At 41.0% G+C, this 72089-nt stretch overlaps 2 protein-coding genes and 1 pseudogene across 2 annotated transcripts; all 3 read right to left on the bottom strand.

Moving 5' to 3' along the window:
* Positions 1 to 26206: 26206 nt before the first annotated feature.
* LOC124798686 (allergen Tha p 1-like) lies at positions 26207 to 30800 on the bottom strand. Its single transcript, XM_047262190.1, has 2 exons — positions 30581 to 30800; positions 26207 to 26511 (listed from the first exon to the last, which is right to left on the bottom strand). The coding sequence occupies exons 1-2, from the start codon at positions 30759 to 30761 to the stop codon at positions 26321 to 26323; spliced, it is 372 nt and encodes a 123-aa protein (XP_047118146.1). The 5' UTR covers positions 30762 to 30800; the 3' UTR covers positions 26207 to 26320.
* A 6966-nt stretch (positions 30801 to 37766) lies between these two features.
* On the bottom strand, positions 37767 to 37885 carry LOC124799524 (annotated as a pseudogene).
* A 12136-nt stretch (positions 37886 to 50021) lies between these two features.
* On the bottom strand, positions 50022 to 53336 carry LOC124798684 (ejaculatory bulb-specific protein 3-like). The gene is made up of 2 exons (XM_047262188.1): positions 53122 to 53336; positions 50022 to 50368 (listed from the first exon to the last, which is right to left on the bottom strand). The coding sequence occupies exons 1-2, from the start codon at positions 53306 to 53308 to the stop codon at positions 50178 to 50180; spliced, it is 378 nt and encodes a 125-aa protein (XP_047118144.1). The 5' UTR covers positions 53309 to 53336; the 3' UTR covers positions 50022 to 50177.
* Positions 53337 to 72089: the final 18753 nt, after the last annotated feature.

Genomic DNA, 72089 nt, shown 5'->3' with positions numbered 1-72089 from the left:
GTAAATGGAGGGGAGATCACTGCTGTCAGTTGCAGCGGGACATTAAGCGGAACCAGCGGCGTCGATCGAAAATGTGTAGTGGACCGGGATTCGAACCCGCGATCTATTGCTTACTAGGGAGGTGCGGTAACAACTGCGCTATCCGGGACCCAAACCTATCGCAACTGCACGAACTACCTCGGAACGCCTCACGGCCGATCCACACCCCTACCGAGCGCCACCTATGTATTGTGTTCCTGCTTTTGTGCTGCATCAACGTTAATTTTGCAGTTATATGATTATTATTTTTGAAGCTCTCGGAATTTCACTTGAACGTTTACAAACTGAACTGTCAAAAATTCTACGATTCTGGTATGGAGTGCGGAAGCAAAACGCTCAGCTCTCGCGGTTTTGTTCATGGGTATTAGAACTTAGTTCAGGATAATATTTCAGCTTGTGTAAGTTATACAACCTAATACAACGTTGTATCATCATGATAAAAGTATGATACAGCTCTTTTAATCATAAGAAACTATATATATAGCTGACAGGATACAGACTTATAGGCGTTGCTGGTAATTTTCACGTTTAATTTCATGTTCCCGATACTTTAAGTTTTAAAGTAGAACAGTAGCGATCATAGAACAGTCCTTTGCTCAGTTCTGGGACCAGACTACGTCTTCAAAAAATGTTACCATTGCATGAAATTTCGTACCAGGCCATCACTAATGATCGTGTTATACCAGTCACTTATGATAGCTACAAACTCACAACCGTGTCTTGCTGGTATTTTACAGTTTGAAAAAATCGATACAATATCGATCTTACATTACCCATGAGTCTTACGATAGTTTAGCAGTTTTTTCCCCAAATACGTCGTATCTGCCCCCTATAATATGGTGCCGTTATTGATCGTGAAATTTAAATTTGTCGTCAGGTCACTCTAGTCGCCTCCCTGCCCACCACGGAACCTTCGCACTACACACGGAGCAGCTCTTCAGAGCCGTAGCACAACACGCTGTGTGTGTAGGGGGGGAGGAGGGGGTCGTCATCTCGGCTTCGGGAGGAGACTGCCAGGCTGCTAGACTGGCCGAGTTCGAAACTGCTGTCAATGCCGCTTGGATCCGCTTTATCCGATGTAATATATATGCGGATTGATGACATGGCATGGTCTCATTATTTTATTCCGAGCAAGTTGCTGACGTGGTAACACAAGGGGACCGCATTAGGGTTGACGGTTGTTCAAGGGCCCATTCGGCCATCAAGCTGCAGCTTTTCGGAAGTTTTTCTAAGCGGATTAAGGAAAACGGTTGGATAGTTTCTCCCTAAAGATACACAATTTTCTACCCCAATAACAGTTCTATCTCTTACTACATCTTCGTCGATGGACGTTATTCCCAAATATTTCGTACTTATTTTCCTTATTTTAGTAAGAAACTGATTGAACAAAGCTATTTTTTATAATATGAATCTATTGTCCTCTAGTTACACCGATACAACAATTACGAACTTACAGGAATAACTTTCCTAAATTTTCTAAGTGATTAAAACACAAAATTATACACACTAAAAATAATATTTAAGAGATTAGTGTTTCTAAAAGGTCTCGCATCTAAGTATAAGAAACTAGTTTCTAAATAATTGAAATCCGCAGGAGCATATTCAAACACAAAGGCGTACCCACCCATCGATTCACACACACACACACACACACACACACACACACACACACACACACACACACAGTAGAAATATGCGTTAAATATTTCTGTTGCATCAGCTGAGATATAAACCAGTGTAATCCCCATGCCTATTTATTAAATCATTAATCTACATGGAATATAAGCCTAAACTATGTAGCAACTAAACCACAATCAATATCTGACACAGACAGCATACAGAGTTCACGGCACCTTTACTCGTAGGTAGAAAATTTTATGGGAGTGACGTGGTAGGTAGGTGGAACCATTCAGCATCTGGTCACAGTAGAAGCTTGATGAATGTGTTTCCATTCAGGAAAAATAGGTTAAAACACTCTTATTGTAATCAAATTAATGCTGATCTTCACTGAAAGCCAATTTGCGAAATACGATTAATTATCACAGCGTTACGATAAGTAAACGAAGGAACTGATGCACTGGTTTAAGAACTACGCACTATTCAGGAAACTACTTGTTATATTGCGGACGACCATTGTTAGCGCTTATCTCTTCTCCTATGATTCTTAATAACGCTAAATTTTACTTTGAGCACTACACTGTAGCAGGAAAAAAACTATTTTTAATAAGTGAAAAAACATGTCGCAGATTTATGAGCACTACAGCTAAAGTGTCACCCTAGCTTGTATAGGTGTACGTATGTATTAATGTATGTGATACATTAAGGGTACACTTAATCGTTGACTGAATTAATTAAAGCGAGTTTGTGTAATTGCAGTCTCCTGGCCGCGCGGGATTAGCCTAGCGGTCTAGGGCGCTGCAGTCATGGACTGTGCGGCTGATCTCGGCGGAGGTTCGAATCCTCCCTCGGGCATTGGTGTGTGTGTTTGTCCTTAGAATAATTTACGTTAAGTAGTGTGTCAGCTTAGGTACTGATGAGCTTAGCAGTTAAGTCCCATAAGATTTCACACACATTTGAACTTTTTTTTTTGTGCAGTCTCTTGTGGTCACTACTTCTACACTGATAAACATTAATCTCGTAACGACGTGAAATTATTCTCGTTAATTACCTAAACGCCAAACTAATGTAGCAAGACCTAATGGTACTGTTTTATATCATCAAAGTCTCTCCGAACACAAGAATTAATCGTTACGTCTCCGCTGAAATTGCGTGATACAATGTACAGAAATAAAACAGTGTCCTGCGAATAATGATAATAGTGAAGTAATGCAAACTCATCGATTTCGTAGTGCAGACGCAGCTGTTGATGATCTCCGATAGCCTGTGAATTTACTGTTCGAGAAAAGCAGGTTACACAGACTCCACACATACTGCTTCGGTGTTATTCAATTCGCATATGGTTGTGTGATGCGTACCCGTAACGCATATTTCTCTTAATTGCAGGAAAACACTTCCCGAATCTCCTCGACCGTGCTTGCAGAGCCACCAGCAAATATCCTTAGCCAAATGTCCGAAGCTCTATATATGGAAGCGTGGCAAATTCACTTTCCACAAATTAAACTTCTGGAAATAACGAATACTTGTAGAGTCACCTGTTAACGTGTCAGTATATTCCTGCATGAAACCTACACAAATGATTCAGTGTATCTTTCTGTACTCATCAAATATTTGACATCCAGTCTAATTTCCAAATGGCGTCTAACAAAAGACAGTTCTTAACATCAGAATAATATACACTTTCATGCTGGTCTCTCCTTACATAGTCCTCGTTGACCGTTAATTTTTCGTGTAAAGGGCTGCACACAGGAGCGACGGATAGCAAGAGATATCGCCTGCAATCAGTCGCTCTGCTTGACACCCCACACTCGAGCGATTTGACAAACAATTTCAATCAGTATTATGAATGTCACTGTGTCGAGAAGTTCTGCTATGGAAAATGATGTGGAGTATTTAGCACAAGTTGCTTTTGATTTCCGTATCCTCGCGAATTCTTGCAAAACATAAAATTAAAATAAACGAGATTTAAAATTTATTAGGCTTGTTTTGAAACTTTTCCCTTGAGAACTGGCTCTGAGCACTATGGGACTTAACTTCTAAGGTCATCAGTCCCCTAGAACTTAGAACTACTTAAACCTAACTAACCTAAGGACATCACACACATCCATGCCCGAGGCAGGATTCGAACCTGCGACCGCAGCGGTCGCACAGTTCCAGACTGTAGCGCCTAGAACCGCTCGGCCACCTCGGTCGGCCTCTTGAGAACTGTAGGCTACTCTGCAGATTATATCACATTTTTCTCTGCTGGCAAAAGGGTTATGTCTGCTTTTCCATTGAAGCAATACAATTCGTTTTTGTTTATTACTCCTCAATTTATTTTTTATTTTTTAGTCCTATAGTTTAACTGCAAGTACTTACACAATATACTCGATGTGCCTATAGAGAAGTTGTCAGTAGCGCCACAAGTTATTGACATCATTCTTCTTACAAGGTGACAAGTATTGAACTGTGTAAAATAAAATCGCCATAACTTCTGAACGGTTTGCTTTTGATATTCAAACTGGACGTTTGGCAGCGGGGCATGATTCGAATTAGTATGGTTAGGTTCAGCGACGAAGCATACTTTCATTTGGACGGTTTTGTCAATAAGCAAAACTGGCACATTTGGGGGGGACTGAGAATTCGAATTTCGCTATCAAGCAGTCTCTTCACCCTCAACGGGTGACTGTGTGGTGTACAATGTCCAATCGAATAATCGGTTTGATATTCCTTGATCCACGGTGACTACCGAACGGTACGTGAAAGTTTTGGAAGATAATTTCATCCCCATTATCCAAATTGACACTGATTTCGACAAGATGTGGGTCATGCAAGACGGAGCTCGACCCCGTCGAAGCAGGAGAGTGTTTGATGTCGTAGAGGACAGCATTCTGGCTGTAGGGTACTCACAGACCACTGGCATGGGCATCGATTGGCCTCCATATTCTCCTTATCCAAACATATGTGACTCCTTTTTATGGGGCTGCATGAAAGACAAGTTGTGCAGGAATAACACCAAAACCATTGCTCTGCTGAAAACAGCCATTCAGAAGATCATCGACAGCATCGCTGTGCTGACAATTCAGCAGGCCATATAGAATTTCGCTATTCGTCTGTGCCACATCATCGGCAATGATGGCAGACATATCGAACGTGTCATAACCTAAATTAGAATATGTGTAGTGATGGTTATATGTTGAATAAAGTGTATGCAAGCCGTAGTTTATAACTAATTTATGTTTTTTTTCATATAGTTCAGTAATTGTCACCCTGTAAAAATTGTAAGAAGGAGAGTTACATTATATGAAATAAGAAATGGATTTGTGTGTAACAGTGTAATTGAATTCCTTTGAAAATTTAAATTAAAATGTTCTCTTGACATTAAAACCGGTACATATGTCATTCTATTTAAAAAATAATAACTTTAATAATGTGTGCAATTATTTCATAAATAACTCAAAAGATGGAGCCCATTCTAGTACGAACTTCCCACCAATTCTACTTCGATAGCTCAAGCTTCAAAATGCTGATAGCTGCAGAATAGGAGGGTGTATTTCGTATTTCTTCTTAATATAAATGGCAACTCGGGCTTCCACCTCAGTTCGTGGACCTTGGATAACTATACATTCTAACGTAAATCTCTTGCTCAACGTGGGCAAAGCAAAATGAAAGAAAACAGCACAGTCACGCTTGATAAATAGAAGACGAGTCGCAGCCATACTGCCACACATCGCTCCTAAACAGCCAGGCAGCCGTATTGCGTGCACGAAAGGTATGCGAGCCATCAGATTGCCTAGGATTTTCATATGACCAGTGACCAGCGACCGATCCCTGGGATTTACCCCCGGAACAAACTGTATGTTACAGAGAAAACACATGTCTTCCCCTGGCTAAATTCGCTAACTCGCTGTATTTTACAAATAAGCTTTAATAAACAGACGGTAGACTATCAGGAACTGGCACTGTCCTTGTGTCGGATATTATGCGACCTGAGTCATACTGAATAGCACATGCGTCTCGATCACCTTGCGGCGAGGATTTTGCGACCATCCGCAGCATTCATAACGCTTCGAATGAACAAGTGACTACAATCTGAAAAACTCAAAGCAGTAATTCTCTCCGAAAAGTAAGATAATGAAAAATATTACCAATAATTGAGATGTTTTAAGCTATCATATACCTATCGTTAAGAATTAATGAAAAGTAGTATATTTTGTGTCTACCTGGGTTATTTGTCTGAAATAATATACATATTATACAAAATATACAAAATAATCAAACTGTGATACAGCAAAGAATTGTAGCGTAGTATATATAAGTATAATAACGGTTTTGACTTAAAACCAATAAATAGTTAGAAATGGTCGTTAACAGCTCGAAGGAATTCAAAAAATATCTAAACGCCAATAATCAAAAGGCGCAAATTAACCGATATAACGTCAAATGGTTACGCAGTTCACTACTGGAGTAAATATACATCATGGATAAAATGTAAGCTGAAACAAGTAACTCTTTTTCTTAAAATATGTCCGGATCTATTCAGCACAGTACTGTAACCGTAGTGTGAACCGCATTCATTACAATTCTTGTAAGTAGCTTTCAAAATGTAACAATTTTCTTGGCTGTACACTGTGCACAGGATGTGGCAGAGTGGATATCTATTCTCCAGCATTACTCGATACCAAAACAATCAACTGCAGACTCGAACAAACTCTCTCTCCAACTCCGTTCTCTACGTTTTATATATTTCTTCTTGTTTTCGCTTTAAATGGCGCTGATAATGACTTGTATGTGGAAATTACCTCTTCTGTATACGTATAAAAGCTATAACACATACGTCTTTAATTCTTCTTAAATAACCGTCAAAATAAAAGGGTTGTTGAATTTTATCTGATCCTTTATTCAACACTCTTAAAATTTATACCTCGAAACACGCGTGACTCAAAATATTCAGGTCCTCCAGTACTAAAACGATGGCGACCTCTGTTTTTAGAGATTACCAACGGATTTTTGAAATGTTGAACAGTGTTGATGTGAGCGCTGGATAAATGTTTTAACAGCCAATGGAAGTGAGGCAACTGCTTTATTGTAGCCTTTCTAATACACTTTCGAATTTTACAGGCTTTTCCAGAAAAACGTCAAGATGTAAGCGAGTGCACAAGATATGATATGACACAACACAGAGTGCCCTTCGGAGGGCTTTAAGTATGTGATGCACAATTATACGTGCTGCCATTGGTACACATCAGGCACGTGGCCAGTGGTCAATTTTAGGTCACAAATCTTTACCCATGTTAGATCCTGTAAGTCTTCCCGCTAGTCTCTTTGGTCCTAGACTGCAGGCCATAGCGGAGGCTGCCAACGAACATAGTTAAATAACGCAGGGAGAATATCCTGCCAAGCTACAGAGCGTATGCAATTAGGGACAGAGGTTGGCCTTAGATATATTCAGGCACATAATAATCTCGTAAATTAGTTTCAAAAGAACAATTTCACCACAGGGTGCAATTTTTTTCTTTCCAGACTCAGTAATTACGTGGTCTTTGTAGACACATTTGTCTTTAAATTTCATAATATAATATTCAAGAGTAGGAAAAGGGAGAGAAGGAAACTTAGTAGGTGAATATGGATAAGGGCTAAGAAATGAAAGAGGAAGCAGCCTGGTAGAATTTTGCGCAGAGCATAACTTAATCATAGCTAACACTTGGTTTAAGAATCATGTAAGAAGGTTGTATACATGGAAGAACCCTGGAGATACTAAAAGATATCAGATAGATTATATAATGGTAAGACAGAGATTTAGGAACCAGGTTTTAAATTTTAAGACATTTCCAGGGGCAGATGTGGACTCTGATTACACTCTATTGATTATGAACTGTAGATTAAAACTGAAGAAACTGCAAAAATGTGGGAATTTAAGGAGATGGGACCTGGATAAACTGAAAGAACCAGAGGTAGTACAGAGTTTCAGGGAGAGCATAAGGGAACAATTGACAGGAATGGGGAAAGAAATACAGTAGTAGAAGAATGGGTAGCTTTGAGGGATGAAATAGTGTAGGCAGCAGAGGATCAAGTAGGTAAAAAGACGAGGTCTAATAGAAACCCTTGGGTAACAGAAGAAATATTGAATTTAATTGATGAAAGGAGAAAATATAAAAACGCAGTAAATGAAGGAGGCAAAAAGGAATACAAGCGTCTCAAAAATGATATGGACAGGAAGTGCAAAATGGCTAAGCAGGTATGGCTAATGGACAAATGTGAGGCTGTAGAGGCTTATCTCGCTAGGGGTAAGATAGATACTGCCTACAGGAAAATTAAAGACACCTTTAGAGAAAAGAGATCCACTTGCATGAATATCAAGAGCTCAGATGGAAACCCAGTTTTAAGCAAAGAAGGGAAAGCAGAAAGGTGGAAGGAGTGTATAGAGGGTCTATACAAGGGTGATGTACTTGAGGACAATTTTCTGGAAATGGAAGAGCATGTAGATGAAGATGAAAGGAGAGATATGACACTGCGTTTGACAGAGCACTGAAAGACCAGAGTCGAAACAAGGCCCCCGGAGTAGACAACATTGCATTAGACTACTGACAGACTTGGGAGAGCCAGTCCTGGCAAAACTCTACCATCTGGCGAGCAAGATGTATGAGACAGGCAAAATACCCTCAGACTTGAAGAATATAATAATTCCAATCCCAAAGAAAACTGGTGTTGACAGATGTGAAAATTACCGAACTATCAGTTTAATAAGTCACAGCTGCAAAACAATAACGCGAATTCTTTACAGACGAATGGAATAACTGATAGAAGCCGACCTCGGGGAAGATCAGTTTGGATTCCGTAGAAATGTTGGAACACGTGAGGCAGTACTGACCCTACGACGTATCTTAGAAGAAAGATTAAGGAAAGGCAAACCTACGATTCTAGCATTTGTAGACTTAGAGAAAGCTTTTGGCAATTTTGACTGGAATACTCTCATTCAAATTCTAGAGGTGGCAGGGGTAAAATACAGGGAGCGAAAGTCTATTTACAATTTGTACAGAAACCAGATGGCAGTTATAAGAGTCGAGGGGGTGAAAGGGAAGCAGTGGTTGGAAGGGAGTGAGACAGGGTTGTAGCCTATCCCCGATGTTATGCAATCTGTATATTGAGCAAGCACTAAAGGAAACGAAAGAAAAGTTCGGAGTAGGTATTAAAATCCATGGAGAAGGAATAAAAACTTTGCGGTTCGCCGATGGCATTGTAATTCTGCCAGACAGCAAAGGACTTGGAAGAGCAGTTGAACGGAATTGACAGTGTCTTGAAAGGAGGGTATAAGATGAACATCAACCAAAGCAAAACAAGGATAATGGAATGTAGTCGGGTGATGCTGAGGGAATTAGATTAGGAAATGAGACACTTAATGTAGTGAAGGAGTTTTGCTATTTGGGGAGCAAAATAACTGATGATGGTCGAAGTAGAGAGGATATAAAATGTAGACTGGCAATGGCAAGGAAAGCATTTCTGAAGAAGAAACATTCGTTAACATCGAGTATAGATTTAAATGTCAGGAAGTCGTTTCTTAAAGTATTTGTATGGAGTGTAGCCATGTATGGAAGTGAAACATGGACGATAAATAGTTTGGACAGGAAGAGAATAGAAGCTTTCGAAAAGTTGTGCTACAGAAGAATGCTGAAGTTTAGATGGGTAGATCACATAACTAATGAGAAGGTATTGAATAGAATTGGGGAGAAGAGGAGCTTGTGGCACAACTTGACTAGAAGAAGGGATCGGTTGGTAGGACATGTTCTGAGACATCGAGGGATCACCAATTTTGTATTGGAGGGCAGCGTGGAGGGTAAAAATCGTAGAGGGAGACCAAGAGATGAAGACACTAAGCAGATTCAGAAGGATGTAGGCTGCAGTAGGAACTGGGAGATGAAGAAGCTTGCACAGGATAGAGTAGCATGGAGAGCTGCATCAAACCAGTCTCAGGACTGAAGAGCACAACAACTACAATATACCGAAGTCTGAATGCGGTTGTGACGTATAGATTAATGAAGACGATAATTCATATTATTTGTATATTAACAAATGTCAGTTTCAGCGGGTGTGGCAAAATAAGAACATATAAAATCCATAAACAAAATTTACGTGGCTAAGCGCATCTGTTTTATAAGTAACTGATGATACCAGAAGTACATATTCGGCATCTGTATCCTACGCAAATGGTGTTTGTAACTGGCCTAAAAATTCAGTATCACTGCGTACTAATGAAGTAAGTACCTCATTAATATCGGTTTCACCACATAATTGTGATGTAAAAACATAAAATAAGAGAAGAAAAACAAGGAAAAGAACTTTCTTGTTTACTCGTATAAAGCCCTTGCCACCCAGACTGGAAGTTGCAATAAGTTTACTTGACGCCTGGCACCGTGGCTCCAAAGCTGGCGTTTTTGACTGATAAGGTGCCTGCCAGAACGGTGCTCGGTATCTTTTCAGGTGATATCTCCGGTGCTGATCTCCTCATTATGATTGTGTGAAGGATACCTGCACCAGTCTGTCAGATGCACTACTCAGCGCCAAAGACTGTAGCAATACTGACTTCTTCTGAACGTAGGGACTTGGAGCAAACATATTTGCCACCAAAAAACTTGCAGCTGTCCTTACACAGCGAGACAGCTTAGGCAGGCGAGATGGCCTTCCCCGCTCCCAGCTAACCCACAGTAACGTGCGCCTTAGAGCAGATGTAAGTTGCTGCCTGTGACACTGGCTTGACTGAGATGTTCAACAACAAGTAATATGCGCAGAACTCTTCCCAATAACCAGACAGCTAAAGCTCATCGTTATGAAATCTGTACCTGATTTGTATCTTTTATCTAACAGTTCCCCTATATTACGCAGTACGATTTCAGTTTGACGAAGTACCCTAGTCACCATATATTTTAGTATATTAAACCAAGTTTTATGACACCCTTTGTTTTCCTCGGCAGAGAGTAGATAGCATCCTAGCAACAGCACTATGGTGCTCCACCTGCTAGCATGGTCAGGACATTTATCTGCTAGATCTTGCAGCTTCCTCCCTCGTAGTAATAGTGCCAGAAGGGAATGCAGTCGTCGTTCGCTCAGAGCCCACGAAGAAGACAGGAGAAGACAAGACAATATGAACGTTAACAAAACTAAACCATTTAATAGAAACATTCCATGTAGGCTTTCACGGCCGGCGTCTTCATCAGTAAACACTTCCGGGCTAAGTTGCCGTGGTCGATCTGTAGAACTTCTTCTCCCTGACGTTTCGTTCTCAACTACGGAGAACATCTTCCGAGGTGAGTCAACGACTGGTTGCTAGGAGCTGGGGCCGCCGCTTATATGGATGAACTGTATATAAGCGGCAGCCCCAGCTTCTAGCAGCCAGTCGTTGACTCACCTCGGAAGATGTTCTCCGTAGTTGAGAACGAATCGTCAGGGAGAAGAAGTTCTACAGATCATTTAATAGAAAGTTAATCCATTCACTGTACTGGCTGTAAACTGCCACTATAGTGTGATTTTTGTTCGTGACCTCTAGCGAACGACAAGCTACTACATATGAATTCAGTTAGCGTGGAGAATCAGCTTTATTAAGCCAATGAAGAAATAGAGAATAGTTTCCTATTTCGTAACCTGGTATAGGTCCGTCACTCTGGAGTGGAATGTCCTAGTAAATGCTGTAGGTGACCGTAAAAAGTGATAGGATACAGTCGCCCGAGGTAGAGAGCTTTGAAACGATGACGGAGGAAACGGCCCACGAAGAGATGCGGAGGAGGCATATGGCGATCGCACGGCTGGTTGACATGCGGCTTGGGATGTGCTCGTCGGTCTTTGATTACGGGTAAAGTCCGTAGTAGATGGTGTCTCGCAAGGTGGTAGCTCGGAGTCGATGACGAAGATGTCTGTGCTTCAGAGGAGGCACTCGGTCACGACCCAATGCTTTGATCATTGCTGGTGATGTGCTATTGTGTTTGTAACTGTGTTGTGGGCGAACGTCAATGTATAGAGACTCTGTTCTCGGCACTGCGAGGCACTTGGTCACAGAGCGACTCCCGACTTACTTCGGTCGAGCAGTGACGTACAGTACAGCCGGGTGACGGAAGGACACAGGGACCAGCGCTTGGAGGCACGTGGCTGGCTGCAACCATGTACGGACGCTGGCAGCGACACCTGTGACAAGACTAGCCCCGCCCGGATCGATGGCGAATGTTGGAGACTTCACGGAAATGTTTCTGAGCGCGTCTGATGCCTCTGCGATCGCCCGAGTCCGTGTAAGTAGCGAGCGACGGAAGATGCCGCCACTCGCTATACACGGCTGTATGAAGGTTAGTGGAACCGCAGGTGCTAGCCGTGCAATAGTACACTGTGAAAAGATTTCTGTTCGTACGCCAACTAAATCTCATGTAGAAAATGAGAGAGAAAGCTACTTCTTCAAAAAAAAAAAAAACATATTTTTCCGTAAGTTACATTAAATTGCTGCTCTTACTTTCTATTGATAGCTAAATATTTACTTCATTACAGTGACATTTTTCATAAAAATAATTACCTATATATATAAATACAGTTATCTTACAGTTCATCATGGCTTGTCACGCAACTTCACAATCTACATCTACACTTCATACATACTCCGCAAGCCACTGTTCGGTGTGTGGCGGAGGGTACCGTTTATCACTACTAGTGATTTCTTTTCCTCCTCCTGTCGCAAAAAGAACAAGGAAAAATGGACTATTTATATGCTTCCGCATGAGCCGTAATTTCTTGTATCTCATCTTAGTGGTGCTTTCGAGAGACGTATGTTGACAAAAGGAGTAATTTTCTGTAGTCAGCTTCAAATACCCGTTCTCGAAATTTTCTCAGTATCGTTACTCCAAAAGAACGTCTCCTTCTGTCGAGGAATTCCCATTTGAGTTCTCGAAGCATGTCCATAATACCTTAGTATTATTCTATACTACCGGTAACAAATGTAGCAGCCTTCTCTGAATTCTTTTGTTGTCTTCCTTTAATCCAACCTGGTGTGGATCCAAAAAATTCGAACGGTACTCAAGAACATGTTATGTCAGCATCGCATATGTGGTCTCCTTCACAAATGAACCATACTTTCCTAAAATTGTCCCAACAAACAGAAGTTTCGTTAAAACATGCGCTAAAGAAAGAGTAGCAAGTAGTGCAGTTAACTATGAATGAATCTTGCGTTCAGAAACTACACCACGTTACTGAAATGGGGGGGGGGGGGGGAAGGGGGAGTGTTGGGGGGGGGGGGGGGGGGAAGAGCCCCTCTACTATCAATTTGCTGGAAAATTTTGCAAGTCTTTATTCCATCAATGGACATTAAAATCTGAACTTTCCTAGATACAACAGTTTAAGCCGTGTATGTTACGTAATGCACTTCTTTGTAGGCGAACCAAATAGTTATGGGGAGCACAAGAAACACTATCACATCAATACTATTCCACTCACGTGGCCAAGTAGCGGTAGTCAACACAAATGCTAATACATATCTACGGACACACAAGATTATTCGTTCTCTATCTTACACTCACCCACTACTGTGTGGTTATTCACTCGACTACTATACATTTTCAGACCGAAACTGCAGTTTACCAATGTGGCGGTTGCTGCAATCAACCACGTGGCAGGAAATCAAGTACACAGAGGAAACATATGAAAATAAATGAAAAACCCCCAAACTATTACTGTAAAAAAGGACCACATTGAAATACATTAAATGAGTTAAGTTCCGATAAGACAGAGTAATAACGCGACTGTGAGCTTAAGGCACATGGTACGTGGCCTGACCTAGGCACAAACGTAAATTTCTTACTGAAATTGGACTAAATTGTGAAAATAAACTCCCTTATGGGGGTTTAGTGTTAATCTCACACCTGATTTCAACATATGGACTTTAGTGACGAGCAGTTTTGAGACATTCCGGTACCTTTGTTAACATTATCAAAGTCGAGTGCTGCGTCCCCACGTCTATCCAGCGCCGCTGCCCAAGAACAAGTGGGTCTGCGAACACATCGCCTAACCTTTGTTCGTTCAAAAGGTGGTGGAGGGGATGGCTCGCCAACCTGACGTAGAGAAACTCGTGTCTTAGCGACCTCTCTGACCTGACTTGGACACTATCTTTGCTAAACTTGTTCGCGTTTAGGGGTTGGTACTATCCCACCACAGAACCACTCTACTCACGCAGTGCTACACTCTCTGACCAAAGATTTTTGCTACTTCACATAATATCTCATTCATACAGCCCAGGTCGCATAAGGGAAAGGATACAAGGAAACGTGGCACACACGAAATAAAAAATCAATTCTGCTTGTTACCAACAGACTTACTTCTGCAGAGTAAAAACACTCTCGCTATAAATCTCCTGTACCGTAATTTATTGAGAAAAAATGGAACGGGACAACAAGTTAGTTTCAGTTTGTACAATTCTCCTGGTGACCGATTTCTTAGACGCGAAATTCAAAACTTTGGCTGTCGTTTTGCTTTCTACTACTGCCACACCAAATTGGTCCACTAGTGATTTTATGGAAGCCTTAGACTCGCTTTGCGATTTAACGTTACGAGAATTTTATCTGGTTCTTGGCCAGATCTTTTGCTAAGGTACGACGGTGGCATTTGCTTCATGCATAGATATTTTCATTGCTACTAGTTCACGTTGCTACGAGGACTTTTCCTCCTTGAAACCAAATATTCAGAAGAGAGTTACTAATCATGTTGGTGTGTTTTAAAGTGTTAGGCATTCCTAATTCTTACTTGTTGTTGTATGGGAGCTTAGCGAATACCTTTGCACCACACTACATAATTCTGTTTTAAACGTTTGTCAAGGAGGCATTGCACTATGAATGTGTAAATCACAGTTCATCTTAAACTGACTATTATTGTCAATAAGCCGGCCGCTGTGGTCGAGCGGCTCTAGGCGCTTCAGTCCGGAACTACGGGGCTGCTACGGTAAAAGGTTCAACTCCTGCCTCGAGCATGGATGTGTGTGATGTTCTTAGGTTAGCTAGGTTTAAGTAGTTCGAAGTCTAGGGGACTGATGACCTCAGATGTTAAGTCCCATAGTGCTTAGAGCCATTTGAACCAGTTTTTTTATCAGTATCAATATCCATTAACGAGTCAGTGTCCTGGGAACTGTGTGCAAGAATTGCAACATCCTTAAAAACTCTGTGGAAGATATGCGATTATCTACTTTACGTAATTTTATTGTTTGTCGCTTCAGATTGATAAATATTTCCTTTGGTTTAGGGGCATTGCCTAGAGGATACTTTCATGCTGCATGAGAGAGTGATCATACGCAAAATACGACAGCATCTTATCGTCACGTCAGTTTAGTGAGAGATGTTTGTAATGGCAAAACAACATGAACTGAGCTTCTTGATTATCTGTGTGCTGACTCCATGTATCTTGTTTTCCAGAAAGTCTGCTAGAAATTATACAGAACGTGTTTCATTTAGCGTTCGATCATTGCTTTGTTACTGATGGAGCTGTCAGGGGATATTTGCTTCTTCGACGTCGCGTAATACTGTACGAGTATTCGTGAGATTAATATTTCAGTGTTTACTGTGACCCATTGTACACCTGTCGAGCTCCTAAATGAGCTGTGTTTTTTGTACTGGGAAGAACCACGTGTACCACTGTGCTCGCACCGAGCCGTGTTCTAACGGTGAGAACAGAATGTTACGCTACAAAAGCACGTGAGCCTGTAAAATACGTATCGGCTTTCATCGGCTTTCAGACCAATGTAGACCATACTGTGTGTGTGTGTGTGTGTGTGTGTGAGAGAGAGTGTGTGTGTGTGCGTGTGTGTGTGTGTATCAAAATCGTCACACTGACGTGACGTAGGATATAAAATCTTGGAAGTCTGCAGGTAACATTCGCCCTACGACAATCCCTGCCAGAAATGTGTTGAATGGTTGCCTGAAACCAACAAAATTTCATTTCACGATTGCAGCTCCTGTATCCAATTACAACCGGATACGTCCTGTGACATCAGAACAGCATTTCAACCTAGAATACTAATAAAGTGAGAGACTGCTGGTGAGAAGCTCCTTATTCAGCTGTGTAGCCGTCCACGATAGAAACATTGGAAGTAGATCACTGACAGACGAAGGTCGACAAGAGGTGTCAGCTATCCGTACAGTAGTGTCACACTGAGCCCAAATCATCCCACTGTTTGTCAGCTCTTTATAAAATTTGTTTAATACAAGATAGCCTGGACAAACCACACACAGCTACATCTATACTCCGTAAGCCACATTATGGTGTGTGGCGCAGGGTTCCCCTCTTCGTTGTTGCTTTTGCGAAAGACACATGGGAAAAACGTCTGTCGGTAAACGTAATTTCTCCACGTTGCTCATTGTATCTTGATACTCTTGTGGGATAAACTAACATAGCGCCCAACTTTTCTTGGACGTACGCTCTCGAAATCTTAACAGTAAACCTCTCGTCGACCCAAAACACCTCTCTTGTAGTGTCTGCTCCTGGAATATTTCCGTAACTCTCTGGCTCTTACCATCGAACCAGTGACAAAACGTGCCGCAAGTACTTGCTAGTAATTCTACCTGGCAATGGTCCATTGCTGATAAACAATACTCCAAAACTGTTCGAACGAGTGTTTGATAAGCCACGTCTTCTGTAAATGAGTTAAAATCCTCTTCAGATTACTCTTACTGCAGTAAATCTCAGCCTACCATCTGATTTTCCTGCTGCGATTTTTATAAGGTCATTCCGTTTTCGATTGCACTAGATGGTTATTCGCAACACTTCCGGTTGTTACTGAATCGGCGATGGGGTAATAGAAAAGTAATGGGTCTTTCGTGTGGGCATATGTAATGCATTATGAAGGCCGATACATCATTCGTCGATCGATTGTAGGTTTCCCTGAACTTCAGTATCGTTTCCTGGCGTTGGAATTTTTCTAATGAAATCAGCATACCCTAACTTACACTTCTTTAGTATTATCTGTTAGCATGTGAAACCATCCATCTGGTCCTCTACTCAGCTAGCGAGTATTTTGTTCACAAAACAACAGTGCAGGACTGCATCGAAGTGAATGAACGCGGCAATAATCTGGACGTAGTCTACGGCGCTCTGGATCTCGTGAACCACGATAGTGAGACAAAATTTGCAAGGTGGCTGTTTACGGAATCTGTTTGACCTTCATACAATAGGTTGCGGGTCTCCAAAACTACCATAAAACATGTTCCACAATTCAACAATCGAATAATGTTGTTCATACAGGCATTTAATTTTGTGCGTTTTCTTGAAAACGAAAATTATCTGCGCTTTTTTCTCAATTGTTTCGTATGCTGCAGTGATCTACAATTAGGTGCTGTTAGAAGAAGAACTACCATCCGTACTTCACTCGTCGGATAAAAGTGTTCTTGCGTGTCATTTTTATTCTTCAAGTATTAGAAATAAGCATGCGGTAAAGACATCCCGTGGCTCCCATATGTTAGGTGTCATCATTCTTCACAATAGTACTAAACTAATGCGATAGGGAAGCTTATACTGAAATTGAGTAATCACGTGCAGAATGTATTCTCCTGCTGACAACTTCTTTTCTTTGATTCTGGGTTCAAGCAGTACAGCTTTTTCCTATTTATCACCTAACACACTAACCAAATTACTTAGTTTGGTTCATGAAAAAAAGACTTCAGTTTTAAACTGTCCAAACTAAACTGAAACTTACGAGCTTGTTCATCTACATTAGATCGGGAAGCGCTTCAAATATCCAGGGTAGTGTCATCAAAATCTCCAGACAGAGCAGTATCAGCACCATTACAAAAGTTTACTTCCTCAGTCCATAACACAATATTTGACTATTAACTGAGATCTTCAAGACACACATAGCGTATTATACGTAGCGGAGAGCACTTATCGTCATCACCAGGTTTATTCCCAAGCTATGAGAAGTGGATTTCCTTTAAAAAAATCTGTGATATTCCCCTACCTTCCTTAGTGAAGAACTCACGATAAATGAAAGAAAAATCTGAGGATGGTTCTTACAGCGGCAAGTGCATAAAAGGCAGAAACGTGAAGAACTCACGATAAATGAAAGAAAAATCTGAGGATGGTTCTTACAGCGGCAAGTGCATAAAAGGCAGAAACGTGAGGCTATTATGTTGCAAAAGGAACATTTTTTGTAGTAAAGACTTGCAATGGATTTTATAGTCGAATTGACCATGGTTTCGACTCCTAAACGAAGGGAGCCTTTATCAGAATTTATATCACCTAAATAAGGGGGATGCAAAGTTAGTCATTAATAAGAAAAATACAAGACAGTAAGCCGGCCGGTGTGGCCGTGTGGTTCTAGGCGCTACAGTCTGGACCCGCGTGACCGCTACGGTCGCAGGTTCGAATCCTGCCTCGGGCATGGATGTGTGTGATGTCCTTAGGTTAGTTAGGTTTAAGTAGTTCTAAGTTCTAGGGGACTGATGACCACAGATGTTAAGTCCCATAGTGCTCAGAGCCAAGACAGTAATAATTAATATGCGTATATAAATACGATATTTTGCCTAATGTAGCAGACACAAAAGTTGTAGAAAATCTGATTGTAGAGCTTAAAAGTGGTCTTGATTATACGACAAATCAGAATAGCCTATGATGTATGTAACATCATTAATAAAAATTTAACCACTGTACAAAATACTGTAAGCAATGATAGGAAATTAGTTACAGCTATTAATAAGAAGCTTAAAGAAAATGAAGAAAATGATGCCTTAGTGACAAAATCCGACAAAGGTAGTTCGCTTATTGTTACCGCTAAAAGTGAATATGCAACTAAAACCTTACAATTTTTCGAGGAAAACAATATTTCCGAACTAAACGAGGATCCACCTCCGTCTCTGCAAAAAGAAATTAGGTTTGCCGTTAATGATGCAAAATTTCTACTTAAACCGTATCACAAAAAGCAATTGATTAACATGAATCCCCAACCCCCTAAATTACGGTGACAATTTAAAATTCACAAAGAAAACCACCCAATCCGCCCTATTTCAAACAGTATGAACAGTGCCTGCCACGACCTTGCAAACTTTTTACACGATAAATTAAAAATCTCATACGTTTTTCAAAACAATTATTCGGTCCCTAACAGTCAAATTCTTGTTCAAAAAGTTAACGACTTGCATTGTGATCTAGATACAAAAATATTTTCACTTGACATTAAAAACCTTTATACGAACGTACCTGTGAGGAAAACGCTGAATATAGTAGAAAATAATTTACGTTTCTTCAAAAAAGAAATCTCTGATGAGCAAGTTACCGATTTCATGAATCTCATTCAAACTGTAGTGAAATATGATTATTTCGAATTTAATGGACAACTGTATCAGCAACCTGATGGTCAAGCTATGGGTAACCCACTAGCTGGTATCCTTGCAGACATCATCATTAACTCCTTAATTTACGTTTCTTCAAAAAAGAAATCTCTGATGAGCAAGTTACCAATTTCATGAATCTCATTCAAACTGTAGTGAAATATGATTATTTCGAATTTAATGGACAACTGTATCAGCAACCTGATGGTCAAACTATGGGTAACCCACTAGCTGATATCCTTGCAGACATCATCATTAACTCCTTAGAAGAAAAAGTCTTTAAAAATTTCTCAGCTGCAACCTTAGGCATCCTTTCATATTCCCGATACGTTGATGACATTTTGATTCTTTACAAAGGACCTATTAATGATATAGACAATATAGTTAAGGTCTTCAATGAACTTCACGAGAAAATCAGTTTTACAGTTGAACTAGAAAATAAACACCGTCAATTAAATTATTTGGATTTTATTAACTTTAATCGACAATAAAATTTCTTTCAACTTTTACCGAAAAGAAACTTGCACAGATGAAATCGTACCAGCTATTTCTACACACCCACAATCTCACAAAAATGCCGTTTTTTCATTCCTCCATACACAGAGCTGTTTCTACGCCCTTGTCTTTTGAAAATCTCAATGCTGAGATAAATTTGATTAAAACTATCGCAGTTAATAATGGATACGAACCCACTATAGCAGATGATATCTTCAAGCAGAAAACTAACAACAGAGTTACCACTCTCGGTTCCTCCAATACCGAACAGCAAGAAAAGAAATATTGTTCCATTCCGTTTTTAGGGCCCATCTCTTACAGAATCCAGCGCCTCCTTAAATTCCAATCTTACATTCTCCACTAATAATAACCTGAAAGCCAATCTCCTTCATAACTTAAAATCAGTACGTTCCCCTTTGTTACATTCAGGAGTCTATAAAATCATTTGCGACACATGTCCTTCATATTATATAGGACAAACAGGGTGAGCTTTTTCAGTCACATATAAAGAGCATTTATTGGGGAAAAAAGGCACTAACATTCATAATTCTTCTTTCGCTGATCATTTGCTGATCTCAGGCCACAAACCTAAGGAAATTAATGAAATTAATATTCTGCACACAGTGAAAAAAGGTCGTAGACCTTGATGTTCTTGAGGAAATGGAAATATTCAAACATTTATCTCTCAATGATAACCTTATTATTAATGAACAGTTACAGTTACGTAAGAAGAATTTTTTCAACGGCTTCAAACCTTTACTGAATGATCCTTAAAAGATGTTTTTCATCTATGTCAATTTGTCCTCAGGTTTTTTTCTGAAATGTTTTCCTCCCCATACTCTTATTGCAGTCTAATCACTTACCGTATTTTACCGTAACAAATTACTGAAAAAATCTTTCATAATTTCTTACAACTTTTAAATTATAATATGTCTTCATACTATAGAATGTTTAAAAGCTGTAGACACATCTGCTATACAAACTGCTGTAACCTTTCTGTCACGTAAAGCAGATGTTACCAGTTTTCATCACCAGATGGAATGACACCTCATGTCCAGATTGTAGTATAGCCGGTGCACGCGCCACCCGGTCTGATGCCACCTGTTTCAGTGTACACAAGCAGCTCTTAGCGGCAATCTTTTAACTAGAAATGACAGTAAAACTTTTACGTAGGATGTTTTATTATGTGACGAGGCCTTTTTGGTGTTAAAATTGTGTAACGAGAGCTGTAATGCTCGACTTTTTACGTATGTAAGTACATCTTTATATACGAATATTAATTATTACTGTCTTGTATTTTTCTTATGAATGACTAACTTTGTATCCCCCTTATTTAGGTAATATAAATTCTGATGAAGACTCCCTTTGTTTAGGAGTCGAAACGATGGTCACTTCGACTATAAAATCCATTGCAACCAGTGGGCTGTCTTTACCACAAAAAATATTTTCACGGTTGCTGCACGCAGCTATGTTTAAAGTTGTAACAAAACGAACAGTTGTAAATACGAAACAAGAACCGTAGAGCGTGTTATAGTAGTTGCATTATACAGTGTGGTCAGGAACAGTCTGGAAAACTTTGTAAGGGTGTAGCAGGGTAGGTAGTTGTTAAGAAAAAAATTCGGTGTGTTTCGCCGTTTCCGACTTAATTAGCGTTGAAGTTAGCCGATCTGGCCGTTGCACCAACAAATACAAGAGACCCGTCAGTTTTTCTCACAGCGTAGATGATAGCATACGAGACTGCTCAGCCTTTCGCTCGGGTTCGATCCTTTGTACCGTCCCAGGTCCATTTTTGTACTGCTCTCTTTTGTCGGTTTTAGGAAACCAAACCAAGAACACGTTTGTCGATACCGTCTCTGTAAGGCTACTCGAATTTGCGAGAGCTACAGCCTGATTGGCTACCATAATGCTAATCAACGCGGTAACGGTGCAACGTATAGAATTTTTTTCTTAACAATTATTTCACAACAGAGCCTTTCCGCTGCGTCCTTATGAGCTTTTCAGATTGTTACTGACCACTCTGCATGCTGTTCGCAACTACCATTGGCACTGAAGTTTCTATTTCATATTAATAATCGAAATAATAAATCAAATTGTACCTGTCGTCTCCTTTCTGACTGCACAGAAAGGAAGTGTGTTGCCCTTGTAGTAAGTCTGTACCTGACTACTGCATCTCTGACGATACAAAACGAACAGCAGCGAACGCGAATTACACTCAGATGGTCTATAGCTTTAAATTCTTCATCTGTGTGCCCATAGTGTCCGTAGTTGCTATATAATCTTTGCATGATTTTTTTCACGAGACACCTTTACCTTTATTGAGGTAAAGCAACACCAGTGGTCTGTAATTAAGTTATTTACATTTTTATTTGCTTTTGGATCGAAAAACAGTTCGTTAAGAATAGGTTGCCTTGAACTTAGGACGATTTTTCAGCAGATTTCTCGCTTACATCGGGAAATGCTGTCTGCTAGCACATCGTTGTTTTTCTGTGTTGGACACTGATAATTTTGGTCTAATTTTTAGATGTTCTGCAGCACTATGCATTTCTTATGTTTTTCACAACACACTTTTATGCGTACCACTGTATTCTGTTTGTTTTTGTACTTCTAATATGTGTTGTTGTTTGTGGTTTGCAGTGTTGCCAACATAACGTTTCCACTACTTTGTCTATGACGTACAACATTTTCTATTTTTTTTTTTTTTTTTTTTTTTTTTTTGTGAGGAGGGGGAAACCATATTGAGTGGACTTAAATATATGGCAGTGTGATGGAGTGTGAGTTAGAGGAGAAGGTGAGGAGCGAGAAGTGAAATGAAACTGTGAGTGGAGGGGGGGGGGCGTTGTGGGAGAGTGGGGGGGCTGAAGGATGGAATAGGCTCTTTTCTTTTGCATGTAATTTTGTAAGTAGGCTGTTTAGGTTTTTATGTTGGTAAACCCACGTAGCGCTCTGTATGGAAATCACTGACTGTGCTATGTGCAGTCTGTGGCTGGTTTGCACTGTTGGAATATTCGCTATTGTAGTGTTGGGCAGTGGAGGTGAGCCGTCAGGAGTGGTGGATGTGGGGGGGGGGGGGGGGAGGGGGAAGAGATGGCAGAATTTTGAGAGCGGACGATCTGGAGGTGTGTCCATCAGAAAGCGTAAATTTGTAATGCTGAATATCATTAACTGATATATATATATATATATATATATATGATGTTATTAAGGTAAATACATTGTTTGTTATGTATCAAAATCTTTCATTTGCTAACTATGCCTATCAGTAGTTAGTGCCTACAGTAGTTAGAATCTTTTCTTTAGCTGGCAGTATTGGCGCTCGCTGTGTTGCAGTTGTTCGAGTAACGAAGATTTTTGTATAGTAAGTGATTCATGAAAGGTGTAGGTTATTGTTAGTCAGGGCCATTCTTTTGTAGGGATTATTGAAAGTCAGATTGCGTTGCGCTAAAAATATTGTGTATCAGTTTATTGTTGATCAGAATAAGTAAAGAGAGAAATGTCTGAGTACGTTCAGTTTTGCTCAGCTGTTTGAAAATCAAATAACGTAAGAGGTTTATCAGCACAATAATTCATAAATTTTTCTAAGGGGAGTTTCAATTTCATCAATTATTATATAGAGAGTCTGGTTTCTAATATTTATCTGGTGATTGAGCAACTGTTTACTTTGTGTTAATGCTTATTGTACGTGGAAATTTTCTAGGAAAGGGAGGAGGTGTCTGTCTTTACTGCTTTTAATTATATTCATATCGTTTTCAATATTGCTTGGTCTATTGTGTTCTTCTTTTGCATGATCAGCAAATGTTGAATGATTTGTACCGTATTTAAATGCTCTGACGTGTTCGTTATATCCTGTTTCGACTGTGCTGCCCGTCGTTCCAGTGCATATATTTTCACATTATCTGCAACTGGACCGAGCGAGGTGGCGCAGTCGCTAGCACACTGGAGTCGCATTCTGGAGGAAGCCGGTTCAACTCCGCGTCCAGCCGTCCTGATTTAGGTTTTCCGTGATTTCCCTAAATAAGCCCAGGTAAATGCAGGGATGGTTCCTTTGAAAGGGCACGGCTTGCTTCCTTCCCCGTCCTTCCCTAGCCCGATGAGACCGATGACCTCGCAGTCTGCTCTCCTCCCACAAACAACCCAACCCTCTCTGCAACTGAGATGACAGATACTACATTGTTGGTATCCGTTTGGTTTTGATTTCAGTTTTGGGGTGTGCTTTTGTAAGGAATTGTTTGCTTTGTAAGCAATGTTAATGCCTTGTTTTTTTGAATGTTACCTATTTTTCGAGTGAATTTGTTGTGGTACGTCATTGTATGCCATTTTCTTGTTGTAGTGCAAGTTGTACTAGTTAGTTGGGTTTGATCTGTATTTGGTGTATGGTGATTGTGAAGAGGACGTGCTATACATCGGGTCAAAGGCCTTATTCTTCGAAAATATACTTGCATTTCATTACGAACGTGTCCGAACAATGACGTCTTTCTGTCAATGTTTCCGCCTCCATAGCGGAGTGGTCAGAGTGGGCAATTGCCGTGCAGAGGACTCGTGTCAATTCCCGGTACTGTCCGGGTTTTGTCCTCGGTGGGATGTCTAGACCCGTGTCCACGCAGCTTCCTGATGCGATCTGAGGAGCTATTCGGAAGAGAAGCAGCGACTGCCAGGCCTACAAAGCCGACAACGACTGGGAGAGCGGTATGCCGACTCCATGCCCATCCATAACCCATCCAGATGAAGCCAGTGGCTGAGGATGACAGTACCGATTAACCGCTCTAACGCCAGATGGGCGGAGTTTCCTTTTACCCAATTTCAACTAGTTTGGTGAGTGAGTGTGTGTCTGTGCACAATGAGCTATTTGTAGCTAAAGACAGTTTAGTTACAGGAAACCATGGAATGTGTAGCAGCATGTATAAATGCAAAACGGAACGGGTTTGGGTCTATTAAGTTTGTTTAACTCACATATGGTCACTTAAGCTTCATGTGTCAGTCGTACCCACCATTCATTTCGAATAATACTCACTTTGCTGTTTCACACTTGGAGTTACGTTTTATTTGTGTAATGTACTAACTAACTAAGGAAACTGGTGACCAGAAATGTTTCATACACGTCTGTGAGAATACAAGATTGACACTATTGAACTTCAGCAAAGCTTTTGACGTATTAAAGAAAGTACGACAGCTAAAAGTTTCAAATAATGTGCTAAAGTGGTGTGAAAGCTGCTTGAGAAACAAACAGAAGCGTATTGCCTGTGGCAACGGAAAGTCTTCCACGAAGTATGCGCTCTCAGGAGTGCCTGGGCGGTCAGTCCGGCTTACTATTCTTTATTCTGTATTTCAATCATATCTCCTAGGTTGAGTCAACTCCCTACTTTATAAGTGTCATTTCTATGCCGACGATCACCGAATTTGCTCTTGTGCCAGGCCTGTCCTGTAGATATCAATACTGCCACCATCCAGAAGAATGATGGTTTGTCATCATTGCTCAAATTGGCGCAATACACAGGACTTAAACTAAACGTGAAGAAGTCCGAAATAAGTTTAGTAGCCCATCAACTATTACATAGTTCTTAATTTCGTTAATATTTGCCTCCCATTCCCCTCGAAGGTATCCTATTACTAGAACTGAAAACGGAGAAGAACTTGGGTTATCGATGGAATAACATACAGGGCAGAAAGTACTGTCAACATATGCAGGGAGACTACAGAAAACTTCAGAATATACTCCCACACGATGTGGAATGTCCACTTGAGCAATCACTCGTTCTGACAACCCACTTTTATTACGTCATCCAGTATTGCACGATTACTGATACTAGACGGGGGTTATCACCAACCATGTATGATTGAGTCCATTATATCTGCCACATTCTTGTATATGATCATGTCAGTATTCGATACACAAAATTAGGATGCTTGTATGCCTGACACGTTTTGCGACTACCGTAAGCTGTCTCTACTTCCTCTGCTCCTCAGAGCCCACGGTTCCCAGTAGCTCGTATTAGAGATTAAGTACGTTTCACCTCACCATCATCGGAAAGCAAGGTCTCACATATGTAGTACCGAAACTGTGCCCGTCCGTGAAACAAAAACATTCTCAAGCTCCTTTTCTGCTGCTGCTATTCGCCTCTGGAAGAAGATGCTCTGCACTCTGCTCACAGTTCAATACACTGTTACATTCAAGAAAAATATGAAACATTTCCTGTCATCAACGCAGCATTTTTTTCCCTAAAAATTATCACATATGGCCAGTTTTCTCTCTGTCACTCAGTAATGCAAATGTCACCATTATCTCCTAGTTCTGCTTCTTTCTCATTTCGATTCTCTGTAAGCCACGGTGATTTTTTTCGGCGCTGTTCGTTGCCTGTATTTCTATCACGTCGTCCCTTCACTTCCTCTCCTACCCCTCTTTCACGTCCATTCTCACTCTGAATCTTCGTTATTATGACCTGCCTTTGTTTCTCCAAGTACCATGAACCGCAATAAGCTCTGCTTTTTTACCATAGCTGTCAATGTTTTCCACTTTTTGTGATACAGTTCCTTCTAGATGTTGCATTCGACTTTAGTGGAAAGCCTTTCTGTAACATACGCATCGTCGTGTGAACATAAGGTAAAAATGTTTAATACCTGGATAATTAAATGAATAAAATATTCTGAGCAACGTAAGTATTCTGGAATTAAAAATTTCATAGTGTTTCTTTCAAAGTAAACGACCGTGGTTATTTGGTTTCCTTTTCACACGAGAAACAAGATAAAAATTTAGGTAAATTTGTTTATTAGAAAAGAGGAACGAACCGCATAGGAAAAAAATAGTTTACATGAAATATTGATTAGGAGATATCACAGTTGTGCAGTCTAGCCACTGCAGGAGTTTAGGCAGAGACCCTCTTGAGCTCCTCGCCGTACTTCTGCCTGTAGGTGCCGGTGGGGTCGTACTTGTTCTCCAGCGGCGTCCACAGGTCGGGCTTCTCTTTGATAAGGAACCTGATCACCTTCTCGGCACCAGCCTTCTGCTTCTCGTTGCACTTGGCACACTCATTGGTCAGCGCATCAGGGACGGCGGCTGTTAACACACAGGGAACACAGTCAGAAGAGTAAAGACATAAAAAATACTTAATATAGAAGTACTCAAATACAATTTTATGTGAGTCAAATAGTTTCGTTTTGAACCTACATCGGTTGTTTGTGTTTCAGTTTGGCCCCACGTGCTTCAGCGGACACCGTTGCAGACTTCCACAGAGAAGAGATACCGGAATATATTAGCTTTTTTTTTTCTGCGGACATGTATATTCTTCTGCACCGAGCCATGATGAAGAACAGCTTGGTGACTTCCTATGACACTTGAACAGCCTCCATGACAACATAACATTTACCATGGAAGTAGAAAAGGACAAAAAACTGCCATTTCTAGATGTGCTGGTTACAAGGGACGGCGAAACCCTGGGACACAGCGTGTATCGAAAACCTACACACACGGACCGATACCTGCACAAATTGTCAAACCACCACCCGAGCCAGAAAAGAGGCACGGTTAGTACGCTCGTAACGAGAGCAGGACGAATATGTGAGCCGCAACACCTCAAACGAGAAATGCAACACCTGGAAACTGTCCTGAGGAGCAATGGGTACTCCACAAATTATATTAGAAATGTAACAGAGCCAAACACTCGGCGAAGTAAGGAACCAGAAAAAGAAATGTCGGGTACGGCCTTTCTGCCATACATTCCCAGAGTGACGGACAGAATCGGCCGTATATTACGCAAACATGGCGTAAAGACGATTTTCAAACCGACAAGGAAGATCAAAGAGTGTCTTAGATCAGCGAAGGAGAAAAGAGACCCACTTGCAATGTCGGGAATATACCGTATACCATGCACATGCGGAAAAGTTTATGTCGGAATGACTGGACGATCCATCAACACCAGGATCAAAGAGCATAAGCGACATTGCAGGTTGGGGCAGGTGGAGAAATCGGCCGTGGCAGAGCATGCACTGAATGAGACCGACCACGTAATAAAATTCGCCGATACGGAGGTTCTGGCTGTAGAGAAGCATTATCACACGCGCTTGTTCAGAGAAGCTGTAGAAACACAAGAACACGCGAAGAGTTTGAACAAGAAAGAGGAAAGCCTTAAGGTCAACGGATCCTGGCTTCCCGTACTGCAGCGAACGACCGTCGCAGGTAGCAAGAGGAGAACCGCACCGGAAATGACCGCGGAGAAGCCCTCGGACGTTGGCGCGCCAGGTACATACAGTCTGCGCCCGCGAGCTCGGCTCCAGTTCACCACCGGCAATGGAGGGTGAAGCTTTGACAATGCCAGCCACTTGTGCTGGCGAAACGTCAGAAAAATCATTAGATAAACGTCGGCCGAAGAACCCGAGACAGAAGCCAATAGGCAGTTTGTCAACAAGTGACCACGAAAGCCTTAACAATTTTGTATTGTATCTAGAAACAAAGATCTGACAGTTCCCTAACGGAGAAGTTCGGTCAGGTGCATACAGTATAAAGAAGAGCTGCATCACGATTTTGCACAGTCGCGCAGGCTCTAAGGTAAGGCATAAGAAGTTTCGAAAATACGAATTACTGTGGCAATATGTGCCTCCATTTTCAGGCGTTTGCATTTTGCCATACTTCACATACAGCACGGCCGGACAGCTTGTGGCTAACTATTTCACTTGGGCAGTTGAGGAACCTTTGACCGTTGAACATGGTATACTCTCTTCTAGAAAAAGAGAGAGTGAGAGAGAGAGAGAGAGAGAGGAAGACATGAACTGGGGAGGGGGCAGGGGCAGAATGAAATTTAGACACAATCAAGGAGTGAGTTAAGTAGTTCTCTGGTACCCTGATGAGACAAGGAAAAAAATATTCAAGAACAAGAGACTTGTCAACTAATCCATTCGAAGTCCCTTGCTCCCTATGTAAGCTGAAAGCTATTCCTCACGTAATATATTAATTAACAGCTAAATAAGCAAGACCCGTTGCCTATATCGTACCTCACCGACAATCAAGCCGCATAGGTATCTCGTTAAACGTGAAATTTCAGCGAAATAAAGAAGAGGAAATGAAGGTATCAGATATGTAATATGCATCTTGGAGTAAATCCCTAATGATGGAGGGTGAACAAGAGCGAAAATTTTACAGTAGAATGAAATATGTATTATTGAGTACATTGTGGACCATATTGGAATGTGACAGCTATGTAAATATGGGAATATTGGTTCAAGGCATAAGAGACGGAGGCTGGTATCAAAGCAGTGACTTTTTTAAGATTTATTTCCAAAGACAAACTTTCCACACTGGTGAGGTAGTTAAAAAAAATGGCTCTGAGCACTATGGGACTTAACTTCTGAGGTCATCAGTCCCCTAGAACTTAGAACTACTTAAACCTAACTAACCTAAGGACATCACACACATACATGCCCAAGGCAGGATTCGAACCTGCGACCGTAGTGGTCGCGCGGTTCCAAACTGTAGCGCCTAGAACCACTCGGCCACCCCGGCCGGCAGGTAGTTTCGTCACAAACAATAGTACTGCTGGAGTCTACGCTAACAAAAAATGAAAGTTCATTTATGGAAGAACACAGAAAAGTTCTGTGCAGATTATAGAAAAAGTTAATGTTGCTACTAACAGGGGAAGCATACACCTCTCAGGTCTTCGATTTCGCCGATCTTTCGCACGGCTGTAGAACACACTTACATATAAAATAATACGCTGTAGTACGATTCGCTCCTAAAGCGTTTCCGAGATATCAATGTTCGAAGTTTTACAAAACTTTTAAATCCCATTCGAAGCTGCCAGTCGCAGAGCAGTGGTGATTGCGCAGTCAGTTAACACATCTCTCTAGACTTTTGACCGTAGTATGTTCGAGTCGATTTGGTTCCAAATTTTGTGCCAACTAGGCATACTAAAGCCAATCATGTTTCTTCGAAGAATAAGAATAATGACAATGATGTGACTGTAGATGTAGTATGGCATTGCTGGCTGGGGTGAATACGGTCGCCTGTAGGAAAGGACGTCCTCCTCGACAATCACTAACTCCTCTCAATGCAGATAGGTGAGATTTGTATCATATGCGTGTTTGTAGAGTGTAGGTGAGCGCAATGGGAATATGTATAGCGTTTACGTATTTGTGTCGTATGATGGTGGTGATGATGGTGATATTGATAATGATGAAGATGATGAGAAAAGAGTGAGTGAAGCCCGGCGCTAATACATACCCTACTCCTCTCGAATAGCACCAACGAAGGCAGCCGACTCTAACGTCCCCGTACGATGGACGGGTCACTATCAGCAGTGTCAGATGCCTTCACTTCCTGAGATATTAGGACAAGTTGCGAATTCAATCCAGAACAGTGCCGAAAAAAGTGGCGATCAGGATATTCACGTCACCAAATGTCCTCCGTGTGCCAGCCAAATACTGGAGGTAAAAACTTTATCCAGCACTAGATTTCCAACCGGCTTGCCTCCGAGTCGAGCTCACAGGTGTACGATAGCGAATTCGACTACAGAGGTATGTCACAATGCTAGTTACAGTGGTGCATTCGATGCGAGTTATAACAAGGATTCGTGGTTAAAAAAAGGTCTATCAAGCTATACATGCTTCGAATAATGTCAATTACTTTCGTATTACTTTCGGAACATCAGTAGAAAGCAACTGCGGTTTCTTTCTATGTAAAGGCGACACCATTACCTGCTTTCCTAACTGCTGTATTGCACGCAACTTCTTTTGGGTATTAGAAGCGATCGAGTTGTTAGTCGACAATTGATAACCACGTATATGATCGTTAGATATTGTTCACTGAAAAGATACGTTTTCGTTTGTGAAGTGGAACTGTTACAAGTGTTTTTCGGCCGACTAGGGAAAAATAGGTTTTTCGAAGGTAGCTGGAGTAGACCGCCGCCTTACCCTCATGATATTCAATATGCCCCTAAAACATTGAAGCTCAATTCTCGAAAACGCCTGAAAAGTTCATCATAGTAGAGCAACATTTGTTACATGCTACAGATGTTCGAGTGAAGAGCAAAATCGGTATTACGCTGGATGTGTGCTTCCCTCGTAAGTCAGATGTAAGAAAGATAACGTATATCAATATAGGGGCAAGCATAGTGTGTGGCCAGCACTGCACTCACCCTTGAGCTCCTTCCCGTCAGGGGTGCAGGAGGCGTCGCTGTCAGAGAGGAGGCACTCGTGGTACTTCTTCAGCAGGCGGTCGTTGTGCAGGATGTCGTCCAGGTCGATGTTGTCGTACTTGGTGGTGTACGCGGCGGCAGCTGCCACCAGGCAGATCAGCAACAGAGTGTATTTCTGCATCGTGACTCTGGCAATAGGCTGGTGCTGTGGCGTCTGAGGTGTGATCTGCCAGCCTCAGTCTCCTCTGCATTATATATACGTACGTTCACCGGCACGCCTGACGTCACGGCGAGTGTTTACGCAGGCGCAGGGAAGCGGACGCTGACCTTGACCGGTCCACGCACCTCGCCGTTTCTGAGAACAGCTAGTCGCTCTCACGAGCACTCGTGACCGTTCTCTGTAATGCAGTTTCCATGATGCCTTACTGGAAATTCCTTCTTCTTTTACTGTCCGTACACAAGTAAATAGTTGCCTCGCCAATAAACTCGGGCAAAATAATTCCCATCGACGTACTCTGGAAAAGTTTGTAACGTGGATTATGTTTTCTTGGGAGTCATAGCATAGCCGACTTCTCTGGACTGTGAGTCATCAGTAAAGGCAGATATGACCTGAAAAATCTGGTTTTAGCCTCTTGTTCAAACAGTGTTTTGAGAAAATTAAACTACATATGTGTCCAGAACGAAGTCAGTTATCGAATGTGATGTGTACCGTATGAAATCTCTTGCAGGTCATGTGTTCCTATAATAGTTATGGAAGAACGGAAAGCTCGGGCATGCATGTGTGTGATGTCCTTAGGTTAGTTAGGTGTAAGTAGTTGTAAGTTCTAGGGTACTGATGACCACAGCAGTTAAGTCCCATAGTGCTCAGAGCCATTTGAACCATTTTTTGAAGTATGGAAACAAAAATAAGTGAGACAGTGCCAGGAAATCTGTTTCATTTAGGAGAATAATCTGAGAGGAGGCATTTTGACCAAATGGTTTCTTTCGTTAGATTGCTCTGCATACATAAGTCCCTCTAAATCAATGATATCACGCACAAAAGCCTGAAATGTGCAGTCATTAAACGTTGTCCCTCATACTTTCTTTGCTCTGGAGCGATAGTTAACGGTCTTTCCGGAATTGAGTTTTCATTCTCAACTGGATCCACCTCTCACCAAGTATCTGGCCGTTTTACTGTATCTTTGTGAAAAGCAGTGTTATGGAGAACGGAGTGATCAGACAAGCAATGGAGTCTCTATTGAAGGAATACACTGATTTTCAACGAACCTGTTGATACTGGATGTAAACAGCTCACGCAAGATCGTTTCTAACATGTACGCAGTTTGTGGGAATACGCAGGTGGTAATTTCTCGATTTAACTTTGAGTTATGTATCATTGGGAAAGAGAGTAAAATTTTTCGTTTTTTACTTTAGTCTCAGAATGAACAATGTTTCGAAAATACACTACTGGCCATTAAAATTGCTACATCACGAAGATGACGTGCTACAGACGCGAAATTTAACCGAAGATGCTGTGATACACAAATGATTAGCTTTTTCAGACCATTCACACAAGGGGTGGCGGCACCTACAACGTACCGACATGAGGAAAGTTTCCAATCGATTTCTCATACAGAGACAGCAGTTGACCGGAGTTCTCTGGTGAAACGTTGTTGTGGTGCCTCAGGTAAGGAGGAGAAATGCCTACCATCACGTTTCCGACTTTGATAAAGGTGGGATTGTAGCCTATTGCGATTGTGGTTTATCGTATCGCGACATTGCTGCTCGCGTTGGACGAGATCCAATGACTGTTAGCAGAATATGGAATCGGTGGGTTCAGGAGGATAATACGGAACGCCATGCTGGATCCCAATGACCTCGTATCACTAGCAGTCGAGATGACAGCCATCTTATTCGGACGGCTGTAACGGATCGTGCAGCCACGTCTCGATCCCTGAGTCCACAGATGGGGACGTTTGCAAGACAACAACCATCTGCACGAACAGTTCGACGGCGTTTGCAGCAGAATGGACTATCAGCTCGGAGACGATGGCTGCGGTTACCCTTGACGCTGCATCACAGACAGGAGCGCTTGCGATGGTGTACTGAACGACGAACCTGGGTGCACGAATGGCAAAACGTCATCTTTTTGGATGAATCAAGGTTCTGTTTACAGCATCATGATGGTCTCATCGTGTTTGGCGACATCACAGTGAACTCACATTGGAAGCAAGTATTCGTCATTGCCATACTGGCGTATCACCCGGCGTGATGATTTGGGGTGCCATCGGTCACCTCTTGTTCGCATTGATGGCACTCTGAACAGTGGACTTTACATTTCAGATGTGTTACGACCCGTTTGTATTCTGGCTAATGTGTGCTCGTTTGGGTGGAAAGGAGGGGCTGGGCGGCGGGAGTGTGGCAGTAGGTAGTGTTTAATTTACTACCTTGTAGACAGATTAAGTGCTATCAAAATGTAAGTTGAAATCATGTATGAAAATAGTCATCATGTTTCCACTGAAATGATGTGGTTCTGTAAACCAACTGACCTGCTCCACATCACAGCAAGCTACAGAGAACATGATGTGGCCCAACGAATTCTTCTCCTGTGCCCAACTCTTCATATCAGAATCGCACCTATAGCGTACGTCCTCAATTATTAGTTTGATGCTTTCCAATCTCTGCCTGCCTCTACAGTTTCTATCTTCCACAGCTCCTTTTAACAACATGGAAGATATTCCCTGATGTCTTAAAACAATTCCTATCATCCTATCCCTTCTTTTGTCAGTATTTTCCACAAGTTCCTTGCTTGTCCGATTCTGAGGAGAATCACCTCATTCCTCAGTCCACCTAACTTTCAATATTCTTCCGTAGCACCACATTACAAACACTTCCATCATGTTTTGCTCCTGCTTCCCCACATTCCATGTTTCACTACTATACAATGCTGTGCTCCAAAAGTACATTCTCAGTAATTTCATCGTCAAATTTAGGCCTATGTTTGATATCAATAGACTTCTTTTGGCAGCAAGGCCTTCTTTGCCTGTGTTAGTCTGCCTTTTCGTGCTCCTTGCTTCGTCCGTCACAGGTTATATTGATTCCATTGTAGCAGAATTCCATAACTTCGGCTACTCTATGATCACCATTTGTAATGTTAAGTTTATTGCAGTTCTTATTTCTGCTACCTCTCATTACTGTCGTCTTTCTTCGGTTTCCTCTCAGTCTATATTCACTACTCACTGATTTTTCATTCCATTCACCAGGTCTTGACAAATTCTTCTTCACCTCCACCGAGGATGGTAATGTCATCAGCGAATCCCATCATTGTTATCTTTTCACACTGAATGTTAATTTCACTCTTGATCTTCTATTTTCCTCATTGCTTCGTCGATGTATAGAATGAACAGTAGGGGCGAAAGACTGCAGCCCAGTATTGAGAGTTTGAACGAGATCGTGTAATAGAGCTACGAGAATCTGGATGCTCTTTCTGTGGTACCGCAGAAAGAATTTGCAGCCAATGTACATGATTTCTGGCAGCGGGGGTCACTAGAATGTACGGTCGCAAGACATCAGTCTCCAGATAGTCATGTGGCATTACCTGGAGGTAACACCATCCTATTCTGCATTTGGCTCTGGCGCATCGTACTGTATCTACAGTAGCAGTTTGAGCAGCAGTTACCACCACAGTGACAGGGTAAACTGTTATAAATCGGTTGCTACGAGGAATTTCATTGCCATTTGCGACTTCACTAGTGACAAGTGAGAGCTCTTTGGACTGCAGGGTGCAGGTGCGTAACATTTTCTCCTGAAAGCTGGTCCTGTCTTGGTGCCAATGAAGGCTGTGTGTTGATTAGGAGGAGGCTAGATGAGAGCCTGCTACCAGTGTGTCTGCGTGTGCTAGACGCACTGGACCTATAAAGGAGTTATGGTCTGTGGTGCGCTTTCGAATGACAGTAGGAATACTCTCGTGGTCGTCCCACGCACTCTGACCTCAAATTTGTACGTCAGTCTGGTTATTTGACCTGTTTTGCTGCCATTCACGAACATCATTCACGGAGCTCTATGCCACAAACTGACATCCAGTACCTGTACGACCCATTGCATGCACGTTCCATGCTTGCATTCAACATCCTGGTGTTTATAGAGCGTATTAAACAAGCAGCATTTTCACATTTGCGGTGGCTTGTCTCGCACCTACATTAACCTGTGATCTTGCAGTGTTAATCACTTAAATATTTTACGTATACAAACATATTCACGAAATTTCGTTGTCTACATTAATTATTTTTTTGGTGTTGCGATTTTTTTCTGTCAATATATTTTCAGAGATATCTTACCATCATTTTCACTATCTTCTTTTTCATTTTCTTCTAGGACGTGTAGTTTCAAATTCCAACCGTGCTACATCTCATGTGAAGGCAGAAACAAGTAGTAGGAGATTATATGTAAGCGCTTTACATTTCAGTTGTCATGTCTTACTGTTTCCACTTTTATCATTGCATGGTCACACGTGAGTTATCATTACATGGTCACACGTGAGCCAGTTTCTGTTTAATTGATTACTTAGTTTCTGTTCGCATACGATCAGAAATAAATAACCTGTGGAAAGGGGAGTAATACGAATTCAGGTTCTAACGACGAAGAAGACCAGAGGAAGTTATGGCAAAAAAGGGAGAAAGGAGGCTCAAAAACTCTCTAATGGTCTACGTTCGAAATCCAATCAGGCACACAACTATAATCTGGCATTAGTTTTGGAGTAGCGTCCACTCCACCATAGAATGTAAAATACAGTTTCTGACTGTAATGCACAGCAAGGCTGGGTGGAGGAACAGTGCCCTCTGAATGGTCACTTTTAAGCCCCTATCTGTATTTAAGTGAGGAAGACTTCTGAACTGGCCTGCTCTGTCAGGGAGTTGCCATGCTTAGAAGGATTAAGACGTGTACTCGATGCAGTCTGAGAATGCAGTGGGGCGGTTGTGCAGACAAATTTGCAACTATACTATGAATGTTTTGAATGGATACAGTACCATGTGATTTAAATGGTATTTTTGCCTGAGGGTTTTTTGTGATTTTGTATTTACGTGGAAAATGATGTCCTAAGTGAAATGTTAAATAAACTTCTATCTCTTGCATTACAAGTCAGCATTTCCTCATCCCGGGTATAGCCTCGTGGTGGCCTTACATTCTAGGCTTGATAGATGTAAAGAGTAACGCTTCTTCTCTCTGAAATGTTTGCAGTTGGCTGCCCTTATGGTAAGCTCATTCCAAGTGAGACATACAATTTCTAGAGGTATGTTGCCGGTATTTTTCCCATCATTATAATGATTGTGACAGGGCTTCGGGAGATGTAGTAAACTTTCCATCTCTTATGGCGTCTATTTCCTCATTTATTTCCTCACATGTCTCCCACCAGACGATTCTTCTGTGATGTGAGAAGCACATTACCAGAAGAACTGTATTAAACTATTTTGGTATGTACAAATCAACGAGTACTTCTACTGGACTACTGTACTCTGGAAGCACCTAGACAGTGAAGTAATTTGCCTCCACTACACGTGATACGCAGTATTAACATCAGAAGGCGGCACTCTCCAACCAGTGTCACCGTGGCTGCGTGAGGGATGTGTGCCCGACAGACTGACAACCCTTCCCACAGCACAGCAGTCGGGACCTTGCAGTGATTACATAAGCAGGTGGCAGAGCTTCAGCCAGGCACGATGCCTAGGCTGTTAGGTGGTAATGCAGGTGACACCACAGGTCGCTGGCCCAGCGATCAGTTTGCCTCCGTAGATCATAGGATCGCGAATGGATTCTCTAATATATTGAGGCGGCCTGGGTGTTTACAGAGGCGCCAAGCCGCTCTGAATAAGCTCTGCGCCAGGTGCTGACTTCAGAATCTCGATAGGAAACGTCTCTACGTACGAAGTCGTGCCGCACCAGACACGGCCGACCGTCGGAGCAGCTAGTGTCTGCCTTCACCATCGCCAGGACCGGGCTCCTGCATCAGAGACGATGAGGAACTTCATTTAGGTTATAGAACTTCACTACGTCCTTTTGTTCTCTTTCTGAGTGCATACCAAACTTTGTCTGTTTCACCGTAATGCCCCTCAGCCTAAATTCAGATTTCTGAAATTCAGCGCTTATCACGAACTTTCACAAACTATTGTAGTGATGAACTTTTCTGCTCTTCAAAATGCATTTTAAGTACTTTTCAATATAACTGTTATGTGCTGTTTACCTTGGATGTGTTCACATTGTGCCCTAACCGGCGCAAGCCGCCCGTTGTGGCCGAGCTGTTGTAGGGGCTTCAGTCTGGAACTGCGCCACCTCTACGGTCGCAGGTTCGAATCCTTAGGTTAGTTAGGTTTAAGTAGTTCTAAGTTCTAGGGGACTGATTACCTCAGATGTTAAGTCCCATAGTGCTCAAAGCCATTTGAACCATTTGAACATAACCGGCGCAATGCATAACACCCAGTGTTTTCAGTCGTCTCCTTGTTAGTGCACATATCAGGAACAACTTTATTCTTCCGCTACGAGAAGTTCAGCTAGGCCATTCTTCCGCCAATAGTTACGTCTGCTACAAGAGAGAGTCCTGGAACCTACAACTATTGGATGTATCCAACAAACAGTTCGGCAGTGGCACGTTAACACTCTTAGCACAATATTTAAGCACCCGCACGCCGGCTCTCGCCAGTTCTCAGTAGTACCATTTCCCGTTGTCATCAATTCCAGTTGCCTACAGGTCCCAATTGTTATTCGACAGTTGTCAAGTGCCGTCATCAATTTCCGGACAGTTCCACTCTTCAGAAACCCAAGGCCGAGCGTCGCAGATTAGTCGAAGTGATAGTCGAAGTGGTTATGTAATCAGAGACAGAACTTGAACTCTGCCTATTTAGTCAGTACTGAACATTAGGTGGATTAGTTGTAATTATCTACTGTTTTAGGCTGGATTATGTTTAGAACTTTACGCCAGTGCCATACCTTCGCACTCACAAAACAAAGAACCTCCGAACAAGCCTTAAGGTCCAACCGTACGGACCAGCCACCGTCTCATCCTCAGCACTTAGGCGTCACAGCATGCGGATACGAAGGGGCATGCGGTCAGCACACCGCTCTCGCAGACGTTGTAGTTTTTTGTGAGCGGCGTCGTTACTTCTCAACCAAATAGCTTCTCAATTGGCCTCACAAGGACTGAGCGCACCCCGCTTGCCGACAGCACTAGGCACTCCCGGACGTTGACCTATCCAAGTGCTAGCCAAGCCCGACAGCGCTTAACTTCGGTGATCTGACGGGAACCAGTGTTACGACTGTGAGAAGGCCGTTGGCCCTAACACGTGAAAAGCTGGGAATTTTTTAATGTACATTACTTTAATAAATGATTGTTCGTTTCACATGTGTAACCGCCATTATTCTGTCTTCGATGTACTGCCCTGTGAAGTTACCGTGGTAAACAAGATAGTAGACCAGAATGAGATTTTCACTCTGCAGCGGAGTGTGCGCTGATATGAAACTTCCTGGCAGATTAAAACTGTGTGCCCGACCGAGACTCGATAGTAGACCACTTACATGACGCTACGAAACTTAGTAGCGTGGGATTCTCTTCCTGTTAACTTTATGTTAGGCAGGCGAGTTAATGAGGAATACTGCATGAAGATAAGCAGTCTTCCACGCTTTACGAAACGCGAATTTATAAAAACGGTTTATAAATTTGCCCACCCCCGAAGGTGAGTAGTTTGTGCGGCTGACTGCAGTGCGGAGGAGCCGAGTTCCATTCCCACATTGGGTGCACTCAGCCTGTTGATTGAGAAGCTACTTGACCGAGTAGCTGCAGCTCCAGGTCACGAAAACAGACCACGGTCGCGAGAGCGGTGCGTTGACCCCATACTCGTCCATACCGCATGCAACGACGCCATTGGCAGAAGATGACGTGATGGTCGGTCAGCGCCGATGAACTCGTCAGGACCTGTGGATGGAGTTTATTTTTTTTATTAAATGTCTTTACTCAGCGTATAACCGGAAACAAGTAAGAACCCCGGAAACCTCTCATTTTTATATTGTGGATGTAGACACATTAACTTTTTATTCTGTATTACCACGTCTGTGAACAGTTGAGTGATAGTAGGTGAATGTGACTGCGGCATTTATTGTATTTCCAGCATGCCAACAAATGTGGCATTCATGCCGACTTCTTAGTCAAAAGCAACATGAACAATATTAAAAGACCTCAGTTTCGTCTCTCCTGTTGGTAGCGCACATTCCAATCCAGGAATACCCTATGAAAGTGAGTTACACTGAGTATGTTAAAAAAATAGCTTAGTTTTTACAGTACTGAGAATCATACGTGCTTCATTATCGAGATCACTGTGCATGAGTTGTGAACCATGAATCGCTTATAGGCATAGAGACCACATCACTATGCCACAGTACTGTCCAGTGACCATTTCAACGAGGTTCCAGTTCTTTAATAAGTTTTGCTTTTCATAACTTCTTCAATTTACGTGCAGTATGAGATACTATTCCATAGAGATTGCATCAAAATTTGTTGGAGGTAGGATGGGACCTTAAAGATATCTAGTTGAAGGAGCTATACTTGTAATTTCGCCCAGAGCTATATCACAGTTTGTCACATACATCAAGGCCGCAAGACACACTGCTATTAAAACTGACACCGCCCAACATCATAAACGACACTAGCGGCCTAAACATCTGAAAATGAGGGAATGCCTTACAATCAGATACAACGTACGTATAATGTTTATTTAATATTCTTTTTGTATGTAATTTACGAAACATCCTCTGAAGCGTTAGTAAAACATCAAGAGATATGAATGAATGAAAATAAAAGTAAACAGTGTCAAAATTCGTTAGTGAAATATTCTAAACTACGAGGGTTGGAACTTAAATAGTGGTAACTATATATTCACAACCGATACAAAAGAGTTACATGTTTGCCCCTGTTACTGTCCTTCAAAGTAGTCACCAGCGTTGTGTAGAACCCGTTGCCAGCGATGTGGAAGGCGTAGTACACCGTTAGCAGAGCATGTTCTGTTGATGGTGCGAATGGAGCGGTATACTGTCTGTCCAATATCTGGACCAGTTCTGAAGCAGATCCCACGAAGTGGTTCCTTCACCTTCGGAATCAAATCAGAGTCACGGGGGCTTAGGTCCGGTAAGTATGGTGGACGGTACAGTACTTCCCAGTCCCATCGACCGAACAGAGCAGCCACAGCTTGCGCTGTATGCACCCGCGAACTGTCGTGGGTGGGTTGCGCAGAAAGTGTCGCGGCTTCTTTCGCAATGCTGGTCGCAGGTGATGCTCCAAAAACGAACAGTAATACTGTGCATTGACGGCCTGCCGTGGAGGACGTAATGCGTTAGGATAACACCATCACAGTCGTACACGAGAATCACCATAATTTTCACCATACTGTGGCTCTGACGCACTTCAGACTTTCGCGGTGACTCATACCGATTCCCCGCAAGCCTCTCGAAGACCTTGATTACACTGTCATGTTGTACGTTCTCTGGCGCATTCAATCTTGATCCAACTCCGTTGTTCCTGTTTCGAAAACATAGTGATACCGTTACGTTAGACCGTTCTCTCAGAAGTGACTGTATTTCCATCGATTGTGCGCACGTTGGTGACGTGGAACGGGCGAGTCCATTTTCTCGGAGGTAAGGTAGGTATGTCAACAACGTGTGCTCTCAGCGACAATAGTAGATTCAATTGCATAGTGTCCCACAGCAGTGTTGCCACTATTTAAGTTCCAACCTAGGTCCAATTATTTAAGTAGGAGTATTCTCTAACTTCTTTTCGTCTTTCAATCTTGCCTATCCAGTAGCATACAGACACAGATAAAGAGTGTGTTTCTTTAAGGACCTGGATCAAAAAAAGCTTGATCTTCTTTGTCAATAAAATTCTTCTAAATACGTGAGCGTATTGCCAATGTGTAAAAGTCGTGGACGTTTCAGCCACTGTTGCAAAAATACCGTGAATAAGGCCATCTGTACCAGTGGCCGAAACGTCAGGGAATTTTCTTCACTTGAGGTTACAAATCCAGTATAATCCTATTGACTGCTGCAATGGCCGTGGAAACCTACACTTAAACTTATTTTCTTTCGTCAGTTTGCGTGTATGATTTACGTGTTTCTCTTCCCTATTGTTGATGTGATCTTCAGTCCCAAAACTGGTTTAATGTAGCTCTCCATACTACTCTGTCCCGGGGAAGCGTCTTCTCCAAATAACTACTGCCACCTACAGACACCTGAATCTGCTTATCGTATTCATTTCTTGGTCTGCCTCTACGATTTTGATCCCCCACAATTCCCTACAATATTAAATTCTTGATCCATTGATGCCTCAGAATGTGTTCTGTCAACCGATCCCTTTCTCTAATCAGGTTGTGCCACAAATTTCTTTTCTTATGAATTCTATTTAGTACCACCTTATTAGCTACGTGATCTACCAATCTAATATCCATCATTCCTCTGTAGCTCCAAATTTTGGAAGCTTCTATACTCTTCTTGTCGAAACTGTTTATCGTCCACTTTCCACTGCCACAGATGGCTGCACTTTGGACAAATACCTTCAGAAAAGGCTTCCTAACATTTGAATCTCAATTCGATATTAACAAATTTCTCTTCTTCAGAAATGATTTTCTTACCATTGCCAGTCCACCTTTTTTATCCTGTCTGCTTCGACCATCATCAGTAATTTTGCTGCGCAAATAATTTCCCTCAGCATTTCCCACCGAATTCGACTATACTCCATTATTCTTGTATTGCTTTTGTTGATGTTATACCCTTCTGTCAAGACGCTGTCCATTCCGTTTAACAGTTCTTGTAAGTCATTTACTGTATGTAACAAGCTACGTACATTGTCATCGACAAACTTCGAAGTTTTTATTTCTTCTCCTTGAACATAACTTCCTACTCCAAATTTGTCTTTGGTTTCCCTTACTGCTTGCTCAGTATACAGACTGAGTAACTTTGGGGATAGGCTACAACCCTGTCTCACTCCCTTCTCAACCACTGATTCCCTTTCAATGCCCCTCGACTCTTTTCACTGCTGTTTGGTTTCTGTACAAGTTGTAAACAGCCATTTGTTCCTCTTATTTTCCCCCTGCTATTTCCAGAATTTTAAAGAGTGTTCCAGTCATCGTTGTCAAAAATGTCTCTAAATATACAAATACTATAAACGAAGGTTTACCTTTCCTGAGCCTAATCTCTAAAGTAAGTCGTACGGTCAGTATCATTTCTTGTGTTCCTTTATTTCTCCGAAATCCAACCTAATCTTCACTGATGTCGGCTTCTACCAGTTTTCCTACTCTTCTGCAAGGAATTGGTGCTAGTATTTTGCAACCATGATTTATTAAACTAATAGTTCTGTAGTTTTGAGACCTGTCACCACCTCCTTCCTTTGGAATAGCAATTACTACATTCTTCTTGAGGTCTGAAGGTGGCACACCTGTCTCATAAATCTTGCACACCAGGGGAAAATTTTGTTATGGCTGGCTCTCCCAATGCTAACGGAATGCCGTCTACTCCCAGGTCCTTGTTTCGACTTACGTCTTTCTGTGCCCTATTAAATTATTCTGGCATATACCGTATCTCCCATATCATCCTCATCTAAGTTCTCTTACCCTTCTAAAATATTGTTTTCAAGCTCATTTAACTTCTAAGACTCTCTCTCTTAGGACAGGCTTTTCTTTTGAGCCAGTAATATTTATACAGCTGCTTCTCTTTTCTCCAAAAGATTCTTTAATTTCCCTGTCGGCGGTACCTATCTCTCCCTTGAATATGCTTCTAAATCTATTAGCCATTTTGCACTTACTATCAATCTTGTTTCTTGGACGTTTGTATTCCCTTTCACCTGCTTCATTTGCTGCATTTTTAAAGTTTCTCAGTTCGTCAACTGACTTCAATATCTCTTGTTTTAACCGTGGATTTCTACTAGACCTGGTCTTTTTTCCTACATGATCCTCTGCCGCCTTCACTATTTCATCTCTTAAAGCTGCCCATTCGTCTTCTACATTGTTCCTTTCACCTGTTCTACTCATCTGTTGCCTACTGCTCCCTCTGCAACTTCCAAGGATCTGTGGTTCTTTCAACTTAGCCAGGTCCTATTTCCTTTATTTCCTAATGTTTTACAATTTCTTCAGCTTTAGTCTACAGTTCATAACTAAAAGAGTAGACATCTGCCCCTGGAAATGTCTTCCAATATAAAATGTAGTTCCAAACCTTCTGGTGTCTCCAGGTCTCTTTCACGTATGCAAACTTCTTTCATGGTTCTTAAACTAAGTGCTTGCGATAATTAAATTACACTCTGTGTGAAATTCTACCAGGCGCTTTCCTCTTTATTTCCTTTCCTCCAGTCCATATTCACAAAGTATTCGTTGTCCTACTGTCGAATTCCATTCCCCCATCACATTTAAATTTTCATCCCCCCTAATTATCTGAACAATTTCTTTTATCTCCTCATACATTTCTTCAATCTATCCATCACCTTCGAAGCTAGTTGGCATACAAACTTGTACTACTGTCATTGGTATTGTCATTGGGTCTATCGTGGCTACAATAATGCGTTCACTATTCTGTTCATAGTAGCTTACGTACTTTGTTATTTGCTTATTCAATATTAATCCTACTCGTAAATTACACCTATTTAATTTTTTATTTATAACTCTATATTCATCCGACTACAAGTCATGTTCCCCCTGCCACCAAATTTCACCAATTACCACTATATGTAATTTCTACCTACCCATTTCTCTTTTTAAATTTTGCAATCTACCTGCACAGTTAAGTGATCTAACAATCCACGCTCCGATCCGTAGAACTCCAGTTTTGTTTCTCCTAACGATGACATCCTCCTGAGTAGTCCCCGCCAGGAGACCGGAAAGGGGGACTATTTTGTCCCCGAAATATTTTATCTTGTTTTTCCTTACTATGATGGGCATTTTCCTTATCACATAATAATTTTTCACGCAGATAATTGTTGTACTTATCCGTACTGTAAAATAATTTTATTTAATCTAATAACTTCAAAAAACATTGTTTTGAAGATTCTGAAGTTTGTGAGTGTCATGTTTCTGTACTTGATGTAGCAAAAACTATGGAATTGGTTTCTTCCGTGAATTAAGTATTATTGCTATTGACGTTTGACTAGACTGTGTGGCTGTTCTCTCTCCAGCGTCATTAACGAAGACGTTCAGAAATCGATTTGGCTCGACAGTAGCGATCAAAAAGGTGATGGAGTATTTCTGCAAAAGGTCATGTTCTTTACTATTTAGTAGGCAAACGATTCCGGATTAATCCACCATTCAGATCTCCGGGAAGGGACTACCTGAGGAGTGCTGGTGGTGAGGAAATGATTGAATAGCCGACGGAATGATACGCCTCTACGAGTCAGCGTGTGGATGTGTGAGTGTGATGGGAAGGTGTAAAATATGAAAAGAGAAATGATCAGTCAGGATATATTGTGCGTCAATGAATGGATGAAAGATATAGATTTTGTATCAGACGAACTTAACTTCACAACGAAAGCATCAGAAACAGGTGTAATGGTAGTTGGATTCGTTACGAACAGGAAGACAGTGCAGAGAGTAAGTTACCGTGAACAGTTCAGCGATACGGTTATTCTCACCAGAGTCGACAGCACATTTATACCATCAACAGTATCAGGAATAGGTGCAGACGTCTCAAGGAGAAGGTAAAGAGGCAGAGAAGTTACTTGAGTATACTGAACACGTAGTTCACAATGTAAATGGACATTAAAATCTAGTACTCATGGAGGACTACAAAGTTATAATAGGGGAAGGAGCAGACAAATGAATTTTGAAAGAATATGGGCGTGATAGTAGGAATGAGGCAGAATAATGAGTAACTCGGTCTGGTACTACATGTCAGCTGGAAAGAGCGAATAAACTGTTCAAAAATTGAGAGAGGTGGTTGTGCACTTGGTTAGATATACTTCATAAGATTCGAGCTGGATTACACATGCACAAACAGAGATTGCGACATTAGGTATTGGACTGTAATTTGCACCCAAGAGTAAGTAAGGTACGATTATAAATGAGTAATTATGAAGAATAGGATTCATTATGAAGAGAGTCGCTCGGAAGACACAAATTAGAAAGAAATTAGACGCATTTTAAGTTCTTTAAGGTTGCAGATATGGCTATAACGAAGACCACCGTAGACATATCAGTAGAAAAACGGCTTTTAGAGAAGATGGTCCGACAAATCTGAGCATGATGAAGACGAATGCGAAGAAATGTCGAGTAACTGATCGACGAAGGAAGGGAGTACACGAATGCGCAGCAAAAGGCAGGAATACAGTAATATGTGTCCCTTGCGCAGTGGACAGCGGTGCACGGGAAAACAAGCAGTGGGCTTCTGGCAGGAGGAACAGCAGCTTGGGTGTTGGCCGCCCTCTAGCTCTGGGCCCAGCAAGCAGCAACGACGAAGCGGATGACTGAGGCCTGCTGTGGGTTTGCGCGTGATACCCCTTTTTAATGTATTGGTTGCGGCGCCCATTTAAGATTCTTTTTGTCAGCAGTCGTTTTTATCCCAACACCAGGTGTAGACGGTCATATAATATCGCAGGTGTCATTGGGGCTGGATTTACTGAAATTTGATTTAGTAGCGTTATGAAGTTGGTCTCCAGTTGTTAGCATTACTAAATTTTTAGACTTTACTTGCTAGGACCGAGCAGTAAATAATGGTCCACCAAATGCACTTGGTCACAACCGAACCCAGTCTTCCACTTCCCATTTTAGCAGTTGGCCTGTTAAATGTTGGTAGATATAGTATAGGCTTGTTACAGAAACCTAAGGAATGACAAATGCAGTATTGTCTGTTTTTAATGCTGCAGTTTGTTGCACTATATAAATTCGCTTTCGTAAAAACATTGTCGCGAATTATTATAATCGATACGATTCGCATTCACTGAATCCAGTGGACAACAGTGCAGTTCATGGCCGCTTGGCGCTTTACGGTAGCAGTGTCTAACAAAAATACGCAGAATTGTTACGACTATATTAGACTGTGCTATTATTTCCATCGAAAGAAGTAATGAAGTAATCATTTGTATTGGATGTAAGACTCAAGTGGGACTACCCAGTACTTAAGTCATACGAAGTGCAATCAGGAGGGGTGGGCTTGTAATCTCCGTACCGTCAGATTTAGGTTGCCCTCAGTTTCCTTAAATCACCCTAGGCGAATGCCTGGAAGATGTCTTTTAAAACGTCATCATCGACTTCCTTCCCCATCCTTGACCAATTAAGTTTTCAGCCGATGTTTAGTGATCTTCCTGGAACGTTACACCGTAATTTCTCTTTCATACCTAAATATTAAAACATTGACGTAAACTTCTTTAGCTTATTTGCAGTGACTGTTATACTTTGCAAAACAAACTTGTTGAAGACGAACAGGTTTCAGTGGTTTTCAACAATGACTAAGTTACGCACGGATTTCAGAATGTGAGTTAACAGGTTTATCTACGCCAAGACTATGACGCTACAAGTACAAAGGGTTGTCAGAATCAGCACACGCCTTGGGATCTCTTCAGGCATAGTTCTGCTGCGGTACGGATAACAGGTAAGTCATAGTATCCGATTGATGTGGCACAGCAGTTGGAAACATAGTCCAAAGCTGAGGTACGCGGAACAGCACGATTATTAAGGGCAGAACGTCTGTATTACAAACAAACGTACCGTCAAGTTCTGGCGGTAAGTGGACCAAATGGAATGTCGTGATCTGCTGTGGTAAAACGGAACCAACGATTTGACCCAATCCGCACAGACCTGGGTGATGCAGAACGGAAGACAAGATCTTGTACCAAGCGATTTCCATATTTTAGATAAGCCAAAGAACATATGGGGGGAAAAAGATTTTTCAACTATGATGACGTTCACAGAGAGGTTCCCTGATGGCTCCGTGACCAAGGAGCGGAACTGAACGATTCGTGGAACTTTATTCCCTCTAGGTACAGGATTTCCAACCGTAGATTTATTAGCTATGATAGAAAATACTACTATGTTTGCAATTGCAACCTACGTCCTCAATTATTTGCTAGATCTATTCCAATCTCTGCTCCCTCTGCAGTTTTCTGTACTGCTTCCTCTAGTGTCATGGAAGTTATTCCCTCACGTCTTAATATATGTCATGCCATCCTGCTCCTTCTTCTTGTCAGTAATTCACTTATGTTGCTGTTCTCTCCGATTCTGTGCAGAACTTCCTCATTCCTTACCTTATCAAACGGTCCAAATGGTTCTGAGTACTAAGGGACTTAACATCTGAGGTCATCAGTCCCCTAGAACTTAGAACTACTTAAACCTAACTAACCTAATGACATCACACACATCCATGCCCGAGGCAGGATTCGAACCTGCGACCGTAGCGGTCTCGCGGTTCCAGATTGCAGCGCTAGAACCGCACGGCCACTTCGTTCGGCGTCATTGGTTATTTTGGTGCCTAGGTAATAGAGTTCCTTAACTTCATCTACTTCGTGACTATCAGTGCTGATGTCAAGTTTCTCGCTGTTCTCCTTTCTGCTAATTCTCACTGCATTCGTGTCTCTTCGATTTACTCTCAATCCATATTTTTACTCATTAGTCTGTTCATTCCATTTAGCCGAGTCTGTAAATCTTGTTCACTTTTACTGTGGGTAACAATATCATCAACGAATCTTATCGTTGATATCATTTCACCTTGAATTTCAGTTTCACTCTAGGACCTTTCTTTCATTCCCGTGATTGTTTCTTCGAGGTATAGATTCAATGGTAAGGGTGAGATACTGCGCCCGTCTTAAATCGGTTTTAATCCAAGCACTTTGTCTTTCTCTATAGCTTACCCTTATTTTTCTCAGAATTTCGGACAACTTGCACCATTTCACAATGTCGAGCGCTTTCTTCAGTTCGACAAATCCTGTGAATGTGTCTTGGTTTTCCTTAGTCTTTCTTCTATTATCAAGCGGCAAAGTCAGTATTGCCTCTCTGATGCCTTTACCTTCCTAAAGCCAAACTGATCGTCACCTGACACATTCTCAATTGTCTTCTCCAATCTTCTGTATATTATTTTTGTCAGTAACTTGGATGCATGAGCTGTTCAGCTGATTGTATGCTAATTCTCGCACGTGTAGTCTCTTGCAGTCTTCGGAATTGAGTGTATGATATTTTTTCGGAAGTCAGATGGTATACCGCCAGACCAGAGTTCTATAAAAGTTATGTGGCTTGCTGTAATAATATTTAACTTACGTTTTGAGGTCCCATCGTATAAAAATACGTTCATAAGTCCTGCAACGAAATACAGTTATGCTTCAATGCATATTTATATTTGTTATCACTGAAAGTCATGAATATTTGCCTTACATTAATGTGTCATGGTACAGGTAACGGCACTCTGATTAGTATACCACTGCTTGTCAGTGAAGTGGCACGATGAGGGTGCAATCTTCCTGTTTGTTTATCCATCGATTGTCAATGGAAGAATTTCGGATCCCTATCAGTCTAGCCTGGTTTATATTATTTATGCTGTCCCTAAAGTACTGTAAGGGCAATTTTGATCGTTATTATGAAAATTCAAGCTGGATTTCCTTGCCACTTACAGTCTGAGTAACTTACGCACTATCCCCTACTGACCTTCCTGTCGACAGCTCGTGAAGCGCTTTCCAATTTTGGTTTTCCTCAATTTCCTGCTCCGTCATCCTACCCGACGACACCTTATTGTTGGCAGTTATTTCTAATACACTGAAGCTCTTACATGCAGAGTTGCTGAAGAGCAGTCATGTTGAAAATCTTGAAATGTGTGCCTGCCCAGGTACCTAAAATAGCGTATAAATATAGGGACATTAAACTGAAATCGTAAAAAGGGGCACATCTTCTGGAGATGACGGTTGTAAAACCGCCGAAACCATGGTCAAGGTTTAATAAACTTGTATTTTGGAACTGGTTGGCCATTATTCCTAACGCTTTGAAACTCCTGAAAGTATTGGAAGAGCTTCACATCATTGCACTGGATGACGACATGGGGCATATTTCACTGACATATTTTACACCCCTTCTTAATGGTAGAGTGCTTAACTTGATTGCATAGTGAACTAATCACATCTGAAGATTGGATTAAGTTGTCGAATCCGGTGATGTGAATACTGTGCCTATTAGGATATCTTGACGAATTAATTTATTATGGGAAGAACACACTACAACAGATTTGATTCATTTTGTACTGGAAGTTCGTAGGTCGCTCTGTGTAAATATCGGCTAACCTTGTTATCTGAATTCGGAGAGTCTATAGCTACACTGTGTATCGGTAGTGTCGATCTCCTGTAAACTATTCACCTAGTAAGTGGAACCTACACAATATGTTATTACCCGCTGACAACTTGATAACCACATGTTCGTTAATATACTGAGACAGCTGTTTCTCTATAAAATAGGCACTAGCTGACAGAGCCGGTATTGCCAGGGTATTCATTTCGCTAATTTTCTATTACGAACGGAAACAAAAAATGAACTGTGTTTCAATGTAATATAGAAAAAAATTCATTTCCATGTTATCGTGAAACAGCCGCACAAAGAGATATTCATAATGTACAAGTGGATAAGTACAACTGCTGATTTTGTAAACGTCTCGAAGGCAACACTTCTTCCACAGCTCTATCGACGGCTATTGTTTTCGCCTATTGCTGTTTACAGTTATCAAAAGCGCTGCCAGGTTTCAGACATTTCATCGAATTGACCCGTAGGAGTGTCTAAGAAAGAAAAAATGTATTAAAACAACATGCGTGATGCGGTAATTTTTCCACGCATCTCAGTGTTTATGGTAACATATCTCTTGAAGTATGAATTGTACAGTGATGTATTTGTGTACGTATATTCAGCGGCGCGTGTGAATGATGTTCCCGAAATATGGTGGGAATAGGGGCAGTAGCATAGAAGTAAAAGACTTAAACGTCATGCACAATGCGGCAGTTTATCATGTATCTCTGTGTTTGTGAATTTATATTTCCTGAACTATGTCTGCTGTATGGCAACTGCAATTCGTCACACTGATGACGTAGGTCTGCTGTGCCAATGCTGAGGCTTCCTCTCGTGTTTTCGATATTTCCATCACCAATACGCATAGTCTGAATGAAAATTAACTGTATTTTGAAGAAGCCTGTGAACTTCTCAACTTTAGAAAGACGGATATTACTTAGTCATAATGAAGGTAATTTGTTGTGATTGGCTCGTTTTCGCATTATTACCTCCCACAAGTTCTCTATATGAGGTAACCGCAGTGAGATACTTCACAAAAGGAAATCTCACTTTTTGAGAATTGCTCGGAAACAAGATTTCATTTTGTTCTTATAACGCTAACATTAACGAGAGATATGCTCAAACCTAGGATTTTGCAGTACAATTCAGCAAGCTCTTTCGCTTTCCAAACATGTTCAGTTTAAGAAGAGGAACAACAGACCTTTCAATTAACAGACATTTATTTTAGAAGATATGGAATACAACAATGGTGGAAAAATGACGGCATAAATTAAAGTTCCTTGGTGGTATCACAGAGACACAGCCTGTGGTAACTGCTCTGGAGCTTTCGCAGTTCAGCACCAAAGATGTACCGGTGTTTATGCGGAGACCCTCTTGAGCTCATCGCCGTACTTCTGCCTGTAGGTGCCGGTGGGGTCGTACTTGTTCTCCAGCGGCGTCCACAGGTCGGGCTTCTCCTTGATAAGGAACCTGATCACCTTCTCGGCTCCGGCCTTCTGCTTCTCATTGCACTTGGCGCAGTCGTCCGTCAGCGCATCAGGAATGGCGGCTGTTAACAGACAAGGAACACAATCAGAAATACAAGGGCCATCAGAATACTGTTAGATGGAAATGCATCATGAGATTCATATCCAGTGGGAACATCCCTTTTTATGAAAAGGTGAGTATTCACGTTCATCTCATTAATGGAGTCCTACTTTGTGAGAATATAGGAACAGATTAATGCAAATGGTCGATGTGAAAGTCCTTCGTATGGACCATCTGCATCAGATATATAGTACAGTGGAGCTAATAAAGCGTAAATTACGCAGCAATGAAAATTACGTACATAAATGATTGCAAGTATAAATATTATTGTTATAGCCTAGCTGTAGTGAACAGGACATTGTGCTGCTGAATAAATGTTGTATCTCCCAATTGTATCTCCGAACTCTCAAATCAATATTTATGGTAATAGATAAGTCTTTTCAATAATAATGAATTTTTTGTACAGCCGTGTTGATTTCATTGCTTTCGCCACGGCAAACCAGTATTATTCACTCTTTGAGTCTCTATCTAATATTTGGGAAAGAACTAAATATGTGCGTCTTGTAGTTAACGAGAATGTCCAAAAAGTCCCCCTATCATTTCAAAACATAATTTGGTAGCTATTAAATGTATAAATCGTCGTTTACTTTAAGACGTCTAGCTGCTCTCGAAGCTTTTTTTCTTTATCTTTTGTTGCAGATTTGAATTTGGGGTGCATCAAAATAGCAACCGACCAAGTGAAGGTGCAGTTTGTCTTGTGGCGTGCAAAAGCAAATATGTCACAAAGGTTCTGCGGAATTAAGACTTCAGTATGGGACATCAGCTACCGCAACTCGTGGTCTTGCGGTAGCGTTCTCGCTTACCGCGCACGGGGTCCTGGATTCGATTCCCAGCGGGGTAAGGAATTTCTCCTGCCTCGAGATGACTGGGTGTTGTTGTGTCGTCTTCATAATCATTCATCCCCATTACGGTCGGAGGAAGGCAATGGCAAACCACCTCCACTAGCATCTTGCCTAGTACAGCGGTGTGGGTCTCCCGCATCGTCCCCTACGCTCCTCGGAGTATGGGACCTCATCATCATCATGGGAGGGTATTCCAGGCAAAAGCAAGCATAATGAGACGTTTTATAAACTTGAAAAGACCAGCAGTGTTGAAGACTAAACATGAAGTGAACGTCCTTCAGTGTCTCCAGCCGGTATGGTTACAGTACAGCTGCAGCCGTCCATCATCATCCAGCATGATTGGGCCTACATTAGACTGGAGTTTGAAAGTGCAGGATGTTCTGAACGACGCATTTTCTGAGATATGGATCGGTTGATGACTCCATCACATCGGCTCCGCACTCTCCTGATGCCACGCCGTTAGACTTCTTTTTGCAATGTTACATTTGATACAGTGTACGCAACACCTCCTAATGATACTGCTACCGATGGTGCACGAATCGATAGATCAATCAGAACTGTTGATGTTACAATGTTGACCCATACATGAGAACAGCCGTAATATCTCCAAGATTTACATTGACGTTTGAGAGGTGCTAAACGTTCTACAACAAACCACGATGATCTATCTCTAACAATTTCGAGGTTATTATTTTTAGAAACGTTAGCGTGGATTTACGGACATCCAGTACGTTACTGATGAACGTGGTGATGGAGGATTCTGTAAGCTGTAATTGCTAGAGTGTCAAGTGATATTTAGAATGGCTACACTTATCAGATCAGTGCCGTTTAGAAACTAATTGAATACAGTACACTTCTTTCGAATCCAAGCACTCAAATAAAGAGCAATTTTCCCAATAAATATTTCTGAGCTTCCTGTTCACAGGTGTATGTAACTGGATTCCAATGAAAATAGGAAAACTGTTCCTCTATTACTGGAGCTAGAAACTGTGATTCAAGTACAGTCTCTGTCTAGACTATGCAGAGTCTAGGTAACAGATCTTATAATTGATCATGGGTATCTTGTATCTACAGATATTTGATATACAAAGTAAAATACCTAGGAGGAAAGTGATATTTGATATGCAGAAAAACTTTTTAAACTAGTGCAAAAGCGTATTGTAGGCCGAGACATTCTCGTGTTAACAGAAGCAGCAATAAAAGAAAGAAGAAATATAAGGAAAATTTTACAAAATAAAAAGTAAAATAGAGAATAGTTGAAAGAAAGAAGGCAAATACTATAGAGGAAGTCAGAGTTTTTAGTACATTCACCGAATAATTGAGGACGTAGGTTTTAAGTGCTTCTCTGAGATGAAAAGGTTAGCACAGAAGAGAACCTCATGGCATGCTGGTTCAGACAAGTCAGAAGACTAATGAGAGAAAGGTTGATGTTACTGGCATGGTATGCATCAAGTAGATTCATAATGATCAAACTGCGTGGAACTAGCGTGTAGATAGCACTAAAACTGCAATTCTTTCATTACTGAAAGCAGTGCACGCTAGTTATACCTTTTCAACTGTGTCAGAACGGCAAATTTTTTAGGAAGCAAACACGTAAGCAAATAATGTAAGCAACAAAGTTAGCTTTTTTCTGTCAACAGAACGAGTAATACAAGCAGTGAAATCTCATCAGTATCAGCAGTGTAAGTGAAACTGTCACCAATGTTTTGAGTTCTGTGAGGAGATACAAACTGCAAAAGGTTATATGAAATACATTCTTAATCTGACTAAAACAGATTCATTGTTTTGCAGGGACGAAAGGGATTTAGAGAATAAAGAGAAAGATAAAGGCCATGTAGAAATTGTCATACATTTTGAGTAGAATTACACTTACCCTTGAGCTCCTTCCCATCAGGGGTGCAGGATGCATCGCTGTCTGAAAGGAGACACTCGTGGTACTTCTTCAGTAGGCGGTCGTTACGCAGGATGTCGTCCAGGTCGATGTTGTCGTACTTGGTGGTGTACGCAGCGGCAGCTGCCACCAGGCACGCCATCAACAGGGTGAGAGTACACTTGTGCATCGCGGCTGTTAAGAAAGGTCCCAACTGCGGCTGTCCAGTGATGTGTCGACCACAGAGTAAGTGGCGTCATATATACCAGCTGTTCCGCGCATGACGTCACAGTGTTTGTCTCTGCACAGACTATGGAGTGGTGGCGACCTCGACTGGTCCACGCACGTGATCGTTCCTCACAGCTGGTACCCCGTTTGGCTGGCAGCCGCTTGAATTCTCAGAAGCGTCGTCACCTTGACGAATTACTGGAAATTCCTTCACGTCCTTTGTTGGATAACGTACCACGAGATTTCCTGTTCTGATTTTTCCGCTGTCAACGTATGAATCACAACTGGCCAGACAGAGGAAATATGTTGGATGTTGAATTCAGCAGAATTAGTAATACTTGTGATGTCATTGACAGCCACAATACTGCAGTACTGCACTAACAAGTCATTAAGATATATAGAACTACTTCGTCTGCGTCACTACATATCTGAGAGTAATTCATATTTACGGTATTTTAGGTAATGTCAAATTTGAAGTTAAATTTTATCAAATATAGATTACATGGAGGAGAGGTGCTTGACAAACACTTAAATAAATTAAATTTTTTGTTGGTAAAGCAAAATTTCTCGACATAAGCTCCTTTATGTTCCATGTATTTTTATTCCATGCTTCCAGCTCAGTGTAATACTCCTTTGCAGAACAGCTGACAGGACACTTTTGTTCGATGAGACTGTCCTTCTCCAAGACATTTTCTGGGTTTAGAAACGGAGTAAGGTGATCAGCACCTGTCTATAGAGTATAGCTGCCTTATTAGCTTGTCGATCTTGTCATTTGTGATCGTTTCTGGAGGGCATCTCCTATTTTATGAGCCGTCATCTCCAGTAACTGCGACTTCACCCAGAAACTGCACTGCCACTGCTTTCTTAGCTGTCTATAGGAATGCGCTGAAAATTGTAACAATCGCACTCATAAAAAAGTGTCAAGGAACCGAAGAGATTTGTAGATGATAATCTGAGTGAAGGGATGATGCATGGCTACAGGTCTAGAAACATAAAAATGTACTATTTTATGAGGTTTACTTTATAAAATCGTGTTATTTTAAACTGGATAGTTCCTTACTGCTTACACGTATTTTCAGACTGAACTGGAAATTACATGTCTGATACATATAATAGTGATTGGGCTTAAATTATATGAAATGTGAAGCAATTCGTTTTATGAAATGTAACGTGTAGCAGACGTTTAGACGTCACTGGATCACTAATGACACGAAGAATGACAACATAGTTACAGAAAGGAAATGAAATGAAGTGATAGTGCTGCATTGTTGGCCAGGAGGCCGCAATGGGGAAAGTTCGGCCGCCGGGTGAAAGTCTTATTTCAATCGACGTCACATTGAATGATTTGTGTGTCGGTGATGATCATGATGAAAGGGTGATGAGGACAGCGCAACACCCAGAACACGATCGGAGAAAGTCTCCAAGCCGGGTGGGAATCGAGCACGGGCAGCTACATGGTAGGCAAACGTGTTACCACTCAGCTAAGCAGGCGGACACGATAGTTATAATAATGAATAAACAAACGCTGGGGGTTAGGAGTGCTGATTGGTTAATCGAAATCTCTGGTTGTGTCTATGCATGAATTGTGATAACATCTGCAGTAACAACGGTCACTGAACGGCTGAGGAACAAGCTCAGAGTAATTTCTGACTTGAAATAAGTCACCAATACGCCACTTATGCTGTAGTTAAATGTACAAATTAACGCAGTCGATCTGTAGGAATCTGTTTATTCCTCCTTCAGGTGTTAGTAAAGGTATATCAGCTGGAGAATAGCTGATGGTGATGTAAGTAAAGTGAAATTTTTCTTCAGCTCGTGGGTATACTGAAATCTGAACAAACCAACTCCAAGAGAAACAGTTATTCCGCGCCTAATATGTAATAAATCAAGTTTCACACCTCCCAGAACGTAAATGCCCCTCAAGCGGGATTCGTTATACAAGAGAACGACGACCTAAAAGTTATATAATATCGTTGTACACGATCCTTCCGTATGATAACTGACGTGTCTGCCGATGGCAGGCCCAAGTAGGCATAATACGTACGCGAAACTAACAAAAGTTTACTGATCACAATTTCCACAAAAATATTCTCGACAGTGAAACAAAAGAAATTGTGGTTCTTCATACGTGAAACAAAATGACTGTTAGTAGTTCAGCAAGTAAAACAAAATAAATGATGGTTCGTCAATAACGGAGCACTTACGCTTCGCGAATCACAATGTAAATGAGCAAGTTCCGTCTTGGGTAAAAGAGCTCCACTCGCTTCAGTTGAATCTTCTTTATTTAAATGAGTATGTCTGTTCTTAAAGTGTTGAATGGTTGAGAAGATGAAACTTCTACGTTATTTGATTCTGAAACAGCTGAGTAAAACTAAACGTACTGAGCTACTTTCTCTTTACTTTTTCTTATCATGCCAACACTGACCCCAAATATTGTAGCGCAACGCAGTCTGACTGCTCAAAAAATTACAACTTGAAGTAAAATAATTAATTCAACAGAATGGCCCTGAGTAAAAAGAAATCTTAACAATAGCCTATACATTACATTAAGCACTTACCTCACATAAATCTTCATTACGCAAACTACTGCAATACAGCGAGCGTCAATACTGCCAGCTAAATAAAAGATACTAACTACTAAAGCCACTAACTTCTAATAGGGATGTGGTTATCAAAGGAAAGACTTTGTTTCAAACCAAATAATGTATTTTTTACCTTAATAATGTGACATCCAGTCAAAGACGAATATAAATGGTCATTGACATCCAGTACAAAGATATATAGTCGTGAATAATTTTCAATCTCCAAGTCGGATACTTCCAGATCGTTAGCCTACTCTAACACTTCAGACCTTTACCCACTATCAATGCTAACTTCTCACATTTAACATCCATCACTGCTGGCTGTTCACCTCCAACTGCCCAACAGTACTTCCATCACTGCTGGCGACTAACTTCCAACTGCCCAACACTACTGGCTATTAACTTCCAACAACGAGTCAAACCAGCCAGAGAGTCCCTTACAAAAAAAGCGCAGTCGGCGATCCAATACAAAGCGCTACACAGCGCTGCCAACACAGAAACAGCCCACTTCCACAGGGAACAGAATTTTAAAGTCTTACGAGCTTATATTAGAAACAGTGACTTCAGTTTCAGTAGTCACTCGCTGTTTAATGAGCTGAGTCTTGAACTTCTAATACCTGTTGGTTAAAACGGAAGAAAGAAGTATCTCACTTCAGATTTAAAACCAAAGTTTGAACTGATGTTTCACTCAAAAACAATAAACATTGAACAGTTCTTAATGTGTACTTAGCTGAAGAAGTATTGAGAGCAAACAGTAATGAAATATCTGAGTCCGACAAGGGGAGCAACTTATTGTCTGGTACTAAATTGTCAGCTAGGAGAACCACAGTAGAATTATACCAAGTCTCAACGAGCATATCGCTGATTCCTTAGTGTCCCAGCTGAGAAGGTGGCGTGCTGTCCAGAAGTTGATGGCCCTGTCCTTGGAACGGCATAGTGGAGATGTTCAGGTTGCTATCTGTGATGGATCTGCTCTCCTAAGCTCGTGCACTGGCCTAAATAGTTGTCCCGCGGACAGAACGTGTAGGCCGATTTTTGGCACATGACATTGTGGATGCATGAAGAGGTGCTATTTGCCAGTGACCTCTACCACCACCGTGTTTGCTGCCTGGTGAAGTAGCTGGAGTTCTGTTTATGCCCTCTACTGGTTTAGCTGCGAATTTCCGGGGCTACGAAGTGCCATGTCATCTGCACTGTAGGGACTGAGCACGCTGCAACCCTCACAACGAATAAGTTGTACACGTTACAATCGGCGCCTGATTTCTAGTGTGTAATGATATTCCTCTCCCCTCTCCTGTGACGATGTTCGTCAGAAAATTGTCACGATCAACTTCGTAATGTGCAAGCGATTCCACACCGAATGTCCGTCGTTGTTATTCACGGTCTTCTGTTGGGCTGAGAGGAACCCAGCAGGCATACACCTCTGAGTAACCCAACTTCTGGGTGAATGTGTCAGCACTGACAACAGAGACGTCTAGTTGTGCAGCGAGGTGTTTAACTGTGGTCCATCGATCATCTCGAATGAAACATGCCCGACAGGACAGGCATCCTGCTTTCATATAAGAAGCCACAGGTGTCTGCGGCCGACCGGCACCCGGAAGTTCGGGCAGGTTTGGGAAACCTTGTTATGATGATGACAGACCCCTCGCCCAACGACTCAGCGTGGTATTGTTCACTGCCAGGTCTCCGCAGAAATTCTTCTGGCTATTATGAATACCTCCAATACTCTGGGTTGTAGCCAAAAGAAACGCTAGGACAGCTCTCCATTACAGTCGCCATTTAGAAGTCTACGAAAAATGCCACCACCTGTGGAAACTACATGAAACTATAGGGGCTGAAGTGGGAATATTTTACGAATTCGCACAACAAATTCTGCAATTTGTCATCCGGAAATCGCAGAGAAAAAAGTGCTGCATTACTTATTTAACGCACTTACCTGACATCGTATCCTTTGTACATAAGGTTTGTGACTCGCTTAGAAATTCACTATGGCAGCATAGACCTCATTAATATCAACTTCATCAAAATATCAATTTCATCACGTCTCTGTGATGCAGAAACATAAAATAAGAAAGAATACTTCCTTCTTAACTCTTTTAAAGCCCACCTCACCCAGAGTGAGAGATGCCGTACGTTTTCTTGACGACTAGCACGCCGGCTCCCAAGCTGTCACTCTTGACCGATGGATGCCTGAGAGGACGGAGCTTCTCACGTTCTCAGATGATTGTTCTGATACCGATTTTTCGATGGATATCTGCACCTGCCAGTCAGCTGGGATTGCTCAGCGCCAAAGGTGACACCAACACTGTTTTATTCTGTACGTAGGCACTTGAATCAGACCTTTTTCCTACCAAGCTACTGGCAGCAAACTTTACACAGCTAGGCAGCTTAGGCAGAAGAGATGGCCGTACCCACTAGCTGCTAATCAACAGTAAGGCAGTAAATCTTACAGCGAAATTTGCTGCCCATGATTCTGATTGACGAGCTGGTCAACAACAGTTAACGCGTGCATGACCCTTCCCAATAATTTTACCAAACCCAAAATATATGTTCCTACGACTTGTGGCTGCTTGTTTCCTCATTTGTTCGTCGCATAAAACAAGCATCATGGTAAATGTGCCAGCTGGGAATTAATTCGTTCATCGTGCAGATCCCCTGAAGAAGGAGAACATACACGGTTGAGAATCAAGACAAGATAAACACTAACAAAACCTTGTAGAAAGCCAATCCTTCCACTGTGTTAACAATAAACGGCCTCTATACTTTGTTTTATGTTCGTACCCAAGTGAGAACGACACACTGCTACGTGTGAACCAAGGTAGCCAGAAGAATGGACTTTATTAAGTCAATTAACAAATAGCCTATAACAATCGTCTCTCGGGGTGTAACCTGGTACAGGTTAGAGTCTTTCACTCTTCAATGTGCAGCCGTACGGATGTATGGGACTGGGCATAGTGTGTGGATGACGAAATAAATACAATATCTCTCATCAACTTTACGAAAATCCAAGTTCTAAATTGTTCAAAAGTTCTACACCAGCTCGGAGTCCCCACGTGCTACTGCACGAAGAGATTTACCCACACATTGCACGGCACACACACTTCAGTGTCCCCCCCCCCCCCCCTCCTCACCCTAAATTTGTTGGACTTACAAGTTTTGCTGCGTTTCATCTATGAGGTGCCAACTTAAATTCGTCGCAATGTAGCGAATTTTAAATAAAAGTATTTAAAGTAAAACAAATAGGCAGGATTTGCTACAGCAAACTCACGTACGCACTGACGTATTTTTTGAAGTTTCACAAATTCGAGTACATTTCCAATAAAAACATAGAAAAATCGAAAATCCCATTTCACAATACATAATTTTCAGAGCCTTGCAGAGTTTATTTTGGTCTTGGAGGCGATTGAATAAACCACGATTATTTGCGTAGGCTATCTTTTGAAAACCATTAAAGTTCCACAGCAAATCAAATTATACACTCCAAAGTGGCTACGCACTGAAACCTTATGACTGCGTGTTGTATCACACGCAACCCAAAAAGTAACAAGTTCACCAGACGCAGAAAAAGTAGGAACGTAAAATGTAGCCGGGTCGCGGAAGGATACAGGGACCAGCGCCTGGAGGCATGTGACTGGCGGCAATGAGGTAGTACCAGCGCTGGTAGCCACACCTGTGTCAAGGCTCTCACCACCCGGAATGGCTGTGACTGCTGAAGACTGTAGGGAAAAGTTTTTGAGTAAATCGGATGGCTTTCCGGCGATCTCCAGCGTCCATGTAGCGAGCGAGCAAGTGAAGAATGATGCCACCCGCCCTACACAACTGTATGAAGGGCAGCAGGATCGCAGGCGCTAGCCGTAAAAACCATACTGTGTAAAGTCTTCTATTCTTATTCCAGTTAAATTTAATGTAGACAATTATAAACGAAGCCACTTACTTTATAAAAATCCAGCTTTTTCCTAAGTTATATTAAATTAGTAGTTGCTCGTATTTTACTATTCCTAACTTAATATTCACTTGATTACACTGGCATTTTTCATAAAGATACATTTGGGCTTAATATTTACTTGATTACATTGGAATTTTTCATAAAGATACATTTGGAAATACAATGTTTCCGGCATACATATCCTTTTTTAATAGGAGAAGATAACAACAGCCTATAGGAATGTTACAGCTTTCAACACTACCGTTAGCTGCAAATTCATTATCAATTTATTGGGAACCGGTTTCTACGATACACTTTGTGATCACAAGGCCCTAAAAGTAATATGAAAACAGCTACATTAGAAATAGCGTGACATCAAAAGCAACATTGCACCGAGAATAAAGATATATAATATGTAGCTATTCTGTTGTCTAAAAATTACCTATGTGCTACCTTAGCAAGCGCATTGTAAAATGCTGTAATAACACAACGATTGCAATCATTATGTTGTACTCCATTTCAGTACTGCTACGCACGTGGTCACTGCAAAACTCAATCACTGCACCAACAATGTGACGTGAAAGTGTCATTGAGTTCACTGAAACAATGGAAACTAATATATATCAAAAGAAACGAAATAATTAACAATACGCTGTTATTGACATCTCACATATAAATATCCACTGACCTTGGGAATGATCGTGCATCCAAAATAAAGACAAAACCTAATCTACTGTTGAGGTACATATCCATAATTGTTTGACATATTAAGTACTTAAAACAGTATCCGTGCAAGACGGCCACGTAGTGGAATCCAATCACAAACTTGCCGACATATATGAGAATAGTGAACTAAGTACATCGAAGGATTACCCAACATACGCTGGAGCTCATTAGTAACAGTTCAAGATGCCTGAATAAGGCTTGTAGACGAGAAGCATGAGATTAAATCATCGTATTACACCTGCTAGCCAAAGACTACAGTAATTGGCACAATAACAGGCCGAATCTATGTTGCACACAGCACGCAATACAAAAGTTAGAAAGAAACGTGTGCTGCCTGCGCTTTCGTATGTTACGATTATTAGTCACAAACCGAAATCGGCGACACGCGCTTATTAAGAAAAAAAAGCAACTTGGCTGAAGCAGAACAACTAGCTTCGGTGGCAGCGAACGTAGTGAATAACGACCTACATCAAATGTGGAACAAGTGGAAGGGGAGATTCATTACATAAAAACAGTATGGACTGTTAACATCCGAAGTAATGTACATGTGGATGGTCAAGATAATAAGTATAAGTCACCTAGTACAAGGGTACTCTAACCTAACTATCGTGTTTTATCGTGGGAAATTTTGTCAGCTATTTGAGCAAAACATCTCATGACTTCGGTGGGTACGAATAAAGATAATAACAAATTAGAAAAGAATGGAGGAGAGGGGATGGCAGGCGGTGTAGGGGGGAAGGAAAGGGAGAAACTGATACAGAAAAACCAGAATGTAATGTAAAATTACGATGATTACAAAATTGCCACCTCTTATATCACATCATACATACGTAGTAGGTCAAGGTAGTATTCAGCTGTAATCTGCATACAAGTAAACACAATAACTCGTAACTGCAGTGGGTGTTAATACAAGGCCGGCCGAAGTGGCCGTGCGGTTAAAGGCGCTGCAGTCTGGAACCGCAAGACCGCTACGGTCGCAGGTTCGAATCCTGCCTCGGGCATGGATGTTTGTGATGTCCTTAGGTTAGTTAGGTTTAACTAGTTCTAAGTTCTAGGGGACTAATGACCTCAGCAGTTGAGTCCCATAGTGCTCAGAGCCATTTGAACCATTTTGTTAATACAAGGAAAACAGGCTACACCAAGCTTAGAGAAATGTACAGAAATAGAAACATTTATTCGAAGAACGGAGAAAAGAGGGCGGGAGGGAGCATCCATGACATAAAAGCAGCAGCATATGGTTGCGGATATCCGAAATAGCAGGGGGGGGGGGGGGGGGGGGGAGGCAGGAGAGACACATTACATAAAAGTATAAATTTAATGTAAACTAACTGTGTAAAGGTAGCCACCATATGGGTCACTAATATCTAACGTCATGTACTTGTAGTTGGTCAACGTAATAAGAGAATCTGATCTACATATAAGGGCACAGTAACCTAAGAAGAATAACCTGCCGTGTACAGTTATGTCACCCGAGTGAACATTGCGATATAACGTAAGGAGACAAAAGAATAGAAACCTTGTTACAAGACGGAAAACTTGCCTCTAAATATATAGCGGTTGAATTTTCCCGAAAGACACAAATGAGAAAGCCTCTCGCGAAAATAATTAGTATCCGCATATAGCAGAAACAAGTCATAAGACGTGAGAACATCATACCCGTAAGTAATCTCAGTTAACATCCTGTACGAGTCATAGCAGCTCTTATAGTAAGCAACCACACGCAGTAACACCGCCAACAGAAGCCATGTGATTGCCATAGAGAAGACAATATCTGCAAAGACATCGACATCAACTAGTCGGATTGAAACAGTATGTGTGTGTAGAATTGCTAATCGTGTAGCCAAAGTTTTCAGTATAGAAACTTACCTGTAGAAGACTGTGCTCTATTAAATGCGGAACTGAGTGAGTGTCAAACAAGTGTTACCTGGCGACGAACCATACATGACATGTAACGTACCCATCCAAAAATACGTACACGCCAATCGACTGCCTGATGTAATGGAATAGCGGCTGACATACCGTACTGTTCACCACAAATGATCACTGCAATGGCCTTACATCGAGATATTACTTGGCGAATTATTCACTCAATAATTTGGTTAAACCACTAATGGATGGAGAAACAGCAGCTAACTGGCCAAAAGCCACTAAGAAAATAAGAGTTAAGCATAGTACGGTGGCTGCGGAAGCAATATTAATCGTGTGCACAGAGCCTTGATGCCACATGGAGACCAAAGCGACAAGAACGGAAATCTTGATATTAGCTTGACGGACCCTGTGAATCTCGATGGAATATTCTAAACAACTAAAAGTATCAAGATTCCAGTCGCCGGCAGGCTGCAACAGAAAACTGCATGACCTTCAAGGAGTGATAGTTGCTTCAGGAGACATTCGTCGCAACTCACAGCGCTGAACTACATAATTTCAGCGTTAGCGTGACCAAAAGCGCATGGTGGTGGCGTAAAAACGGGACGCACACAATATGACAGCTGTTCATTCCGCGACGAGTGACGTCATACGTGTGCTGACTTTTCGTTTGTTTTGCTTGATGGAACTGGTAAATTCAACTGATGTGTTTGTTGATTGTATTAGGTTTGTAAAGTTTATTGCAAATTTCGTTGGTGTGGACACATTATTAAATCCTCAACTTTAGGTAACTGGACAGAAGATAAGAGCTTACGCTCCAAATAAGCCAGAGTTTAAACGTTGTCTTCAGTTTTTCTAGTAACGAGTCAAAACAATGATTACATTTTACGTGAAATTGGGATTATTTAGTGAGTAATAATAGCAATATCACTGAAATAAGAAACGACAACATTTCGACGATTACGATATATGTAAGTCTGCAGAAGTTTGATTGCGAATGTGTTGTGAATATTTTAACGTAAAATGTAAAGGATCGAGTACTACTAAGTGAATGCAATGTACCGATGTGTACCACAGCTAGTTAAGCTGGGGGACTAAAACACGGATATTCAATTAATTACGACGACATCTGGCTATCAGCCATGGCATCAGGTTTTGGCTTCCTGCATTGGGCTCGCTTCTATGCGTTATGCATTGGTATCGGTTTTAGGATTTTCCTATTGGCGTAGGATTTCTGAGCTAATCTCTATGGATCAAATGACGTTTTCGTCAATACGATTCGTTAATTTCTGCCTTCATTTATGGTTATCTTCATTGGTATCGGTTTTCACTTAGTGTACTGGTATCGTGTCTTTGCTCTCTGTATTGGTGTCGGGCTTTTTAGTTCAGTCACATACTTCTAATTTACTAAATCGTGGTTTTTTTGCGTGTGTGTGAGGGGGGGGGGGGAGAGGGGGCGGAGGATCTTGTTTTCAGCTAGGGACATCGGATACGAAGCTTTTCATTTAGCCCGAACCAGTGGCCATTTGTACAGCCATTCTGACATCTGTCTTACTATAGCTATGTTACAGTGTGTTAGTACAAGCGGCCCTGAGTATCTTGTGGGCCACACGTGTTTCCAGATTTAAATTTTAAGGTTGTTGAGTGAAGAAACATTCAAATTTCAGTAACTGTTTTTTAATGGTAACGTTTTTAGAAAGTACGTTTGAACGATATATGTATAAAGAGAATTTAGTAAATGTAACGTACTGTACGTTTTTCAGGTACAATTTTATGTAAGAACAATTCTGTTTAAGAAAAAAATTACGTACAGTTAACAAAATAGTGCGTTGAGAAGCAACCTCGTACGAGAGAGTCAAGATGTTTGGTACTCAAAACATGTAAGGGTGGAGAGTTTTTCTCGTTAAAAAATAATATTCCATCATTGATAGAACAGTTACGTACTTAGAAATGCATAGTTTTATTCGTTATGGACGCAGTTCACTTGTGGTTAAAATAGAATTTTACTACGGTTTGTTGAAGGCTTTCTAGGAGACGGTACAACACGCGCTAGAAAGTTAAAAGCATGCTTGTCGCGCAAATCGAACTTTGAAGTTTCCACTCAACAGTCACTTCATAAAGTTTTTGCAGGATCAATAAGTTATTATTAATAATTCACATTTTGGCTGAACGTGGTTCATAATTATTATTTGAATATCATGTTACATTTTGCCGTTTACTATACTGTGACAAATACACTTCCTTGTCACTTACTAAACAGTGACCAGTACATTTGTCTTGTGACGTACTGTACTGTGACCTATATAGTCAGTTGAATTACGTTAACAAATTGCCGGAGATTGGAATATTTTGATTCCCCATTCGATAAGACCCAAGGAAAACCCCAGTGTTAACGCCTGGTTGGAAGCCCTCGGACTGATTGTATCTAACTTTCGCAACATCGTAGTCAAATTCAGTCGTGCCCATGAGAATACATTAATTTCCAAAACTACAGGAATGTATAATTGTATTTTCATGAAGGATTCATTAAAATGCTTAGCTTTTTCAGCACCCCCTGAAACATTATGTAACGTACCCATGCAAAAATACGTACACGCCAATCGACTGCCTGATGTAATGGAACAGCGGCTGACATACCGTACTGTCACCACAAATGATCACTGCAATGGCCTTACATCGAGATAGTACTTGGCGAATTATTCACTCAATAATTTGGTTAAACCACTGGTGCTGACAGATGTGAAAATTACCGAACAATCAGTTTAATAAGTCACGGATGCAAAATACTAACGCGTATTCTCTACAGACGAATGGAAAAACTAGTAGAAGCTGACCTCGGGGAAGATCAGTTTGGATTCCGTAGAAATATTGGAACACGTTAGGCAATACTGACCCTACGACTTATCTTAGAAGCTAGATTAGGGAAAGGCAAACCTATGTTTCTAGCATTTGTAGACTTAGAGAAAGCTTTTGACAATGTTGACTGGAATACTCTCTTTCAAATTCTGAAGGTGGCAGGGGTAAAATACAGGGAGCGAAAGGCTATTTACAATTTGTACAGAAACCAGATGAGAGTTATAAGAGACGAGGGACATGAAAGGGGAGCAGTGGTTGGGAAAGGAGTGAGACAGGGTTGTAGCCTATCCCCGATGTTATTCAATCTGTATATTGAGCAAGCAGTGAGGGAAACAAAAGAAAAATTCGGAGTAGGTATTAAAATCCATGGAGAAGAAATAAAAACTTTGAGGTTCGCCGATGACATTGTAATTCTGTCAGAGACATCAAAGGACTTGGAAGAGCAATTGAATGGGATGGACAGTGTCATGAAAGGAGGGTATAAGATGAACATCAACAAAAGCAAAACGAGGATAATGGAATGTAGTCGAATTAAATCGGGTGATGCTGAGGGAATTAGATTAGGAAATGAGACACTTAACGTAGTAAAGGAGTTTTGCTATTTGGGGAGCAAAATAACTGATGATGGTCGAAGTAGAGAGGATATCAAATGTAGACTGGCAATGGCAAGGAAAGCGTTTCTGAAGAAGAGAAATTTGTTAACATCGAGTATTGATTTAAGTGTCAGGAAGTCGTTTCTGAAAGTATTTGAATGGAGCGTAGCCATGTATGGAAGTGAAACATGGACGATAACTAGTTTGGACAAGAAGAGAATAGAAGCTTTCGAAATGTGGTGCTACAGAAGAATGCTGAAGATTAGATGGTTAGATCATATAACTAATGAGGAGGTATTGAATAGGATTGGGGAGAAGAGAAGTTTGTGGCACAACTTCACTAGAAGAAGGGATAGGTTGGTAGGACATGTTCTGAGGCATCAAGGGATCACCAATTTAGTATTGGAGGGCAGAGTGGAGGGTAAAAATCGTAGAGGGAGACCAAGAGATGAGTACGCTAAACAAATTCAGAAGGATGTAGGTTGCAGTACGTACTGGGAGATGAAGAAGCTTGCACAGAATAGAGTAGCATGGAGAGCTGCATTAAACCAGTCTCAGGACTGAAGACCACAACAACAACGTGCACAGTAATGGATAATTATAGTTTGATTAACGAGTCAAAAACGTCTTACATGGTTCTTTGCACAGTAGCAAGGCATATAGTTCATTTGCACAGTGAGGTCCAATTAAAGTTTGATTAACGATCACGAACTTGTTAAACTGTTCAGTGCTCACTAGCACAATATAGTTGGCTTCAAAAGTTTTATCGTAGTTCTGTCTGTGACTTGACAGTAATGTTCAAGTCGTTACACAATATAATTCATTGTTCTAAGTTCGTGAAATAAAATAATTTTACATTAAAGTTTTCGAAGCTCGTCGCCGGCGTCGGCATGCGACATCGATGTTCTGGAAGTAGTCGTCTGCCCCTGCCGGTGGTTGTGTGCACAGACCGCCTGGATAGCGAATGCGCAGAGGGAAGCGTGGTGGTGCGTGTGAGGTTAGGAACACAGCATCCGTATTGGCTGCAGAAGTTCGCCACTGCTCCTTGATGGCCCTGGCAACAGCTCAACCGAAATCGCGAACATGAAAATTTCCAAAGCGACGTCAGAATATCTCTGACATAATGTCCGCCAGAAGGAACTCACAGAGATTAGTGCACTATTACTGTCACACAAAAATGTTTATTACATTTGTTTGTGAAGTTTTTATGCTGTTCGCGAAGGTTCTTTCTAGAAATGTCGCACCAGTTGGATCCAGATCATGGAATTCTCATATTAATTTAATTATTGCTCTAAAAATTAGTTTCACATTTTCCACTGTCTCTATGAAAATTAATCACATTATCACTACACAATGGTGTCTGCAAATATTTCCACGTTATGGACCGCAGAAATGTTTACATTGCACTCAGAATTTTCATGATTTATTTTTAGCAACGTCAGACGCCGTTACTCAGATGTTCACGAAATGCCGTAGCGCTGCTGTCACGGTAACAATGTGCCCCGTAAGTCTTCATGCATTCGCTGCGCCGCGGTTTTAATGTATCGCACTCGACGGTAAATTTCACAGTTACTTTGAGTTTATTCACACGTCACTGACGTTAGCAGTATATGTTCTTTATATCTCGAACATACAGTTTTTCTTACATCACTTATGACACGTTTTTACGTACAGTTCGCGATTACAAGATGTACGTATCTTAAGTCATGCGTATATTATTGTCGCATATTATGATCATACAGATGTGTAAATAACTTTTTCTTTATACGGGATTTGCACACATACGCTTACTTATGTGTCTTTCTCCACTCCGTGTTTTATGATCAATTATACTCTGACCCATACAGTTATCTTGTCACTTACTTTAGTGCGACCAATAAACTTCCTTGTCTCTTACTATACAGTGACCAATACATTTGCATGCTGCTACTCAAGGATCTCACTGACTTTTACAGAGTAATGACGAGTGTATTATTTTTCACGTTCAAGAATCCGATTACATTACATCAGCAGATCTCATTTCAGGTAAATATGGTTTAATGATGTTCTATTCTTGTTATACAAGAGACATAGTTAAACTATTTGAAAAACTTTTTCCCGTCAGTTCTTAAATGCAATAGACGTTATTTGTCTAGACTGATTTCTGCTTTAGTTGCCCCCTGTCCATCCTATTAACAATAACATCGAAAATGTTGCATAAGGTAAAAAACTAATATCTGTTACTTTCATACTAGAAATATTTCCATAATGAGCAACAATACGTATACAAAGAAAACAAATATCATCCAGAGACGCGTCATACTCCTTCCTGCAAATTATTCCATAATTTTTTTCAATTCCTTATAAGGATACAGGCCTTTGATAGTCATACTGTTAGATAAAAGAAAACATTGTTCGTTGTAGGCTGTATTGCACTTTCTTACAATCGTGCTATTAGCCATGAAACCAATGTGGAAAAGCGTCCATGCTTCCATAGATGGTCATGTATGGTGTGGCGTGCCGTAGTATCGCGGTGTGTTACAAATCATGGGCAGGGCTACAACAAAACCAATTATTTATTACTAGCGTAACATGAGGTTTCACTTAATCACTGCCTCTCCCGGCTAATGGTCCTTATTTTGTTAAAGAAATCTCCACCTGGGAACGTGTAGAAATGCTATCCGTCAAGCAGTGTAAATATCACTAAGTTCATGTACGCAAGTGGTCTTATACAATTTACCGCTACTATTATTAGAAGTGGCAACACTTTTCTTTAAACAAAATGAACAGTTTTTACAAACAATAACACACATGCACAACATTAATATATTCTTTACTGTCAAAAATATTTAGTATAAAGTTCTTACGAAGTACTCAGGCTTCATACATTAGCAGAGAACAATTTTTATCACGTAAGATGCGTCACAAATTCATTCTGATTTACAATGGACCTTACAGAATCCGACTTATACCATATGATAATTGTGTTGAAGTTGAAAGAGTTGAAGTTGAAGAGTAAAGGTTTACACCACATTTCACATGTAAAACCTTTTATTGAGAGATAATTTGCTTTCTGGATTAGTCGTTGCTATAAGATTTGTACTTCACGTTACTAGTACACTCTGTCACACTTAGAAACTGTTAATATGCATAATGTTTTGAAGTTAACTATCCAGTCAAGAACCTAGGGAACTTATTTAGACAGTAATTACGAATGCATTGTTTAGTGAACAGACGACACAATGTTATTGTGTCTACATTCTTGCTTGTTAGTTGCACGATTATGTAACGACTATAAGGCTTACATACTTAGAACATATACTGCTAATGATATTTTAACGCAACATTTTGGTTTACTTGAAAATAAATTCAGGTTTTAAAGTACTTTCTGGGAGATTACAGATGTCTTAGTGTTTGGTTTGTTTGACAGCGATTGTATCACATCGATATTAATGAGTGACACAATTTACATTGTTGCTTTTATGCCATATCTGTTTTATATTTGCGCAGTTTTTCTGTATTATACTGGAAAGTAAAACTTGTTTTAGTAGTAACTTTTATGGTACAGTTACAATGAGACAGCCTTTTCCATAGCACAATAATACGTTACAGTATAGTATTTTCTTGATAATGGCAATAAGCGTAATAACTACGATATCTATACGCATAGTATTCCACTTTTGTTTATGACGAGGTAAGTACTTTGATTTCTGCAGAACATTGCTTATGGAGGACGATAACTACGACACTTTTCACATTTTTACCCTCAAGTAATGACAGAAATTATCTTACAGCAAGACGCACAGTTTAGCGCTACAGGAAAAGCATTTGACTAATTAAATTTTTGTACTTGGAACATTTTTAGAAAGATTCTTGAATTACAAAGACACAAAGAAGGTTTTCGGTGAGAAGTTTCATTCTGTTGCTGTAATCTGTAACACCTGAGGGTATAATTATATTAATCCTCAGGGGGTACATGCCTACTTTGTGTGGTAAGCGTGTGGCAAGCGCTAGGAGCCCTAGCTAATGTGGTATTTGCTTATACAACTTTACACATCGGTACCATATTTCTCTAACACAGAATTACACAACTATCTGATCATTTAACTGAGAGAGACCAACATTTTTTTTACTATGTCAGAGACAGATGTTTATGCAGTTACAAAGTTGGATAATTTCACACTTATGAAATTGTATTTTGTCTGTACTTCGTGAACTGTTCATATTTTTTAGGAACCATTGTGATACTATGAGAGCTATGAGAGCTTTGAATGATGTATTTTGTATGGGGTCATGATTTTTGCAGTACGTTTGAAGTAGATGACTTTACTGAAACGAGCAGAGAGCATTTTTCTTTTAAGTTTTGAGATTATTGAAAGAGGCTGCGACAATTTTGAGATGTGAATGATCTGTTATGATGATGTTATAACGACAACGATGTGTATTGTGATGGTGAGATATGTTTATGATCAACAAGCTGATGCTATACGAGAAATGTGATTATGTGTAATAAGGTAAGGAATAATGAGTAGTGGTTAGGGACTCTGATTTGTGAAAAGGATGTTGGAAACCAAGAATCGTACTTTAAGAGTTATGACATGTTTACATGTGTGAATGTGAGTATCACAGCATTGCTATTGATGAGATTCCATTTCTAAACATTTCTACTGTAATTTTTCGACGTGTGATTTTTTTAAATTTTTTATATTAGACTGTCACTCTAGCGGAAACTGCTGTCGTAAATATTTCGGTAAGAAATTTAAATGACCTTGACATAATGCACTGTAGGCTCCCAGCTGTGCGACAGTCACCTGGAAAAAAGCCATTGGAGAAACAAGAGGACATTAACCTCGCTATTGACAGCACCGCAAATACGACACGCTCATGCTTGAAGACATATAATTACAATTAACCTGCCAGACAGTTTCATATCGGTGCACACTCCACTGTAGAGCGAAAATTTCATTCTAGAAACAACCCCCAGGCTGTGGGTAAGCCATGTCTCTTCCTTCTTTCTTCCAGGGCTGTTTGTTATTCAACATTCGCAAGAGAGCTTCCGTGAAGTCTGGAAGGTAGGAGACGAGGTACTGGCGGAATTGAAACTGTCAGGACAGGGCGTGAGTTTTGCTTGGGTAGCTCAGTTAATAGAGCACTTGCCCGCAAGAGGCAAAGGTCCCGATTTCGAGTCTCGGTCTGGCACACAGTTTTAACCTGCCAGGAAGTTTCATATCAGTGCACACTCCGCTGTAGAGTGAAAATTTCATTCTAGAAACGTGTACTTACACTTTGGATCTCGTAATTGCTGATATTTACTGAAATTCCATACGGCTAGTGAATGACATTTCATGCTTTGGTTTATATATATATTTGCTCATTTTGTTTAATATCTAGTTTTTAGCTGTGCTGCAGCATTGTTTAAAATAAAATTGATTAGATGTACTAATAACACTATTTTCTGTCTACAGACCCAGTTGATAATAATTTTATGACCTACTTTCTTAAAAAAAATTGAAGGGGGGAACACAAATAGACATTTACCTTCACAGGAGCTACATACATAAATTTTTCAATGGCTTGGTAACTTGTTTGGTAGAGTAAGTTATTGTGATGCATCACTCTAGTATTAAGATGTGACATAGGTATTAGACATTTCCTATCTTAACTGTAGTATTTTTTCTGCTTGAGTTTTTTCATGTTTAGATATAAGTTATCGCATTTGCTGCTGCTGTTTGTCAGGCATTGCTCTACTAAATTTTACATTGTATTAAGCCAGTTTTACTACTGATTTATTTTTCTTGTTGCTGCAAATTGGCTCACATTAGTTGTAATGTAGCATTTGTTCTGCTAATTTAGATATACTGCTGCTTGCTTTGCCAATTTGCATGTTCTTGACATTGGTGTTTGTGTTGTTTTGTGGTGCTGCATTGCCTCGTCCCTTAGTTTAGCTCAGGAGATTTAAGTTAGCCTAAGAGGGGTAGACTATATAAGAGAATGAGTGGCGATGAATTGGATGAGATGCATTGAGAAGCTATAAGAAAAAAAAGTTTGGCAAAAAAGTAGTGTACAATGAAGAATAATTATTTTGAAAGAGGATATTAATAAAATACAGGAATCATGCATGGATAGGTTTTTTTTTTTTTTTTTTTTTTTTTTTTTTTTTTTTTTTTTGCAGGAACAAATGTTAAAATAAGAGGGAAGATCTATGGAATGAAGTTT

Source organism: Schistocerca piceifrons, chromosome 5, assembly GCF_021461385.2.
Source record: "Schistocerca piceifrons isolate TAMUIC-IGC-003096 chromosome 5, iqSchPice1.1, whole genome shotgun sequence".
Classification (NCBI taxonomy): domain Eukaryota; kingdom Metazoa; phylum Arthropoda; class Insecta; order Orthoptera; family Acrididae; genus Schistocerca; species Schistocerca piceifrons.
This window is presented reverse-complemented; position numbering and strand designations above follow the sequence as displayed.

Bases quoted from the DNA above. Each gene is read 5' to 3' on its own strand.
- LOC124798686 (XM_047262190.1), bottom strand. From the start codon at position 30,761: ATGCAGAAATACACTCTGTTGCTGATCTGCCTGGTGGCAGCTGCCGCC. The intron at 26,512-30,580 runs GTGAGTGCAGTG...GTGTGTTAACAG, and splicing joins TGACGGGAAGGAGCTCAAGG to CCGCCGTCCCTGATGCGCTG.
- LOC124798684 (XM_047262188.1), bottom strand. From the start codon at position 53,308: ATGCACAAGTGTACTCTCACCCTGTTGATGGCGTGCCTGGTGGCAGCT. The intron at 50,369-53,121 runs GTAAGTGTAATT...GTCTGTTAACAG, and splicing joins TGATGGGAAGGAGCTCAAGG to CCGCCATTCCTGATGCGCTG.